The 52321-nt window shown below is 41.3% G+C and overlaps 1 protein-coding gene across 1 annotated transcript; it reads right to left on the reverse strand.

Annotated features, from left to right (window-relative positions):
* Positions 1-3653: 3653 nt before the first annotated feature.
* On the reverse strand, positions 3654-47438 carry LOC123965102 (voltage-dependent T-type calcium channel subunit alpha-1I-like; the record flags this gene model as incomplete). Its single annotated transcript, XM_046041666.1, has 27 exons — positions 47281-47438; positions 41509-41857; positions 40938-41030; positions 35842-36166; positions 33915-34303; positions 29945-30096; positions 29571-29756; positions 27211-27328; positions 26946-27101; positions 25952-26042; positions 24846-25000; positions 23764-24477; positions 23082-23182; positions 21890-22013; positions 21671-21739; positions 18955-19133; positions 18438-18564; positions 17902-18027; positions 17707-17796; positions 17353-17545; positions 16442-16593; positions 15258-15367; positions 12303-12436; positions 11875-11945; positions 7200-7278; positions 5846-5967; positions 3654-4169 (listed from the first exon to the last, which is right to left on the reverse strand). Coding segments are annotated over exons 1-27 (5079 nt in total), but the record flags the coding sequence as incomplete, so codon positions are not given.
* Positions 47439-52321: the final 4883 nt, after the last annotated feature.

A 52321-nucleotide genomic window follows, 5' to 3' on the forward strand; every position in this document is an offset into this window, starting at 1 on the left:
ACACACACACACACACACACACACACACACACACACACACACTCCAACCCCCCAGTACCTGTGCTCTGAATAAATTGAATCGGTCCTGCCAGTGTGTTATCCCTGGTCTGCATTAAGTTCCTTTGTCAGCCAGCTCTGAGCTAAAAATGGCTTCATGCAGCTAACTTTAGCTCAACAAAGGTGAGACACTTCATGGCAGCCGATGAGTCATCGTTACGTGCATTTGGATGTGGGATATCTCAGACTATTATTAGCGATTTCATAATGGACGCGTGTGTCTTCGCTGTTTGACTGTGAGTATGAGTACATGAGAGACCATCTACGCTCACACACAGATGTAGGTAGTGAAATAGTTATTTGAAAAATGTAACTCGCCCATGTACGTTGGCAAACTCACGCAGTCACATGTGAGTACCGGAAGGTTAATAAGGCGTAAGTGAACAAAAAAAAGCTTAACTGAGAAAGCAATTGAAATTGCTCATGTCTCCTTGCTGACAACATGGGTTTGTATGAATGCAGTGAAGGAAGAAAAAAACATACTTTCAAATGGTAAAATGAAAAGATACGGCTTAGCCTTGCCTTTCATCTGCCTAATATCACTTTAGTAGTCTGGTTTAATTGTTTTTACATTCACACTTGTACGATGTTGCTATTACAGGACAGCCCAGTGTCTCTTTCTTCCTTTCCTTATATCTTTCTTTTTATTCTCTCTTTGCAGAAATGTTTAACCTTCCTTGCCCTCCCTTCCTTCTCACAAAAGCTGAAAAAGAATAAGAGCAAAGTACAAACAAACGATACAAAGAGATTGGTAAAACAACTGAGTGTAATCACGCCTTGTGGCTGTCAGTCAATTTTAGTCAAAGAAATTGAGCAATGACTCGATCAGCTCTATCCCATGTCATCGACGTTCAAACACTATACAGAAATTACTGCCATATTGTTTACCTCTTTTGTATTCTTCCAGCTTGTGAATCAAATATGTAATTTTCTCTGCATGAACTAATGCATACTGTGTAAAGAGAAGCAAATTGGCAGTTAGCCAGAAAACAGAGAAGGATACTTAAAAGTAAGGATTTCTCCAGTACGTGTTTTTGGCCCAGATACTGGTCTGAATTGTTTATTATCCAGCATCTGCTGATACTGTATCTGATTCATATTTACCTGCATTCATATTATCCTACATAAAATAACTTTAAAGTGCACACTAGGCCTACATTCAAACGACTAAAGCAATTAATAATCATCTATATATGTTTATATATGTTTTAAAGCTGAATTACTATGCATTAAGAAAGTCTGGACTGCGTCATGCTTTACATCATTTACTACTTTATTCTCCAGTAGTGTTTTGTTAGATGTTCTTGGAGTGGACAATAGGGCTGAATGATTTTGAAAAATATGAAATTGCAATTATTTTGACTGATATTGTAATTGTGATATGATTTGATGTTGGAGGGAATTATCATTTTTACACAATTATTCTCATTTTCATTGAAAAACATATTTAAATGATTATGGTGTGATTTTTGCAAGGATCTGTACCGAACAAAGTTTTCTTAAGTCTGTACAACATGATGTGTGGGCCACGATATGTCTGCAGTATGACAATATTTACTTTAAAATGGTATTTTGACACACATTTTGCCTTTAAAGATTCAGTGTCTAAGTTTTAGTGGCATCTAGTGGTGAGGGTTGCAAATTGCAACCAAAGGCTCACTGTGCATTCACTTACTCTTGGACGAAATAAGTACATTTAATAAATTATTCATTCTAATGGCAATTGTAAATTTAGCAGTAAAAACCTTACTCAGTACCCCTTCTCCATAAGGTTGTACATTATATCAATTAAACTTCTAAATCCAACAACAAGGCTGTGAAAACTGTCAACATATGGTCTTCCTTTAAATGTCTCTATATAATATAGGCAACCCTTGGCAAAGTTTTCATTATTTGCGTCTTCTTATATTTATCTTTATGTCCCATATACACTTTGTTCCTCTTTTGCAATAAAGATTTAAAGAGGTGGTATTATGCTCATTTTCAGGTTCAAAATCCTATTTAGGGGTTGTACCAGAACTGCTGCAGCTCCTCTTTTCACCCTGTGTGTTGAAGGCTTCGTTTTAGCTATGGAGTGATACATCTTGTCTCTAAATGATCTTTGCTGGGAGTTGCACATGCGGAGTTCCTAGTTAAGTACTACTAGCCAATCAAAAGCAGAGAAGGGCGGGTCAGCAAAAAGACAGTAAACAGCTTCTATTCAGCTGTAGGCTACATGTTGCCAACCAGGTTGCTAATTTGGACTGGAGCAAGAGTTTCAGAGTGGTGAGTTATTAATCTGTAACAAAATTATCTTTCATCCATAAAGTTTTAACTGAGCTCTGTCTCTACATCACAGTAACAACTTCATGTCCATTGACTGCCTGGAGGGTAGCTAATATTTGGAAGGGAGAGGAGGTGTGTGCTGCAGCTCAGTGTTTTTCCACCGGTGTTTTTGAGGACGTGTCGGACTAGCCGCTCAGGGAGCATTATGACACGTATTTTCATTGTGACGTCACAAGAAAGGGAAGTGAAGGCTGGACTACAAACGAGCTGTTTTCAGGCAGTTCAGAGCAGAGTTTTCTGTGGGAGATGGGAACTCCCTTTGAAATGGACTTTGGCCTTTTTCACTTTGCAAACATAGTACATGCACAAAAAAGATAAATAACTCAATAAAGAAGGGGGAAAAAGCCAAAAACCATAATACCACCTCTTTAAGAAGGGGGGAAAAAAATCAGATTATTCCTACATAAATGCACCACCAGTCACCCCTCCCCACCCAACTCTGGAGAAGTTCTCATGGGCGACACCCTCTGTTAGTAGCTAAATATCACTTTTCTTCTTATTTCTAACAAACCAGACGACTACTTCTACTATTATTACTACAAATTCTTCCTCTGCTTCATTTTCATACGTATTCAACGTAGTGACAAACGTGCTCTGTAGAGTGGTTTGTCTGTTTGGGCTACTGTAGAAACATGGTGACGCAACATGGCGACGTCCACGTAAAGGGACCTGCAGTGTAGATAGAAATGTCTCATTCTAAGGTAATAAAAATATTATGTAAGGTCTTTATATACCACGGATATTGTTATATATTATTATATATATTATTATTATTATGTATTATATATTATATTGTATTTCTGTCAATCCTAAATACAACACAATGAACCTTTAACAAATATCGCACAATAACTGCAGCAGGCCATATTGTGATTTCGGTAAGATTTTATTTAATTGTTCAGCACTAGTAAACACTGCGGGAAGGTTTTGATAGTATTTAGGCAACTTATCCCCATTGCGGGCAAAAAACAGTTGCACAGACACAGACTGTCATTTCAGCAGAAACTGCTGGCTGCTGTTGATGTTGCTCTGCAGTTTACTTGCTTACAATGCGCTGCGTTACACAACGGTTGCACTGTTTTAAAGGACCAAACATGAGCTGAGCTACAACTGGGTTAAATGTGGGAAGTAAAAAAAACTGATCAGAAATGGATCTAAATCAATGAGGATCTGATTTTGGTATAGCCAACACGGATACAAATACACACGCGCACCCCCACCCCCACCCCCACACACATACAAGCGCCACACATAAAAAATAGGCCTTTCACACTATCAGGAAACAAACATGAGAATATTGGCACTGCACACACAGAAATACACACACTCACTTGTGCTGGTGAGTACAGGGTCCGGCTAGAGTCACGGAAGTTGTACGCTCCAGGGTGCGCAGTGGCTGCTGCATGTCGCATCTTCCTCATGCTTTCTCCCTTCTCTCCTCTCGCGCCTCCTCTTTCCTTTCCCCCTGCTGTGCCTCCAGGCCCTGAACCAGCCACGACTAGTCCCTTGTCCATCCTCGCACCCCCGCAGCCGGGGGCGCCCATGCAACAGAGGGTGCCCTGGGCCAGCTCCAGCTCAATTTCTGCATCCATCTCCGCCTCCTCTTGGGCCTCCTTGTTGGAGTCGTCCAGGTGCTTCATCAGCACAGCGACTACCACGTTGATGAGCACAAACTGGGCGGTGAGCACGAAGGAGACAAAGTACATGGGCGATATAAACTGAAGGCTAGGATTGCAGGCATAGTCCACGTCGGTGTTGTGGTCTGGTGGGCACTCCCGCAATGTGTCCTGGTGTCGTAAAGGCAGAAGATGAGCAAAAGGGCCGCGTGAAAGAGACAAAACAGGGTAGCAATCAGGAGTTGTTTTTTGGACAAAGCTATGTCAAGATACAGGAAGCAGACAAAATCACAGGATCACCTTAACATATATGAGATCTAATACAGCAGCCCTGCAAGAAATACAATGTTTTCATCTTTCAACAGTTAATTTTTGATGGGTGAAAGGTTAGTGTCAGAGTTAGAGTGGTGAAGATATAGTTATTTGGTAATTTATGAGGCCATGGTTTTGTGTTGTTTTTGAACTGGATTGGATTTTACTGAAAGAAATGGCGCACAGTATTGTTTACATTGTACATTGTTAAGCAACAATGGAAAAGTCCTTATTTTACAACTGATGGTGGCAAAAATGCAGAGAAAAAGACAAGTCAAGACTGGTATTTACGCAAACATTTGAGGTAATAACAGAATGCATCATGCTCATGTTAACAAGGCTCTTTGTATTCATGACAAGTTGTACCATGGTACTTGCATCATCATACACTTTGTATTGTTTTGCTTCAATGCAAACCAACATTTTTTTTGTGGTTTTTCCACTCTGGTTAACATGCACACCGCGGAGTTCAGTCAGAGCAGAACCAAAGTGACAAGTGTTTTCTGGAGGAAGTACACATATCTCACCCTGGCTGTGGCCACACATAACAATTTTAGCCCTCTGAGCTGGAGCTGGTCTTTTCTGTCTAATTTGGCATGACATTTACACACTGTGCTCCTTCACACAACATCTCCCTTCTCTGCCATCACCCCCTTTCCATCTTATGTCTTTACATATTCTTATTCTTTCTCCTTCCAAATCTTCATTTGCTCTCAGTCAGTCAGCTTCTTCTACGCCCACCCCCCCCACCCCCCCTTTCCTTCCCTTAGAAATCATAATAAGTGGTCACTTCTTTTAACCCCCTTCCCATCCTCTCAGCCTCCCTCTTATTACAGTTCGCTGGAGTCTCCTTTTCTCCCCACTGCCCTCTTACCTATCCTCCACTCCCTCATTATTCCTCTCTTTTCTATCGTCACTGCGTGACTAATTACCACTCTGCCTCATCTGCTTCTTAAAACACAAAAGCAGGTCTACCTCTCTCACAGCGCAGGTAGTAATTTGATGGCTAAAATGACAGAGATTTACACCGAGAGGTAGCTTCTGCGGCCCGCTGGTTTGTTTCATGGCCCGCTACCATCCACACTACCTGTATCCAGTGTGTGTTTAATGATCCACGGCTGACATGCTCCAGCATAATCTCTATTCCGCTCGCAGCCTAGGTGTCTGGAGGAGTGGTCATAGCTGCTGGTGGTAGTAGATGTGTGTTCTGGGGCCATTTTTGTTTTGCATGTGTATTTGTGTGTGTCTTTGTACAATGAGGCACAGTCACTCCCCTGGCCATCAGTAAGGAAATCTGTGCTCCCGGTGCTGAGCAAGCACATTTTCTTTTCATCACCAAGAATCACTAGAGTGGAAGATAGGATGCATGAGTGAAATAGAGGAGTTTGTCAATTGTGTCTCTCAGGCCATCTTCACCATCGTTTTCTCTAGTTCTGTATTTATTCCTTCTAAAACACAAACTTAAGTTACGTTGTATGAAGCTTGTTTATTACCCTGTGTATTTTGCACACTATGTTTTGAATATCACTTCGTACCTTCATTATTCCATTCCAGTTGTCGCCCGTGGAGACTTGAAACAAGGTAAGGAAGGCCATGCCAAAGTTCTCAAAGGTAGCGTGACGACTCATACCCTCACAGGGGTAGTCTGCATTGCAAACTGAGGATGAGAGTAAGGTGGGTGGATGAAGGGTAGACAAGAAGTTATCGGGTCACAGATAAGAAAGAGGTGAAAATGGAACAGGAAGGGATCAGGGATAACAAAAGAAGAAGAGACGTGTCATTACTCTCAAAAAAAACAGCAGGGGCATGCACAGTTTTTGTGGCTAAGCTGCCTGGTTGACTGTCCAAACAAGCCAACTCAGTGTAGATACAGTTTGTTATCAAATCAGCAGCAATGTGACCAAACACTCTATTTGTCTTTCTGCTTTTATCCCCATAATAATCTCTGGAATGTCCTCAAGAAAGACACACTTGCATTTCCCTCTAATCCTTTCTTCTGCCAAGCCCCAACAGGAAGCAATGTTGCCACTGGCTGCGGCTGCTGCACACAAGGGAAATGTGACAGTTGGGAAGATATATCTTCCAACTTCAATGTGGATATTTTAGGATAGTTCATATGTATCAGAATACTGGAGAGTGGGCTGATTCCCTAATGGCTGTCTGACTGCCGGAGCGAGAACTGATGAAAAGGAAAACATGAAGGAGATTTTCATGATAAAGTTAATACAAGTCCTCATGCTTTTACCATAATGAGTGCACGAAAAAACATTGACATACAGACAAATACAAACAGTATAAATATGATTATAGGATGAATCCAACTAGTGAAAGAGCATATTGTACACACATCATCGCTCTAAGTGTGCCACATATATAATGGTGCAAATTTTGTTACAGTACATTCCAAATAATACAGTTTCTCAAACGCTTTAAGTTACGCTTTGAGATCAAAGAGTAACCCATACACTGTAAAAGGAAAATCTGTCCATAACCCTTGAATTAATTCAAGGGTTTTGAATCATTAAGAATAATTTATGAAGGTCCACAGGAAGCTGGAGTCTTTTTAGTATTTATCTCATCACACTGACCTAAATATTCACATGTTTCACAATAAATACTCATGTATCAATAAAGTCTCAACATCTTTGATTTTGTCTTTACTGGTGCAGTAGCAAGTGTCCCTTAATATAATATACAGTATATAGATATGTAGATAGATATCTATATATATCTCACAGCCTTGGTTGTTAAGTCTTTAGAAGACTCCTTTGTTTGTAAATGATAGTTGTTAATCATTTTCTTAACTTTGTTTATACTTAAAGTGTACATATAGAACAAAAAAAGAGGTCGTGGCAGAATCCTTTGTAGCATCGAGACCGGTGCACTTACCAAGTTCTCCAAAAAGCTCTACTCCTAAGGCGGCGTAGATGAAAAACAGCAGCATGAAGAGCAGGCCCAGGTTACCCACCTGCAACAAACACACACACACACACATAGGAGAACTTCTTACCATGCTTACGTGCACAAACCATTTGACAGCATTCTAACATCTGTAACAACTAATTACTTCCTAAACAGCATTGCGACTAGGATATATGCTCTGGCTAAGTTATGTACTCATTTTCTAATGTACAAGACTTTTTTTCTGGGGAAGAGCAATAAAAAGCGCTATCCCTATTTGGCACTTAAACATAGAATCAATACAAAACAAAGATCTTTGAACAACAAAAATATCAAGAAGTCATTGCTAACGGGACCTGAGATATATCAGCTATAGTCTTGCTTGCTTGAATGTAAGTCAACCGAAAAAGTGAATATTGTTAAACACTGCTATTGGACAAATTAGCAGGAAATACAAGGAGTAATAATGGGTTTGCATTAAAAATGTCACATAGGACCCCAACTTGCTTCTACCATGTCGCTCCCATACCCTGCTTAGTTCTGCAAACCATGGCACAACTTCCTCTGAGACTTTTGAAACAACTGAACCCCTGATGCTGTTATGAATTTTGGAGTTTGGGGGTTTGGGACTTGGCTCGGTTCCACCACAAAACAGCCTTCTGCTACCACAAATGGATGGTGATGATGATATTGCACGGTAAACACTCAGGAAACCATCGAATCCCATTACAAGGATACAAAACCTAGACTCCTATTCACTGTCTTTAACACTCTGTTAGCAACACTGCTCCACTGGGAATGAGGAAAGGCAATGAAAAATGTACTATAATTATACTCCATGTGTTCTGAAGAGAGGTTTAGATCGCTTCACCTGTTTTTCTGGGAGAAACGTACTTGCAATATGCTGTTTACTCGAGTTCAATCTAGGAACAATGCATCAACCTTATGGCAATTACAGAGCTTATTCTAAAGAGATTACACATATGCAGCAATGCAAATTAAGTTTATTAAAAGAAATGATGTTGAGATACTTGTCGCAGAGGCATTTTGGCTCTGTTCAAAGCAGTGTTTGGATGGGCTACAATGATGCCTAGCTGTAAAGGAAAAATCATGGTAAAAATACATGGTTTGGAGGAAAAAAAGAGGAGCCGAGTGAAGCGATTGTGATTGAATTTAGGTAACATTAAATTGAAGTACAATGGGATTTCTGAGCAAAAGCATTTCTAGCTAAATAAAATCTTGCATTTATTAGAAGCACCTCTCTTATACTCAAGGTTTAAATATCTTTGTTTATGTGTCTGCTCCTCTCCTTTGGAATTCGCCACAATGATAATTCATCTTGGGAAATCAGCAAATCTGTAAGTATACTCCAGTATTTACATTTTAATGCTTAATGAAATAGCTGCAAGAGGCGGTGAAAAAAGACAAAAATATATACGCATGCATATATCACAAGATAAATGTTAAGCAGCATCTACATTATAAAACTGTTACAGTTTACTTTTGATGTAGACAAACTTTACAGTCTGAGGAGTCCCTTTGGAGTGAAAGTAATGGCCAATTACCATACAGCCTTTCATTTATGAGTGCTGTAATAATTCTACATGTGTTCTGGGGTTGCCTCAAGTACATCTCTAAGTTAGTGCTAGTCTGCCTTGTGTGCCTAACAAATATCTGCTTCATAACTGCCTGAGTCTATGTGGGATCCAGGATACGGATGAATGAACTTTTGAGAAAGACAAGTTTTACCAGGAGGGACTCAATGCTGTATTGTATGCATATATGTGTAACAACACGTACCCTCTATGGGATGAAAATAAGTAGGGCTGTACTGAATGTCTTTTTGTTTTCACATTCAAAGCTTCTATTGAGGTTTTCAAATGAAGCTTTGAATTTCTGTTGTCATATTTTATGATGTCATCGGATTAAATGAGTTAGTCTTTTTTACAAGAGCAGGCAGAATGAGTAGCATTTGTCGGCCGCTGTTTGCAAACATACGACTCAAAGTTGAGCCTATACAGAGGGAGAGAGAGAAAAAGATGGACAGAGAGAGCACAGCGGCGGGTGAGCTAGCTTGAGAGTGAATGAGGAGAGCGAGAAACAAAATGCATCACTGAGAACAAGTAGAGTTATTTTGTGATTGTTTCATGGCAGTTACATTCTAAAGCACAAATAACATGGCCACAATGCTGCAAAATCCTGCAGGAAGGAGCCACATTGCTGGACTTTATGTGTGCTCGCATTTGCGTGTAGCTCAGCCCAGCCCAAACACACACACACCTAACAGAGAGCACAGGACACTGACGCAGACAGTGATGTAATACGACCTTATACACTGTGCGCTGCAGAATGATTAGACATACGTGTCTAACTTGAAATTTGAATGTCAACTTTATGAATGAAGCTTAGAACTATTCGGTACAGCCCTAAAAATAAGCAGGAGCTTTACTATTTGTTTGAAATAGTTTTTGCACAAATGTCCCAAGATTTTGTTCTCTTTTATTATTTTAACCATTTATTTTGAAAAAGACAGCGACCAACATTATATCTATTTTTAAAGATGCATACAAATAGTTTCACATTCTGACACCTTCCTAAAGAAAAAAATGGCATTTTATATGGTGTCCACATCTGCCTAAGGCTGTTCTGGGGGTTTCTCGGCCATTCCCAGAGAAGAGATAAAACAACTGGCTCGACTTTAGTGGCAACATGATATAGCCTATCAGTGTTAATGAATGGTGAGTTGGAGCCATTCTGCATCAGCTGGGTAGGAGGGGATAATAGAGGATGCTTGTGGGTAAAATCGCTTTGTTTTATGGCTTCTTTGTAAAAACAAACCATAAAAATGTATTTCTCTTAACATGTCAATTAACTAATTAAACGTATTTAGCCATTTTGTGTACCCATATGGATCACTCATTACATCTCCATGCCCTGTCATAGCATATTAAATATATAAACTGCTTGTGGAACCACATCATGTTTATCTCAGGAATTAACATTCTATCAAACATCTGTCCCTGTGTGCCATGATGACATTATTCATATCCCTTGCTTTTTTTATACCACTAGCAGTATCTTTTCCTGGTCCTTTGTTCAACTGTATCCCAAAGCCTTTGTTAAAATGCCAATATAGCCCTCAATATCATATGTGATGCATTAAAGAAATGTTGGCAGCTTGCCATTTTATTTTCACAGTGAAATATAGCGTAATACTGCCCCAGGTTATTCTCTCGCCAGGTGTAAGGCTTTCACTCTCTTTCAGTACCTCAATATGCACACACACCCATACATACAGAGAGTGAGACCTCCTGGAAGTGTTTAATTAGCCCTAGTTTTAATTACCTCCCCTGGCGCCCTTGGGACGGAGCAAAGGGCTCCGTGTTAATGAGAGGGGGATCAATAGACAAGGAATCTGTTCTCCCTCACTTCTGCCCGCCCTCCTTTCACCACACCACCTGTTTCCCTCTTATTGCTTCATCTTATTTTTGATGGTCTGTGTCTGGACTGTGTGCGTGTGACGGTCTGCCTGCATGTCCATAAATGAGGCTGTACACCCATCTTTGCACCTAACCTGTCTGTCTGGACAAGTGCCTTTCTTTAAAGGAGATAAAGGATATCACCTATCTACGCTCTTGCCGAGAGTTGGATAAGAGGATTGATACCACTCTGTATGGTAAATAAAACAGAAGATGTAGCTGAAGCCAGCTAGCTAAGTTGTTATACATACCATTTTGTAAGAATTAAACCAGTGAGATATAAGATATTAGGTAGTGACTTTTAGAGGTGTCAGTAGGCAGATTTTGTTACCTTAGAACAGAGCTCCTGTTTCCCCCTCTTTCCAGTCTTGATGTTAAGCTAAGCGCCTGCTTGCTACATATATACAAGATTGTGCAGATATGAGAAGGCCATGAAACATCTCAACTAATTATTTGCATATAAGTATAACTCCAAAAAACTATAGCTTTAAGTTTTCACACTTAATGTAATAAGGATGTCATAGTTCAAACTAATGCTCTAAGAAAGACACCAGCGTAGTGGGAAGCTTTAAGCAAAGGTTATCGATTATTAAACATTGGGTCACTGATGAAGACATGATTCTGAGGCAGCACATGAAAAAACAAGATTATGCTGCAAAGCAAACAGACACTATTTCCAGTTAGTAACAATAGCAAACATGCATTCATGAATTTTCTAGGCAGTTAAACATTCAGTAACACTGAAATGGTTTCGACACTCGGACGGCCTAGAAAATGTCTGACTCTGTGGACATTTCACCACCAAATGAACTGCGGACTGGTTTTAAGAAGCCCCCGCTGTTTCTAGCACACTGTGATTGCAGTGGGGAGTCCGGGTACTCTCCATGGCACTGAAAGTGAAAACAAGACAAAGCACACAAAGCGGGTGTGTGCGCATGTGTGTGCCAGTCTACTAGTCTGTTACAGGAATGAGTCATCTATTAGAGTTGCATACAGACCAATAGAGAAAGAGAAGGAGTGTGGGGGGTATACCACCCTGGCTATTGACTGAAAATAGCAAACTCTCTCTTTGGGAGTGTGCAGTGTGTGTCTGTGAGGGAAAAAAAGGGAGAGACAGTGTGTGTGTGTGTGTGTGTGTGTGTGTGTGTGTGTGTGTGTGTGTGTGTGTGTGTGCGTCTACGTACCTGAGGCAGGGCTTGGACCACCGTATCCAAAAGGGCTCTCATTCCTGTCGCCATCTTCAGCAGCTTCAGCACTGTGTGTGTGCGTGTGTGAGAGAGAGATTTTAAATGTGGGAATTTAGGGGGAAATCCCTCAGGTTCAATTGCAAACTAAATGGGAAACATTAAACTGTGTAAAGGTCAGTTCTTAATTTATACCCTGTGTAACACACGCACATACATGTGGGTAAACACAAAACCCATTTAGACATTAGCTACTATGCTACAGCTAACTGACCTGTAAAAGTTGTTTATAGTTTCATCTGTTATGTTGGCACACCAGCAAGACCAAATCATTATTCAACCTCACTGAAAGGATTTACAGGAAGCGCCACTGGGATAGGACTTGTGAGTGAGAGTGTGTGTATTTCACATATGTGTAAAATATCTACCTCGTGCTATTCTCAGTACTCTCATGATCCGGATGATTGTGGGGTTGATGGGCAGTGCAGCGCTGATCTCAATCTCCTCCAGGGTGATACCCATCACCGACAGAAGCACAATGGCAAGGTCCAACTGGTTCCACCTAGCACAAGCACACACACACACACACACACACACACACACACACACACACACACACTTCTGTGATGGAGGAAGGTGCACAAAGGCAATGCATCACATATGCAAAGTGAATATGAACACAAATGCACTGCAATATTAGCATAGTGCATACATGTTTTATGTACATGTTTAGAATAAGTCACAGTTCCAAAATACAACTGTTCACTTGTTGGCTCCTACTCCAGGCTGTCTGAGGCATTCTGTGCCTTACAACATAAGGAGGTTTGTAGTTAATGATCAGTTACCTTTCAACACATTACTCTCCTTTAAGATCTACACATTTCTATTAGTGATGCTAGAGTGCCTCATCCCTGAAAGCCTTTAATAAATCCATCATGTGCAGCAAAATGCTTGTCAGACAATTTCTTTTTAAGGCTTGAAGACAGATGGGGAACAGATGTTGCCAAATCAGATGAATATGGTCGGAAATCATAATATGAAGCCACCATAGTCATTGCGATGCCTGACTGAAGGGCAAGTATTTTGACCTGATGTAACTAAACGACTTTTGCAAGCTTCCCGGGACGTTTATTCTTTATCACCTCAGACATCCGCTTCAGGTGGTATTGTAGTCCTCATTTATCCTCTGACTTTTTTGGAAAAGATTGAACGAATGCGCATCTTTTGTGAAATCATCTGTGTGAGTTTTTATGGAAAATGATAAATCAGAGGCACATCTGATCTGAGATCACATAGCAAGGCACCCAGAGTGCTAAAACATTTGGCACTGCCAGTTCATTTGTCAGAACGCTCGCCAAAAAGCTCTCATTCAAAACGCAGATGACAACAGTGCTGCCCATGATTCATTATCCGCACGCACATGATCATGTTTTCCTCTGTTTTTCAGGGCCTGTCTGACTCTTTGTTCATGTTTTTGTTCCGGTCTTACCCACCTTTTCACAGTGGCAAAAGATGGTACATCTTCCACTATGATTGCAGCAACACAGCCTGAGGACGGCAGCTGCCTTTGTTCATATGTTCATATTTACACACACACACACACACACATACACAGTATATATATATATATATATATACACACACATATATATGTGTGTGTATGTGTGTATATCTATGTATATACTGTATATATATGTTCTTTAATCACTTAAACACAAAGTCACAGAAACAATTGAGTACACCTGTCAATCAGTGAAAGGTTGAATGAAATGTGTGCTGGACCTGGCACACATACGCACATACACCTGCAAACTTACAGAACATGGTTGCACATGTGGCACTGTGTTTCTGTGTTACCTGCTACTCCATTAACCCAGTTCTAAAGCTGGCCTGATAGTCACCTCAACCTATAAATCATACTATGCACAATGACTGCTCACGGCTGTTGCTGACACTACATAAAAAGAGACAAAGTGCCAGCTGATAACCGCGTGATAAATTCTCTCTATATCCGCCCATCTCTTTCTCATTTCATCACTCATTTGTCCTCGTCCCTTTTTGTCTTTGATCAGTCCTGCTTCCTGCTTCCCCTCCTATATATTATCTGTCTTTTCCCTATCTCTCCATCTCTCTCTCTTCCTCTGCCACCGCATCTCTCTCACTCTAACCCTTTCTCCTTATCTCCTCTCTCTATCCCCTAACTAAAATAGGTCAATGAAATTAAACTACCATCAGTGTAATATAAGCTCCCAAATCTGTTTCTGCCTTTAATTAGACACCACATATCCCTAACATCAGCCTCACCATGCACATTTGGGTGAGTGACAAATCAATTAATCTGGGTCCTGAGTGAATGAATGTGGGAGTGTTGCCAATGGCAGTCAAACAAAGGTGAGTAGAGTAAGCTGGAGAAATGGAAAGCGCAGAAGTATCACATGCAGAGAACTATTTTGTTTTGTAAAGCAGATTGATGCTGTGGCTTAACAGTTTCTTTCTTTTTAACCAGTCCTCTATTATTTCCCCCAATCAATTATTATAATAAATGTGATTATCACAACCATTTAAAAAGCTTTATTGACTGCAAATGAATTATATTTTATACTTACATTATGGAATGATTTGATGGTGCCCCAAGAACGCTAAATACTATAAAGAAAACTGTAACCTCCCGCCTCTTCCTGTGATAATGAGGACATTTCAGTAGGTTGTCGTTGACAGAACTGATCATGTGTGATCATTGTCATGAAATCTGTGTAGTCTGGTGTGGTATGGTTTTGTCAACCTAATAGCAGAACGCCTCAGATGTATTTCAACATATTTCATAATCCTCTATATCGTCAAAGCTGTTATTCCCTACTCCATTTATAATGATCAAAGCAAAAGGCGTATTTGTGCAGCCATTACACTTGAACTAAATAACTGCTTATTATTTATATTATATGTTAAATCAAAAGATTATGGGATGTGCGTAGAGCCCTGACAGTTGTTTAAATATATCATTTTTTCTATTCAGGTCAGTCATAAGAGACTGAAAAAAAAACACAGGGTGATAATGTGATTTTTGGTGACATAATTTTATAATATAAAGCAGATTTTCAAAGGTGTGCTTTCAGGCAAGACACTAAAGAGGCCAAAGGAAAAGCTGATTGACGATCATCATGCTGTTTCCCTTCAGGTACAGTACAGTTTACCTCTGGAGAGCAGATTAACAAATCCCACAGTGGACAGAGGAGTTTAGCAATGCCACCAAGCCGTCTTGTATTAGAATTATACATTTGCACAATGTGCTACAAATGAGCACAGATACACTTACATGCGGAAAAGAAGGGAAACACTCTCACACACAATCACACTGCCAACACACATATGAACACACACTGTACCTTTCTTTGAAGAAGCGGCGAAAGCCGAAGGCGATGAGTTTGAGTACTGATTCCAGCACAAAAGTGGAGGTGAAGAAGTAGTTGCAGTACTTCAGGGCAAGATCCAGAGACTGGAAAGAGAGAGTAGAAAAGGGGCATGTGTGTGTTTGTGTGTGTGTGTGTGTGTGCGCGCGTGTGCAATTGGGTAGGGCGGAGAATCAGCGGTATCAGCAGGGAGAAACTGTAGAACTGGAATTGCTCCCATTGTTTGCAGAGTAAAAATAAAGCATGCCAGAGGCAAAAACAGACCACCTTCCATTCATAGCACCACACACTCTCACACATTATGTCCCTTAACAAACACACATGTTTAAGCTAAATTGTATTCTCACACCATTCAAATATTCCAGAGGCAAGGATGTTTTCATTGTCTTAAACATCCAGTCCAGCTTCCTGTTACTGCACAGACTGGAGATTACTTTGCTTGGCTGTTTTCTCCTTTTCATAAATAGAGCTCTATCGCCTAACAAGTGGGAGGCTGCCAAATGTCAGAACCAATAGCTGACAAATACAGCCAAGACCTGTGATATTTATCTGATGCTCGGTCAGTTTGAGAAAGCTTGCTCCATTTTAAAGGTCAAGCGAGCATCTTATCTCAAGGATAATCACTCTTCTCCCCCTCACAGAAATGCTATCAGGCTTTTGAACCTCCATTCATCACACATGAATGGACGGATGTGTCTACTGTACAGCTAACACCAGTCTGATATCAGCCCCCATCAAATCAGCAGTGCAATCATAGCACCTATGTATGGACTGCAGCTACTCACAACACACGCTACAGGGCCTGGACACAGTTCCATGGTGGTTGACCAGTCAGTGGTATCACTGTGTCTTTTTAAGAAGCTAGGAGAAGTGAAGGCGTTATGTAAGAGCTGTACAGCCACAAAGACAGACTTTAAGTTAGACTGCATAAAAACCCAGCGTAAGTTCTTCCTACTGAGATGGAGCTTGTAGGAGTCTGTCTTTGTCCATATTTTGCTTCAGGGGACATCAGAGTTTCACAGATCTCTAATTACTCACATAAATGCAAGAATGCAGGACGCTTCCCCCATTTATCACACACCAATTTGTTCTTACACTCCTATACAACCACCACATGCACACATGAGTATTTGCACACACAGGTAAACACTCCTCCTTACGCGAGGTTGACTGTAGTGCTCTAAGGACATGGTGATGACGTTGATGCAGATGATGAAGGTAATGATGAGGTCCAGGTAGTGGTTTGTGCACAGTGTGTGGATCATCAGACGTATGTGGCCATAGCTGGCATAGTAGGGCAGCTTTTGGGCTTCTGTTGGTAGAGAAATATATCAGTGAAGCTTTGAAAACATCTGTATTTGTATCTGATGAGAGGGATTTTCTGATGTTGGGGTTATTTCTAAAAAGTTAAATATAATAATAATCAGTTAAATAAAGTATAACATGTTCTCTGCAGTGATATAAAACATGGGTGATATATAGAGATTATTCAAACCTTCAGGCTATTACAAATATAACTTATAGCTAAATCCAAACACATTGCTCCTGTTACTACTTGAAATGTACAGAACAGATAATCCCCCCCAGGGAAGACTTGTGCTCGGAAATGCAAAATTTGAAAGTTCTGACGTGGAATCACTTTCAACAGATAATATTCTCAAATTGCACAGCATTTCAGCAAATCTGACACTTTCTGTTTGTGTGTTTATATCGTCTGTCTGTCTCTATTTCCATCTCTCTTTCTTCCTACAGCACAGATTTCCATCAGTGTTGATCAGAGCTCTACATGCTAATAGTGATAAAGTGATTCTTGTAATGTTGTGTCATAGTAACAATAGGGGTTGAGTGAGCAATTCCTTGTTTTCAGGCATTTTGTGTTTTGCATCATTATATCTGGTTGTTTTATAAGTTTCCCATCTGATTGTACCCATTGTTACTCTATAATTCTCTTCCTGCCTCTTCTTTCTTACTGTACCCCTCCTTTGCATTACCCCTTTTTTTTTATTTCTCTTCCACATACTCCCTTCTTAGCCTTTTTTGCAATCCCTCTCCCGTCATTCCTCTCTCTTACTTCTCCTCTTCTTTTCCATGCGCCGCTGACGCTTCTCCTCGCGCCTCTTGGCCTCCTCCACCTCCTGGTGCTGACGGCACTTGTGGAAGTTCTCCACCACCACGCCGACAAACATGTTGAGGACAAAGAAGCTAACGATGAGGAGGAAGGAGATGAAATACAGCAGCATCCATGGGTTGTTGTTTGTCACCGGCTGGGGTTGAAGCGGTGTGATGGGATTAGAGATAAAATCATGTGAAAGAAGGAGGTAAGAAACAAAACAGGGATGAGAGGGAAGAAAGAAAATGATTTAGCCAGATAGAAGATTCTGTATAAAGAAAAACTGTTGTTGTTGCACAGCTTATAGGGTTGTACCTGTTGGTCCACACCCACAGCATCCAGGCCGTGATACATGATGTTGACCCAGCCGTCCTTGGAGGCGAGTACAAACAGGGACATCAGAGCCTGGACAACAGCGGGCAGAGAACGTAAAGATTATGTTCTGTTACACATTCCTATGACGAACATATTGCACACCAGATAGGCGGATGACACACATGTGACACTAACCTGTCCAAGGTTGTCAAAGTTGTACTTATGGTGGACCCACTTGTAGTTGGCTTGCAGACAGTCAGACTTGTTGGTGATATTTTTGACATCAGGACCGAAGCAGTAGAAGAACTTGCCTTTAAACAGCTGTCAGTAGAAGAACAATGACACCAAGCTTTTGATGCCGTCTGACTACTTGTATAAAACAGGGAAATAAGCCTTCGTAGGCCCCTCCAATGAGATGAAAGCGTGCTCCTGACTGAAATAATGAGCTGGTCAAAGCTGAAAATGTTGTGCCGTGATGAAAGAAGTAGGAGGACAATGAGAGTTTACTTGCCTAAAGAAAGAAATGCATGTGCATGTTTATTTCAAAGCTATTTAGAAGAAAATAGAGAGAAAGAATCATAGTTTTTTTTTTAATTAGTAACGGGCAGGAAACCATAGCACTCACAAATAGACTGGGTTATTTACAACAATTTCTGTCCATACAATAACCTTGACTAAATAATGAATGCAAGCAGTTTCTATCATTAAAACAACTCTTCCCTGTTTCCTACCTGTACCCCAAGAATGCCAAAGATGATGAAGAATGCACAGCAGATGAGGACAATGTTGCCAATGGGCTTGAGGGAGGTGATGAGGGTCTCCACCACCAGCTTCAGACCTGGAGCTCTGCTAATCACCCTGAAGAGGCGAGACGGGTAAGAAGTAAATAAGAAAAACGGAATAAACATAGATGGAGTAAAAAAATGGAAGTTTATAAAAAGTAAATTTTGTATAAAAAGTATTTCTGTGTATCATGGACAACATGATGTATTATTGCTCCATTTTAAATCTTAAAAATTCCACCAATAAGCTTAAAGCCTGTACCGCTTGTATATATTTGATTAATCATGATTACATTTTCTGCCTGCTGTTGAGTTAACAGTGAGTTATTGTTAAATACGTTTGCAAATAGATTTTAAACTGTGTGGGAACAGAACATTGCTCTTGAGTCCGAACATGATAATCAGCAGATGAAATGACATACAAAAACAGCAAAAACTTTTTTTTATTGCAGGACTTTGTCCATACCTGAGTGGACGCAATGTTCTGAGCAGCCTGAGTACTCTAAGCACACCCAGGATCTTGGCCCCACCCGCCATGGACACGACAATGTCAATTAAAGACACAAAAACCAGGAAGCCGTCCAGAATGTTCCAGCTGCTCCGCAGATAGGCCTGTTCCCCCACATACAGACCCATGGAGACCACCTGACCAGAAAAAAAGAGGCAAAGCAACATATTAGCCCCTTGACGCCTGATTTATTTACAATTATAAAAGAAAATTAATTATTTGTGCTTTCATTTGCTTTCAAGCTGATGCTAAACTAAGTGGATATTGTTACTTTGTCTATACATAGAATAGATATATTTATTATTATGTTATTATATATTTTATAATTCAGGTATGATGCAAATTTGCTACAACAGGCATAAACGAGAAACCAGTGCTTGCAAAAGGTCCCTAGGTAGGTATCAAATATGCACAAACTGGCATTGGGGGAATGTATACCCTATCTCATCTGCAGTCTGAAAGAAAACAGTGGGATGCAAATTTGCAACAATCTGTGTTAAGGGATTAAAACATGGACTACACTTGCCACGTGGCAACTTAAAACATAATTACAAGACATTTGGATATATTTATTGTCAAACCATTTGACTTCACACCTCTGTGATTTCAAGAGTGAGGGATGGTTATTATTAGGACTGAAACAAGTTATCGATTAAATCGATAAAATCGATTCATAAAATGCTTCGACACAAATTCTTTGCATCGATGCTTCATTTAATCCATGTAACTTTACAGCACAGTGTTTCACACGGACATTTATTACTGTCGCACATCACGTTTACGCTGTGAACGTGACCTGATTATAATGGAGCTGTTTGCAAAGTAGAGGAAGAGAGAGAAAATAGCGAGGGACAAAGAAGAAAGTGTCCAAAGTATGGGATTATTTCAAGCTAAAGAAAAGTTACCATCCGTCCATCGTAAAACAAACCTATGTCGCCTCGGCAACAGCACGACGGCACCTTAACAGAAAGCAGCCTGTGTTCTGCCAGCGGACCACAGACAAGGTAACAGCAACTTTAGCATTTAACTGAAATCATGATTGATTGTTGAGTTGAAGCCAAAGTAAGCTGCAGTCCTCAGCTGTAAATGTACACGTGCGTTTGTTGTTCCCCATTTTTGGACCGAGAGTTGTAACCTCACAGTCATGAGTTAACTGGGTGTCGTGGAGCTGCACCTTTTAGCTCACCTGCAGCTCACTCTGTAGCTCAGACAATCCCTGCTACCTGCGTGTACTAATCCATCCTCTCACCCAAATTCTTTGTCTTTATAATCCCCTCCTGTAGTGTTTGTGACCCACTGTCACCGATCAGTTACATAGTGTGAACGCCACAAAGATTTCAAGACTGCCGTCATATGACGGCAAGTTGTGTGAACGGCACGGCCATCGGCCGACGCTGAAAAGCAGCTTTCTGGTTGTTGGTCTGCTGTTTGCTGTATGACACACTATGAATTTCTGAAAGGACTAATAAATATCTATCACCTATAAACGTGCACAGCTGAAGCCCTAGTTATTATATAGGAATTGCAATCCATATACACACAGCTGGATTTTGTGTTTTGCTAAACAGCACTGGGAGCATCATCATTTGAAGCTGTTTGCCATGTATTCCGGTAAAGCTTCAGAGGTACTGCGGGGAGCTTAGCATGCAAACATATCAAGATGGTTGAGAGATCAGCACCTGGCAAACATCTTAGGTCTGAATGCCAAAAAGTAACCTGGCCGCAATGCCAAAAAGTACTAAACTTCCAAGTATGAACTGAGTTCACAATTCCGCTTATATATTTACGTACAAGCTGAGAAATAATAACTGGAAATTGCATTGCTTATTCATATAACAACAATCATTAGAACTACTTTTTGGAGGATGCTACACTGTGTCCGAAGCTGCCTCCTAAAATAATACTCTAAAAACTTCAGCACCAACTGCTGTGCTGTGCTTTTTATGTAGCTGCATATAGTACATTGCTTTCTCAAACTCAGTGGTGGAGCCTTACAGAGAGATTAATGCTACACAAACAAACACACATCAACACACATTACAGAGATACACAAGGCTCAGACAGACAGAAACACCGAGGGAGACATGTACGGCTCGGCCAGGGGGCTGACAAGTCTGCAGCTCCTTGACGGGCTGTGATTGGTTAATAATTGATTGTGGGAGTGCATAATTGATGGCCCACTTGTGCCAAAGCCTTTTGCAGAGAATACAGAGACAGTGGAAGGAAGGGAGGGAGAGAGGGTGAGAAAATAAAAGAAAGGAAGGATGGGAAAGATTAAGAGTCCGAAAAAAACCAGACTGATGAGAACAGAGAGCCCCTAAGGAAGTGGAAAACGCAAACTTAAAAAAGAAGCAGTCAACATTGGAGAGGACAGGAGGAAGAAGAGAGTGTGGGGGAGTGCTGGAGATGGACCGCATCCACAAGAGAAGACTAGCCACTAATTAATGACATTGCTTAATTGCTCTATTCTCTAAAGGAACAAGGGAATTGCCGAGAAAGGATGGTAAGGAAGGGGTTGGGCTGTGGCAGCACTGAGGCGAAGTCAATTCAGAGAGGGAGACAAACAGGGAGACACGGGTGGAGAAAGACAAAAAAGATGCCTCTGTGTAGTGCCTGCACACACTACACTTAGGACGCATTGGGAGTAATTGAGAGATGGGCTGTAAAATGTTACCTTGAGTGTCATCTCGCTGACAAAGATGGCAGTAAAGATGTAGTTGGAGATGGTGAGAAAGACTCTTTCCTGAGCAGACAAACAGGAGGAGGGAGAGAGAGGTTGACTGTTAGAAAGAGGAGATGGGTCAATAGTAAAACCTAACTTACTGCACCTTTTAGGTAATGTAATTGAATTTGTCCTAAGATAACACAAGAAGCTACCGCACAAAAGATTTACCAGGCTGCCCTGTAGTATCTTGGGCCTCTCCAGAGCTACTGTGATGCAGTTGGAGAAGATGAAGGCCAACACCACATAGTCAAATAGCTTATGGGCTATGATGGACTGGCACATCTGTCTGAACCTGGAGGAGAAGGGGAGGAGAGGAGGAATGAGTTGAAGATGAAGAAAGCAAACTAAAGGCAAAAAGACAAATTTAAATAGCCATTCCAATTGTTATCAAGCCAAAAAAGAGGGTGACAAAATGTAGGGGGAACATAGAGGTAAGGCCAGGCTCTGCCCAAACACAATTTATAGATGCATATCTATCCAATCAGAACGAGGGCCAAGTTCCCTGACAGTGAACAGGAGATCCCTCGCATCTTGGTGAGTAAATAGCCTCATTCAGCCCCTGTTTACATCCCTCTTAATTCAAAACAAATTACATTAACAACACTCTCAGAATCACAAGACCCCCGAGTACAGTGCTCTGCTGGGAGAACAGAGAGATAAGAACAAAAGAGAGAGAGAGAGACAGAAAGAGATAAGACATGTAAATCCTTAATATGCATTTCAAAATTTTGCATGTGACTCTGCCAAAAAGCAATTAAATATCTTTGCTGCGGTGTTTAATAGAACGGATGAAAAGAAACATAATTAATCGAATAGGAGAGGCACTGTGTATTTATTCTTAAGTATTTTGGAACAAGCATGGAGATATTCAAATGACTTTTATTTAAAAAAAAAAAAACTCAACTATGTCTGTTCAAACCCTGCCTCTGCAGTTTGTAACACAACACGACTACAAGTTAATGCAGGATTTAATGACTTGCCTATCGTATTACATTACCCCCTGAGGCCTTTTTCTTGCTCTCCAACAGGAAGAGAGAGGGTAGAACATATCCCTTTGTTATTTAGAAGGTGGCGATCAATACTCTAATGTAGTCCTTCTCTGAGGAAGCTCGGCAACCTGTCCCTCCTATTGTTGAGGGAACAGAATCCGCCCACCCATCCTTGGTATTGTTGTGATGTGATACATCCCGTGGCCAACAGACAATGTTTGAACGAGAAGCTGTTGACACTTTGGCTGCAAAACAGCGCAAACCAACAAAATTTTGACGCAGACAACCACAGCATCATTAAATGCGCCGCATACACCGGATTTGACTAAATAAAAGGGAAGAAGAAGCAGCGAGGAATAAAGGTGACTCACTTGTTCTGTGGGGAGAACAGGAAGACAGACCAGTCCTCTCTGGTCTCACACCAGTCCGGTCTGTACGCTTCCAACATCTTCTGGATGCGGAAACACAAGCTCTGCGGCAAAGAACACGCACAGACATGTCAACGCACACGATGGCACGCGCGAGCATAGCCCATACACCGTGCACAGTATATCATCATGCCCTAAACACTTCTATAGCAACAGCTCGGAGCATCTTCCAACATTACCATCTGTATAGCTCTCTCCCCCGCTGTCTAAATAGTCCTTTCTAATTAACCTTGTTTCTCTCTTACACAGACTTGTTTACAAAGAAAACAATGGGTCTCCCATGAGGCCCAGGTGATAAGGAGTGCAGGCTTTATACAAAGTACTTGAAATCCTACACAAGAGAGCAGGAGATTATTGCATGTGTAAAATCTTGTACTTTAACACAAAAGCTAATGGTTCAGTTACTAAGAATCACAAGGCTAGATTGTGTTACTTTGTTCTTTTTAGATGTAGTTACATACTGTCTTAGGGATGCTTATCTGCATCTGTGGAATTGGACTGTGTATCACAGGAAAGTCATATGATTGCATAAGCTTACTTCACTTACTCACCAGGCTTTTTCTAATGCTATTAACGTTTAATTCCCTCCCTCTCTCCCTCCCACACGCACTCAACAGTCACTTACATAGTCAATGTCATCATCCAGATCCTCCCGGTCCTTGCTGCGTGTGTTAACCTGGGGGAAGACTTCAGCCATCATTTGGCCCTGGGGGTTCGCCCCTCCAGCCTGCTCAGTCGGGTGTCTAGGAGGGGGTTGGAGAAGCTGAGACAGAGGAGTCTTCCCATTGCAGTCTTGGTGTACCCCTCCTAAGCCACCCAGACTGTCTATCCCTCCCGAGAAGCTCTTCTTCCTGTGGTGAGCATGGAGCGTCATCGGCCGCAGCGGGTGGTGTGGCGGCAGCGGAGGGTGCTGGGGTCCTGGGACCTGCAGCATGTGGGGCAGCTCTAGCGATAGAGCCCTGCGGTCCCTCCTGGGTACAAAGTGGCCCGGCAGCATAGGATGGGGAAGGTGACGAGGGCGTGGAGCAACAGCAGGAGGAGAGAGGAGAGACTCCTCTTCATCTGGGTGGACATGGTGGTGGAGGTGGCGGTGTGGGGATGAAGAGGCACGGGGACCCCGGATGCGAAGGCTTCCTCCAACCACTCCTCCAAGACCTCCCAAGTCGTAGCCATAGAAGGGCCTTGCAGAGGTGGGGGTGAAGGATGGACTAGCGGAGGGAGAGGAGGAGGAGCAAGGGCGGCATCCTCCCAGGCTGCTCCAGCTGGAACGACGGGCCCACAAGCCCTGCGGATGGGGAGGCAGTGGGCGGCCCCAGTTGTGGTAACCTCGACCTGGATACTGAGACAGAAGAGAGAAAGAGAGGTTTCTTTCATCTGCTGTGATTCTGAGCCACACTGTGTCTGGATCTGCCCTGGCAGTCTGGGTTACTGCCAAAGATAAACATAACTGATCCACTGACCACACACATGTCATGATAACATAATGAAGAAGCATATAACTATGTAATCATATGCTACTTATTACATGATGAAACTTGAAAATACCTCTGTGACAGCAGTCCATACCTTCATTTGAAAATTACCAATATTACTTTCATGCTCTTTCAGTCATGTCAAAACATAATGATTGGTCTGTCAACCACCAAAAGTTAACAAACAGCAGCAATGTCTTTTTTTCAGCTTCTCTCTTCAGTCCTTTTGACATACCCCAACCCTCTGCTCCAGGTTGGCCCTGCCAAGGGAAATAACACTGTTCTTCCTGGAGCCGAGAGAAAAGGTCAACCTCTCTCCCGGAAACAGACCCGGGGGCGGTGGGGACAGGTCCAGGTGCCCATTAGGAGTTAGTGTACAGATCTTTGGGTCTGTAGGAAAGAGGCGAGTGGCGAGAGGAGGATGGAGGAATGGGAGAAGTGATGATAAAGGGAGCGGGGAAGAGACATAGGATGGATGAGAGGAGAAAAGACAGTATTAAAAAAGCCCTTCCCTCCCTCTCGTCAGTCCCTGCCATGCAAACAGAACTTGGCACTCCACCACTTTATGAACAAAATTATGTTATGGCCAGCTCAAATAGGCAGATGAGGGTTTAATTTACACAAAATCACCTTACAGGAGCCAGAGAGGAAGTTAAAATGGTGAAAGAAAGGAATATTTGCCAGTGTTTTGGCCATCTCTTTTGGTGGAATGAGTCTAGAGGAACCATTAACAGTCCAAAAGTGTTTTTTCAAGGTAAGCTGACATTTAAAAGGCACAGCTGGGCTCAGGAGGAGTGTGATCAGGCATCACCAGAGGCCTCCCTAATGTGCTGTTAAATGCTACTCTATCCTGTGTGATGCTTTGGCTGGTTCTTGGTGAGTTCACTTTTGCTATGCCTATAGGGAGAAGAGGGCAGAGGATGGAGAGGTGATGTCGGCTATGCATTATTTAACGTTTGTGCAGCTTATATTTCAGACAGGAAAAAAAGACGCATAGCAATGTTTGTTGTAGAAATCAGACAGGCAACGTGAATGAAACAATGCTATCTGGTATAATTCAGACAACAAAAACAGACCGTTTGTTTGGAAATGATAAAAGAAGTGAAGAGCCATTTAATTTAATGTTAAATGATCTTTGATAACATCATTTTACAGAGGTGTGGTTAGTTTAAAGTTGTTTGAGAGGGGACCCTTGTAAAATGTTATAATTGTGAAGTTGTAAATACACATGAACTGTTTCCTTGCAGCACCCCACATTTCTGGGGTGAAATGATCATACAAATACAGAGGTGGGAAGAAAATCAATCTCTAGTAAACAAAAAACGCTGTAAAGCAGCATACCTGATAGATGCAGAGAGTCTTTCTGCTTGTCATTTTCCTCAAAATTACAGGAAGACCTATCATCTTCAGAGTAAGAGCGGTTTGCATCGCCCTGTATTGGGGACAGCGGGAGAGCAAGAGAAAATGAAAGAGAGACACAGGGAGAAAATGATAGGGATGGGGGGCACGACAAGGAATATAAGACAGAAGATTAAAGAAGTAAGAGTAAGAAGCAGAAAGTGGGAGGAAAAATGGTCTAAAACACGAATGTCAATGTCAGAAATTCAGCTGTAACTCTGACACAAATCAGTGCTCACAAAGTTCTGAGGTTCAATATCCAATCTAGGGCTGTCGCGATAACTGCAAAATTGATATACCGCGTATTGGTAAAGACTACCATGGAGGATGGCAAGCACCGCAACAACCGCAATGTTCATACTGTACACTTCAGGGAGTGTTAAATTAATAAATGAGTGTTTCAAAAGTTCCACAACCGTAACAAGCTGTGTAACGCCTCAAGGATGGATCGCCATGGCCTGTACGTGACCCAACTTTAAACTCTGAAGCTGTAAGTGTTGCCGTGTTTTGTGTTGTTTTACTGTTTATTTTAAAGGTTAGCTAACTTGGCGCTTGCATATTGTGCGACTAATGTGGCTAGCACCCTCGGCGCTGTTGGACTAATGTTGTGATAACGTGTGTGTGCGCGCGTTGCTGCCGTATGTAAATTGACTTGATAGACATGCCCTGAAGGTAATGATATAGCTACGTCTGAAATGAATAAGGACGATACTTGTTTTTTCATTAATATCCATGCGTTTCTTTAAATTGTGGAACAAGATTATAACATGTTTCAATCCACAACAGTTGAATAACTTAACATATGACTCATTGTGTTACATCTTGTATCATGTTCTCAGCTTATAGCAAAACGAAACAAAACAAAGGACATGATTGGCTAGCATTTGTCTTTTGCTAAGTCCATACTTTTCCAATGCCTTAAATTAAGACAACTTACCTCAGCTTGGAAACCCTCAACCAAGATGGCAACCAGTAAATTGAAGAGCACATAGTTTCCAAATGTCATTAGAGCTACAAAGTAAAGAGCAGCGCAGGGCGAGGTGGATGCCATGCCATTGTACAGCACCATGTTCCAGTCCTCCTGAGTCAGAATCTACAGAAAATATACACACAAATATATAACAGCACATTTACTTGTGAAACTAAAGTGTTGAAAGGGTGTGGATGTGTATGTGTGTGTGTTTAAATTACTGTATTCTTACCTGAAAGACAGTGACGATAGCCCAGAGCAGGGAGTCAAAGTTCTTCCTGTCAGGCACCGTGTCTCCTGCCTCTGTTTTCAGACTGAACTTACAACCGAAGATATGCATTCCCAGGATACTGCAACACAAGAAGGGATTTCTCCTATAATTCAGCCACACATGCTGTCATTGTATAAGAGTATACTGCATTTATTTAGTTGAATTGTATGTTGAATTTAACTATGTCATGGGCTCTGTGCAGACAATGTGAAGACTTATGGGTTTAGGTACATGTACTCAAAATTAAAATAGATAGCATAATTATTATGAAAGAGATGATGTCTTCTCACACATGACTATGATCTAAATCTTAGCCTTAACACATACACACACACACATTTAAATAAAGACATTCATTCATTAAAAACTCTCTTTCCTTCTACCTACACTGGTCTGTTTGCTGTCGTCAAAAGACTGTGAAACCCAGACAATGCCATACATATTGTCATTCATCACTACTTTCTTTAAAGCAATTTATAGTGAGGCTTTAAAAGTCTTAACTGAGTGGTGCTGTACATTAATAGCCCACTAAAAGCAACAGTGGCTGGACGTATAGGCCAAATGCCACTTGCTCCGGCTAACATTAGCTGGCTAAAAGCTCTGATGCATCTGTTTTGGCTCACTTATGCTTGATTGCAGTGCTGCAGGGCAGCAGGAGTAAAGACGCTGGTTGGAAGGTACACACACACGCGCGCGCACACACACAAATGAAGTCAGAAAAATAAGTGGGACTTGGGTAATATCATGTAAAAATTATCCAAAATTAATACCATCGTCATTTAAGGGAAGTGGAGGGAAAACAAAGTAGGTAGGGTCTGTGTGTGTGTGTGTGTGTGTGTGTGTGTGTGTGTGTGTGTGTGTGTGCACTAAGGGGAGGTCACCAAGAGGAGATTTTAGGCTGAATGATTATCTTACTGTAAATTATATAAGTTTTCAGCATCTACTTGTCTGTCTTAGTGTTGTAGTCAAGACCGCCCAAACCGAGACCAAGTCAAGACCAAGACCAGAGTTTATTGAGACCAAGACCAGATCAAGACTTTTAGGCGCTGAGACCAAGTCAAGACCAAGACCGAGGGAGGGCGAGACCGAGTCAAGACCAAGACCAGTTCCCCACATTACATGACACAATAAAATGCGGGACGAGATCATAGGTAGTTCTCAAATTGATCTGAAAGATCAATATTCTCTTTAAAACACCCACATACAAACACTAAGAGCTGAAATCAACATAAGCATTGCCATCACGGGGAAGGGTGATAGTCGTAAACGGTAACAACAAATTTTTCTTTAGCATTATTGGTTGCATTTGAAGCAATAAGTTTTACATCCAATCAAAGTAAGGATGTTAACAAATAAATCAGACAATGCAAAAGCAATTTACTGATATTCCCAAAGTTATGGTCTTGACTGGTCTTGAACTAAAATCCGGAGTCCTCAATGTCCAAAACCGAGACAAGACCGAGGACAAATGCTGTCGAGTCCAAGACAAGACCAAGACCATCAAAAAGTGGTCTTAAGACCGTTCTTGAGACCAAGACCGGTCTCAAGTACTACAACACTAGTCTGTCTGTCTATATGTCAACAAAACATTAGGACAACTCTCCCTTTCCATTACTGAGATTTTACATTCGACCTAGTGGAATGAGTCTTTACTGAATTCATGTGATGGCAAATAATTGCCACGCATGTACTGCCAACACATTTTACAATCAAAACTAAAGATTTCCATGCCAATGTTAAATTAAATCAATTTATCAATATGCTGATGGAATTTTAGATCTGTCAGTTTAAATGTTAACACTGTTCTTTGAACTGAGACCTCTCTGTTTCATTTATTGGAAATTCAAAAGTTAAGTGTAATCAAATATACAGCTGACGGAGAGATAAATAAGTCAAGGTACTCATAACCTTCATGCCAGAAGTAATTCTGGAGGTCAAAGAAAAAAAAGCCTTGATGCAGCTGAGACACGGTTTGGGCAAAAATGGGGTGGAACTCCAATAATTGGAAGTTAATCCTGTTATTTTGTTGTGCATTGGCCTTTGGCTAAGGCTGCCTGCACCAAGCTCAACTACGATGTTTTGTATATTTTACATATTTTGCATATTTTTGTATTCGAAGGTGGTGGTGACAAAACAATCTGTCGTAGGCTGTTAAACTATCAGGCACAGTACGACACAATGCACATGTATAAATGCATATAATCTCTGTTCTGCTACTACACAGTCTTCACATATAATTTCTTGACCTCTCTGTGTCTCGCCACTTCCTTTTGTCCGAGCCACATTCCACATAAGTACATGCCCCTGTGCCCCTCCGTTACCTGAAGATGAAGATGAAGAGCATGAGCAGCATACAGAAAGTGGCCACGTTGTCCATAGTCTTCATCAGCACCACCAGCTGCCGCCTCAGTGCAGGCATGAACCTCACCAGCTTAATGACCCTCAGCAGCCTGAAGGTCCTCAGCACTGACAGGCCGCCGTCTGCCTGGCCGATAATCTCACACACGCTGGGGTGACGTGTGCATGTGTGTTTAACACAGAGAGAGACAGAGATAAAGTGAGAAGTTGGAAGAGAAGAAAGTGGAAACATTATAAACAATATATCTCATCTCTATTTACATTTCGATGTAGTCAACTTGCTCACTAAGTGGCAACCTTACTTAACAATCAGCAAATCATTTTGTAGATTGCAGACCTGATGATGACGATGATGCCATCAAAGATGTTATAGGGGTTCCTCAGGTACTCAAAGAAGCCAAATGCGGTCAGCTTTAGGATCATCTCCAGTGTGAACATGCTGGTGAAGACAATGTTGCAGATCTCCAGGATATTGGTCAGCTCATCGGGCTGGGAGGAGGCAGGTGGAGGGGTGGGGGTTGGAGGCGGTCACAGAAATAGAAATAGATAATGAAAACAGAAAGAAAGATGTGGAAGTGGGAATAGACAGAATGGCGCAAAGAGTGGTAGGCAAAAGATAAGAGGGGCTCCAGTTGTCATTCCAAGTTAAAAAAAGAGCAGCGACAGAGACAGAGAGGCAAGTACAGACAAAAAGATAAAAAACATGGTTGATATTAAACCACTGCTTTGCAATCAAAAGATGCGGGAGCCACTGTGAGGAAAACAACTGTGTACACATCACATTTCTCCGCCTGTGCTGAAACGGCTGTCACTCAAACTGTCAGTCACTTGAAAAGAGAATTATCTTTTACCTGGCAAATAAAATTAACACATACAGCTTATCTTAGATAGGCAATAGACCGAGAGGAAGGGAAGAGACAAAAAATTGTGGGTGTTTTTTTTAGCACAGCTGTTTATGTGAAATTGTAAAGGAAAACTCAGGGCACATCACATCAGCTATAATAGGAAACAGGAAAATGAGAATGGAGAGTGTGTATTGTCTGTATAGCACATGGTGTCAAACACTAGCTGCTGAATAGGAGACCATGTTATCTGGAATTGGCCAAAGAACACGAACCGATCACACACAAGAAACAAACACACATGCCCCAGTAAGTCTCGGGTTTATTTCCATTTGGATGTGCGTGTGCACCAGCAGACTTGCTTTATTTTGTGTGTGTGTGTGTGTGTGCATATGGGTAAGTGAATGTGTTTTATGTGCGATACGGATCAGATGCTTTCTCTGATACTCCCTATGAATTTCAGTTTCAAAGCCAGCAGAGAAATAGCCAGCTAGCCCTGCCAAAGTTAGAAAAGCATGTCAGGGAAAAACACACACTCCAGCCCCTCCCCTCCTCTAATCCGCTTTTTCTCCCAATCTATCTCCATCCCCCTAGTTCTCCATCCTTTTTTCTTTCTCTTTCTGAGTCTCATTATCAGGCAGACCCATCTCTTCCCAATCAATATCCTCCTGTCGATCAGGGGGAGGGAGAACGGTACGGGGAAGAACATGGCTGAACGAGGGAGGGAAAAAGAGGAGCGAGCTAAGGGGGGTGTTTAGGAGTAGATGATGACATGATGGGGGAGAGCAGAGGAGAGGAGAATACTCGATTTTAGGAGAGAAAAAGTAAGAATAATAAAAGGGATGGAAGGAAAGGATAAAGCTCATGAGTTCAATTTTGACTACAAAGTAACAAACTAAAACGTCTTCTGAAACTCATTCGAGCTCAGTACTTTAGCTGTAGCTGGAAGCTGGTGGACTACAGAGTGCTTATAATGACATTACTCACCATCTATAAAAAAATTCTAATGTCATGAAACACACATTAAAAGAGATACTTGTAATGGGAATGTAGGGATAAATGTCCAAAGATTCACAGGCACAAACACGTTTCAGCCTTTAGCAGTTAGCTCTAACCTTGACCTATGTCCAGAACTCCCTCACCAGTGCAAACACAGGATATGAGATTTATTGCTATTGACAGAACCATCACATCCCTTGACACCACAGTTTAACTCAGACAAAATACCATCATTCCTCCCTCTTCTTGCCCCCCCCGCTTTCTGCTTTTCTTCTTCTTGACCCATTACCTTTCATTCCCTCACCACATTTCTCCTCATATCCTTATACCTGTGCCCTCCCATGCTCCTCTCCAAATCCTCCCTAATTTTCCATCCCCTGAATAATACTTCATATTTTGTCCTACCATACAAATGTCCTCCCCGGGTTTCTCTCTTGAAATGCGCCCTCAGTCAGCATGTGAATGTTGCTTGAATATGAATGACTAAGCTACAGCTTCCAAGCCTGAATTCCAGGGTGCCAATTTCTCTTCCACCAGAGATGTCCAGACACGAACGCACATAGCATGAAAGCAAATAGGCTGCACCCTTTGATGATATTAGTAAGTTATAATCCAACATAAAATATCTTTGATAGTCAAAGGTCACTGAAAAAATTGCAAGGCCATACCTATACAGAACAATATGCTTTTTTAAAAAATGTAACCACACACTTGGCGGGAACATTTCCCTTAACAAGGGTGTGGTGCAAGTAAGGAATCCCTGTGGTTAGTCGTTTCAGTTTCAGCGTTCCTGTTTTAGAATACATTTGCACAAGGCAAGAGCAAAACATGCGCTTGTATCACAGCTTTTGTGTGAGCCTGTGGAAACTGTGGAGAGAGAAAGACTCAAGAGACAGACAGACAGACAGACAGACAGACAGACAGACAGACAGACAGACAGACAGACAGACAGACAGTCTGTGAGCGTGTGCATGCAAATGTATGTGTGCTACTGCATACATGCCTACTTTGACACGTACACGCTCGCTCACACACAGAATCACACAGGGAATTGAGCCGAAAACTGCTGTGTAACCGGCGTCTTCCTCCCTCTTCCCTTCTCACTCACCCCCCCTCGTTTATTTTTAGAGCCTTCAGAGATGAAGGAAAGCAACTACTCTGTACGCTGTCAAAGAGTGTGTGGGTGGATGAGAGAAAGAGAGAGAGAGAGAGGTGGGGAGACAGAGGGAGAGTGAAACTGAGGTAAAAGAGTCAGAGTAGATGAGACACTCGGGGTAAGGCAGGAAGGACAGAAGGAAGGAAGACAGCAAGGACAGCGAGGGAATTATGGAGAGACTAAGGGGAGAGAGGTGGAAGTAAAATTAACAAGGGAGGGAATAGGGGAGAAAAAGAGAAAAAAGTGAAGAGAGAAAACAGAACGGCATGAGCTCAGAGATGAAATGAAGGGGAAAGAAAGAGCGGTTTTATGTAACAGCTTGCGAGTGTATACCTGTGTGTGTTTCTGTTGGTGCATGCGCACAAATATAAAAAGATATTTGTTTACGTGAACACACAGACACACACACACACACACACACACAGGACCACACACTGGACACAAATGGATGTGTATTGTGTGTGTGTGTGTACATGACGTGTACTCTTGGCAGGCTTCTCCCGCTCTCACACCTGCCTTGTCTGCCTCTGAGGAGCCTGGCCAATGTTAAAAGCCAGCTCGGTTTTGTCTACCGCTAGGCTAAATGTTTACACCTCTGTTGGGAAACTGCGCAGCAGTGATGCTCCACTCCCACACTCATCCTTGTGAATGTCATCTGCTATTATGATATTTCTAGCAGCAATGCTTCATCAGTAGCGATAGTGGTGATTTGTGGATGTGAGAGGGGAGAGAGAAATGATTACACGCTCTATTGACACTATAGTCAGTCTAGGATTAAAGACTTGCCTTTTTCTACGATGATGGCAAGGACCATAGTTTTTACCAGTTTCCAATACATTCACTATCTTTGTTGACAAATGACTGGTGTTTGGAATCAGTTGTCAGGCAATGTCTAAAATAAAAGCCAGTCCCCCATGAAGATGTGGAAGAAAAAGTATTTCTCTTTTGAACAAAAACACTGCTCTATTTGATTGATTTATGGTGATCAAATTTACTTTTTTCTTCCTTCTTTCCTGCTGTTAATGAAACGAAACTCAATTAAAGCGAGGAGATTATGGCCTCTGAATGTTTTTAAGTGAAACACATGTTGCATGTGTTGAGTGGGCAACACACAGTAACAAAAGGAAATTAAGACAGTAGAAGTGAAAACACTGAGGCTTCTTACTTTAGTATGATCCAATATTTTAAAATGTAAATAAAAAATGAAGACCGCTCTCTATTAGTAGTTTCAAATTAAAGGCCTCTCTTGGGTTTGTTTTGGTAAAATGTTTCCATTGCACATTGTGACAGCATGGGGTTTATCATCTTACCTGGTTGTGATGCTCGATGCCCATACTGATGGTGTTGATGAGAATTGCGATCATAATGCCCCTGCTGAAGTACTTGCTCTCCACAATGCCCCAAAGTTTCCTCCTCATATCATTCCAAATGTCTTTGCAATGTCCAAAGCATGTCCTCTTCCTCCTCCTCTCTCCATCTCCCTTCTCCTCTAGATGGTTTTCCTCTTTGCCCGTCTCTTTCACTGTGTCCTCCTCATCTTCCTCCCCGTTGGCGGAGGATCCCGCAGCCCTCGCCCCCTCTTTCAGTGATAATGCACACATAGGGCAGTCCTCGGGACTCTGAGGGACAGCCAAGCTGATGGAGTTGGCAAGTGGCTGAGAGTCGTGGTCTTGCTTGCTTTGGTGCGGACAGTGCGATGCTACATGGGTGAAGAGATGGGAAAGAGAGACAATGGATGGGCTTTAATTTCAGATTCATGTTCTTTTGCAATGCAAAATACACAGGTAGCAAAAGTTCAAAACTATAATTTTAACAGAACAGTATAAGCTTGACCTTGCCAAAAGGTAATCAGTACATCAGCCCTAAAACCATCTATAATGCATCATGACACATTTGCAATCAAGCCTAGACAGTGGCAAAACCACATTTCATTTAACCTCTTGGAAAAAGACACCTATTTCCAGGAAAAAAAGCCTAAAATAATATACCCAAAATAATAATAATCAGGAATAACTCCTCAACCAATTCTGGTCTCTTTTGATAGGTCAGAAGCTAAGGAATATGAATAAACTGTAAATTAACGTATTTATTTAATGGAGATGCAATAAAGGAAAATATGGTATTTTTATCCTTGCGTGCAATATCACTGTCAAAACCATCATCCAACTGATTATAATGCAACTAAATATCTTCTAAGACACCTGGAACACAACTGTAAATTTGATGAAAAGGAACTTTCCTTTGCCTTATTGTTTTTGTTTTATTTTCATGCTCTCTATGTGTTTTTATTTTTAGCACTACATGTTTTATCTTGTAGCACTTTGGGATATGCTTAAATATAAAGTGCATTACAAATAAAATGTATTATTATTATTATTATATACAACAGTTATTGCACAATTTTTAGAAAAATATACCAGGCAAATGTTGACCACATTTACTGTTTATATGTTCACTTTTATTGTGAGTTTTCTTCAAAACACTATTTCTCTCCATACAACCACATTCCAAATAACATAAAGCTTCCAAATTTGAAATATTGATAAAAAAAAGTGAATATTCATCAACATTACTATGACCAAAGCACTCCCATGCTTTACAGACCCACAACTTGAGAACAGAATCATACAGGGGTGTAAGTGGGCTCTGTGGCCAGGTCAGTTGTTTGATATACTGGATGTCTGTGTAGCTACAAGGGGTCGATCGTTAGACGATGATAAAGACCGTCTGTACCAAAGCAACACTTCTCCTCTCCTGCGGATTCTGGCAAGAAACGAAACCTAAGAGCTCACAGAAAACAACTGTTTTTGGACTGAAAACAGCGAAAACGACACAAGTAAGTCAGCGGTTGTAACTGTATATGACTAAGGTGTGGGATGAGAGGAGAGATATAGGGAAGACAATAGCCATGTACAGTGATTTATGATGTGATATAAGCTCATTTAGATGTTTGATTTGTGTTTGGTATGGATAAAAATGGTTGGTTTGACGTTCTGGCTGAGCCTCCTAGCTTCCCGGAGATGTGTGGCATGCATAGGGTGACACTCAACTACGTTTTTGTCCTCCCCTGTACCGGGCAAGTCCATACTTACCATCCCGCATTGGGTGAGCATTATTATCCATGAATTTCATAGTCAAGTCAAGTTTTCATTATGTTTTTTCAAGTCACTAAAACATGTCAAATGTTACCTAAATAAGACATATTCAGATGTCATACGATGAGGCCCTCCTACTCACATCTTGGGTGCCTGGAATGATGCCGCTCTCCGTTCACATTCCCCCCACCACGCCTGTTACCCCTGCCTCCGCCGGCTGGCGGAGGCTTGCCCCTCAGCGTGTAGTAGAGAGCTGCCGATCTCCTCTTAGCCTTGCGGAGGACGTGGCAGACCAGCTGGAAGAGCTCCTCATAACAATCTCCTGGCTCGGCCATGCTGGCCAGGGTGGAGGAGGACAGGCATTGTGCCCTTTGCTCCTGCATCAGCTGGTGCTCCCGCTGTTTGGTCTCTGAGAACTGGGTGGCGATAACCACCAGGCACAGGTTGATCATGAAGAAAGAACCAATCTGGATGGGGGTGGAACGACAAACAGAAAGTTAGCTCATGTATGGTAGAACTTGTTGGTTGCACAGTAAAGCAAAGCAAACAATTGACAATTTAGGGAACATGAGCTAATATTGTTGTGTAGAAAAGAGAGGGGGTAAGTTAGTACAGGGAGTTAGTACAGAAATCCCCATTAACAAACTTCACTGAGAAGCAACCCTAACTAAAACAATAAACTAGTACAGTGTCTTATTTAAACAATCAGCCTATGGCTAAAGCAGATGCTGCCCATTTAAGAAACATGAAATACGTGAAGAATTGGGATTTTCTAATGGTAAACCCAGACTCGCTTTCACATCAAGCTCACATACTTGCTGATTCTAATAATGTGTGCCAATCGCCCTGTAGAAATGTTAGCACACATGCTAAAGGTCTCTGAGGGCTGGCTTCTCACCAAACCGAGGCTGATTGGAGCAGAAAGACAGAGCCAACACATGCCCAAAGCACAGTTCCGCGTCTGGCTATCTTTCTCTTTCTCTTCCTCTTATTCTCTGACTTAACTTTCTCTCTCGCCCCTTCTCCAACTCAGTCTCTGTCTTTACTTTTCTTAAAGCCCATCCTCCACAATGCTTCTCACGAACATTTCTTTACCAGTCAGTGAGGCTATATTTTTCCTCTTTTTCACAAAAGACCGTTCATTTTCTCATCATTAGTCAAAGTGCAGAATGGAGGGATATTTGCAAAGAGGAGATGGGGCGCATTGTGAATGGTACGTGTTGGCTGACCCTTTTAGTGGCAGTAATGGGAATCACTACATGACTGCTGAAATGGCTTTTATTGGACTACTTCAAGCTGGTTACGGAACAGTGATTACATCAATATAAGTAATGCTGAACAACTCAAAAAGCAGACCGCTGGATGGATAGAGCAACTTGTAGGAGAGTCTCAGTTTTGTTCATTACAAATCTGATCCCGTTTGCCTTTTGGACAAAGCTCTCAGATAGCCACGTATTGAGAACACACACATATGCTGTACGCCTACAAGGCCAAAACATTTGGAGCAGGAGCACTCCATAAAACATTCCCAGATGAAATCCAGAAAACCCAAACTTAATGACCATCCACCTAAAGACTTTTATACACAGTAATCAAAAATGCAGGGGAAGGTGAAGGAGAGACTGGGGATGCTGGGAGGAATAAAAAAGAAGAGAGTCCAGAGATATTCATGGAGAGAGAAAGAGAGAGGAAACATAGAAGGGAGGTGTGTGTCTGTGGAGGGAGAAGGAGGAGAGATGCCCATCTGTGGCTTGTGGGTCAAAGCAGATCTGCAGGTGTGTGGGGCTTTGATTTCCCTCCAGGCTTGCATCTGTGTGTGTCTATTCAGTAATTCTGATCAGTAGACAGCTTTGTGCATAATCAGGAAGGGCAGTCAAATATCATGCATTCAGATGATCAGTGCATTATGGATGCATGCAAACACAGATACACACGCACGCACGCACGCAAAACATAAACATTCACATAGACAAAGGCACGTGTGATCACACACACTCACACAGACACATATTAAAATGGCTTAGGCTACAACTGCATGTGTTTATGTGCTTCCATGCAGAAACTATCATATACATTTATATGTTCTCTCTTTCTCTGAAACACACACACACACACACACACACACACACACACACACAACATCCTAATAATTGCCCTCTTGGTAGTGTTTAGCTCTAAGTCACTTTACTCCATTTACTCACACTCTTCAAAGTGACACTAATACCGACACTTAGGTTGCACACTTGACAGTATATCAAATATCAAGCAGATAGAGATGAGACTCTGTTTGACACGTTGGAGGTCAAACTTCTCTTTGTCTCTGGATTTTGTGTTCAAGAACACAAACACTTGCAGGATCAACTAACAAGCTTTAAAGCAAAGAGTGCTTTAACTTTATGACGACACAGCACCCACACACACATTCACACACACACACTGAGAAAGAATTAGATAAGTAAAAGAGAATAAGACAAAGGGCTACTAAATGAAAGAATGAGAGAGTTAAGGTGACCTTCAATGTGTGAACAACACATTTGGGGTCTGACCGAAAACTTCTCAGCGTGTCAGCAACTCTTCCAAGGCATCCCTCAGGACGTTTGACTACACGTTTCCAAACAGACTGCAGAACCTTGCGAGGAAACTCAAAAGGGATGGCACATTTGTGTCAATCAATCATGCACCATAAAGGGAGCAGGGTGTTGTTAGGTGTTATGCAAGCCATTGAGCACTGCATATTGAACTTTAAATCAAATGAGCTTGTTTTGTTCAGTCACTTCTCCCAGCCTAATTGTTGTAGTTCTACTGGGGCATGAACTTGACTTGACTTCCATTCAGTTTAAGGACAGAATTAGGGGTTGAGTTCAATTTCATGTGTCCCGTGCTGGACGTTACTATAACTGTAGCATGGGGCTGTACAATCCACATGGCAGGAGATTGGGATCAATGTAGCAGCATAAACCAAGCAAAAGTGATTACACTGTGACACCATGTCAACTATCTGGGGGTGCCAAAAGGAGCTTACAATGGCAATGCCAACTTCAGGTCCGATGTGCCCAAAAGGGGATGTAATTCACAGCTGCAGATGCCAATAATCACCTCAGCCTGATAAGGCCAGTGTTGTGAGGAAGAAGTGGCTGGAGAAAACAGTGTTTTATAGAGCAGGCCTTGCACTCTGTTTAAGTTTTGCTGATTATAATTATAGTGAAAACAGTGAAACTGTAGTGTGCTTGTGTCTGATTGGTGGAATTCTTCACACCGTTTCATCCACTTTACTTTAGTCATCCTCAACTCATTAATTTACTCTCACTTGTCTTTCTTCAGTATACACAGAAGGCAGTTCTGCAGCCAGTCAATGGCATGGGAATGCAGAATTAAGCAACTTTCATTGTGCCACTATTTGGCAATAGTGAGCTGAATAGAGCTGATCAAGCTCTTGCAAACAGTGTGCATGTAGTACATTTTTCTTTTGGACATTCATGTCATTTGTCTTCCTCTCTCCCAATTTTCCTACTCACTACCAAATATACATTTAGGTAACATCCACCCCCTCCTCTCCCTCCCTCCATCTGACATTGACTGTAGACAGTCCTTTATGTAACTATGGATTTCCACAAGTCTATTAACACTTCAATCTTGCACTGTGCAAAATATCCTGATTCAATATATTGAAGGCAGGAGACCACTGAGGTCAACATATATTGGAAATGTTATAAAGGATTTCTATCTCCAGAGAGTCTAACTACATTAGCACTTCATAAATTATTTATAAATTTTTTATCATCAGAACATACTGGGGTGCGTTTCCCCTACAACCACGGAAGGTAGCATTGAGCTATGTTGGTATGATGCACCGTTAAACTAACAAAATCTGAAGTACGACCGTTTCCCAAAACTGTACCTTGTTGTTACCACCGTGGTTTGAACTAACTTAGTTTGAACCAACATGGTTCGAACTAACATGTTTGCAGGTGTGGTTGTCTGACTTTCAAAGCACAAAACTCACAAAACGTTGTCATATTCTGCCTAAATATGTCAGTTGTGACCGATATAACATTATTATGCTAACTTATTATTTAGGCTTTTCATATTATAGTCGTACCGGCAATAACAAAAAAAATCAACAATAGTATTAATGAAATCAACAATATAATTAATATATAACCTAATCATTTTATTTAGCCTAAATATAGGCTATAACTTAAAGGAAAAAATTAAGAATTATTAGCGATTACAAGACATTTAGTAAAATTATCATTAATTAAAAGTATCTTCGGTTCAACACTTTAACACTATTATGAATTCCTTGGCCGCACATGATATCAAGGTCTTGAAAATAGCTCAGTGCGATAAGTGGCTGAGCTTATGATTATCCTCTATAGAGACAGACACAGGTTTGAATCTCATGAGCTCTCTATTTATCTTTGTTATAATGGCAACGGAAGCTCTCAGCGATTTATTCATTACAGTACTTTCATGAATTTTATGCTGTCCCTTTTTATATTTATGTTTGTAATGAAGACTAGAGAACACCCATCTTCCTCAGAGGCCTAGAAATGTATACACGAAGGTAATATTAAAAGTTATGTCTTCACATTCTCCATTTTGTCCTTTAACCTTTGTACTGGGTGACTAATATTAAATGAAGTTATTGTGAACAGATGGGTAATCTGTGAGAAAGACACCTGCTGTTTGTAGATGGTCTACACTAAGATACTTAGTGAATCAATGTAACCCTACCCATGACCCGACAAATACATTTAAAAGTACTTTTACAACTACATTTAAAAAAGAACTTCACCATAAATATGTTTGTACAGCAGGATTATCTAACATTCCCTGCTTACACACATTACATCCACCTCCTAAGACTGTATTTTCTGCTATCAGTGATGTCTGACAGTCACCATGAGCTGAGCTTCTAACCACAGGTCAGGAGCTGTAGTTCGAACATTTGACGACAATTGGTACGAACGTTCTTCAGAACTATGGTTTCGAGGGACCATCTGCGTCGCTTAACGATGGTTCGTACCATATAAGTTACCAACTTAGTTACCTCCATAATTCGAACAAGGGTTTTGGGAAACAGTTGCATCGCAACTGCATAGTTCCAACCAAGGAAGTTACTACCGTTGTTAGCAACAATGCTTTTGGGAAATGCACCCATGTACAGTAGATGGGTCAGCTGGTAGGGGTGTAGAATACTGATATAATAATAAATGTAGGAATGAAGTTACTTACAATGATGAGTAAAATGAAGTAGATGAAGTTGTAGAAGGAATGGGCATCCATTACATAATACATGATCTCCACCCAGCCTTCCAGAGTGATGACCTAGGAGAAAAAGTTATACTGAGCATAAAGAAATAAACACTTATATCAATACACAATACCAACTAATATCCTGACTCAGCAGAATATAATTGCAAAAAATATTACTTTTACCAATTTACCTACTACAGTGTAGTTCATGTTTAAAACCTGTGGATTTTTCTGAAGTCGATCTTGATGACTTAACATTGCTAACCCTCAAATAAAAGAGTGAAAAATGTTGAATCGCTGCTTAAGTGAATCCATAAATCAAATTAAATTCATTCTTTTGAGAAGAATGATTGGATTTGAATAGTTCAATCAGCCAAGAAAGACTCTTGAGTTCAAAAGCAATTATTTCATCAAAATAGCATTGGCCTTTTAAACATGTGATGTTGTTGAAATCAGCAATCTTTTAATAATAACTTTTTTTTTTCTATTAAAATATTAGCAACATCACAGTCCGACCTCACCTTAACCTCACTAGCCGTCAAACTCATACCTGAAAAATTACAATCCAGGCGTAGACAATGTTGTCAAAGTTGATGGCACCTTTGTGGGGGTTACTGTTTCCTGTGTGGCATCGAGTGTAATACTGGTTCCAGTTGATGCACAAACCAATTGCTTCGCCTGCACCACTACTGTTGGCCAGTGGCTCAGGACTCAGGCCCAGAGACTGTCTGTGGAGCGCGTCCTCCCTGTCTAGACAGCATGTGCGTCCTCCTTCGCGCCTCGCCGGCACATCAGAACATGACATGATGCCATTATCAGATGGCAGGGAGCAGATGAAGGGGCGTTCATCGTCCTCCTCTGGCTGGTAGTACGGGGCAGGGGGGGTCATACCTGAAGAGCTGGGGTGAGGACAAGGTGAGAAACTAAGTTAGTTGGTTATGGAATAGAATATATACATACAAACGTACTACTTCATTTGGGTAGTTTCATGAGGATTTCAATGAAAGACTTAAGAGGGAGGAAGAGGAAAGAATGGGAAATGATGTTCAATAGCACAGTCAATGAAGTAAATACTCGGAAGTACTCAACCAAGCCTTTGGGATAAATGCATCATTGAAGGCAAGCGGATGCATAAAGAAATGCAAGAGGGAGAAAGGAAGAGAGAAAGTATAATAATGTATACTCCATAACCGTATCCAGTCTACATACATACACATGTGCATGCAAACAAACTTTTTTTCTCCACACCTTGTTTTCATTCTTTTAGATGTCCCTTTCTAACAATTTTTTCACACGCACACACACACACGCACACACACACACACACACTAGAAAGAAGGAGATCCAGAAGTTGTTGACCTTACTAGGCTAACAAATGGATCAGTATGGAGTTGTAAGTGATATATACAGTATGAGTGTGTGTGTGTGAGAGAAAAACCTGACCAAGCAGTGAACCGGCAAACACCGCCTAAAGCTAGTGCAGCTAACCAAAGGCGTGCTGACAGGTGTGGTAAACAAGGGTGGGGTCATGTGTGAGTGGCTTGAGGAGATATCAGGCAGCACCTAAGACGTCACATTCAATAGCAGATAGTTCTTTATTTATCATTTTGGACGAGACAAGCAGGTGTTAAATTGCCACTCTGAATGGGCAACCTTAAGTCTGACTGCAAAGTCTATTGTTCTGAGTTTGTAAACTATTCTATTAAACTCAGTGAACCAGAGAATTAGAATACATTTAACTGAATCCTACAGCAGTACCTGTGTTCTTTCTTCATTGTATTTTCTTTTGTGTGTTTTGTTTTCTCTTGGTTGGAAGGGTTGAAACCAATACATGTATTGTGTAAAAGGAGCCCCGCTGACAACATCCACACATTGTGTGATTTATTTTGCACCATTTACCATGTATTTGAACCATTGCCTTCAATGTTCTCTCTGAACTACTCCAACAAGGCATGAAGAACTGCTTTTGTAGCCATTCTAGAAAATACTACCAGTGCTTCACAATAGGATGCAATGCTCCAATACTGTAAATAAATAAAAAATTTACTTGCGGATAAATAATTGGTCTGGTCTGCAGCAGAAATACCAAATTAGTTCTGCCATTTGAAACAGCTACAGCTCTGCGCTGCTGCCCTGATTACCTCACTGAACCCATGGACCTCATTTGGCTAGGACTGTGATAGGTGGTGATAATCATACATCAATTTCTGAGATGCACTGCACTCAGAAGTATGTATTTTAATAAGTGCCAAGAGATCTCCAGAGGGGCACTCTGAAATTAACAAGTCCACATATCTTCTAATAAAAACAATATATATTGTAATCCAATCCCTGTGCTCTTATTCTGAGACAAACTAGGAGGTTCTCTCGTAATGTATCTGGATTTTTGAGGGATGTCTTGATACCGAAACAGCTGCGTAATTTGTAGGCAAAGCGATATGAAAATAGTATTTACTAATCTAACTAACCAACTGACAAGCACACAATTGGAGATGAGTATGTTTTATCACCAGACAACAGACTGTTTAATCATGTAAACTAAATCATGTGAAAAGTGTATGTGAGATTGTGCTTGTATGTGCCCTAGCGTGAAATCAGCAGAAAAACAGATTACACTCTCGCGCAGTGACACCTATTGCACACATACACATCAATGAGCTCATTTGCTCCCTGTAAATGCCTGGCGTGAGTGATGACACACGCGTCTCGAAATTCAGAATCTAAGTGATTGCCACCGTCTAACCATCTAAAGCACTTTGTCATTTCCTGAGTTGTCTCCCATACCGCTCAGTCTTAATGGAAGCATGTCAAAGAGTCTGTCTTTCAATTCATCTCCACCTGGAAGTGTGGATTGATTTAAAGGGAACGTTGGCTGCCATTGGTGTAGTTGTGTGCTGGTGAGGCTGCAAGTTACCTTACAAATACCAAAAGACAGAAGAAGAAAAGACTAAAGCATTCTAAGCCGTCCTCCCTTCAAAACCTGTTAATTTAAAAGTTCAGTCTGTAAATTGTAGTGGCATCTAGTCGTGAGGGTTGCAAATTGCATGTTGGTCATCGCTCACTGCTCCTTTTCCAAGTGCGTAGAAGAAACTACGATGCTAAATAATGTAAAATAAGTGAGGATGTCCATTTGTCCAAATTTCACTTTTCTTCTTACTTCTATTAAACCAGACGACTACTACTACTTCTTTTTCTTTCTTCTTCATACGTATTCACCATAGTGTGTAGAGCAGTTACTGTAAAAACAACTTCCACATAAGGGGGCCTAAGGTGTATGTAGATGGAAATGACTCATTCTAAGGTAATAAAAACATAACGTTTCATTATGTAAGGTCTTTCTACACCACTGAAAACATAGTTATATATTGCATTTTTGTCAGCAGATCCTAAATATTACACACTGGACCTTTAAAGCAATAGATTGTAAATGCAAAGGAAATAATGCAAATGGAAGGCAATAGAAAACTGCTGCTGAAATTAATTGAAGCAAAAAAGTACTAAGGAGAACACAAATGACACAAATGAGAACAATGGGAGCCAGTCAGAAAGGCCTAGGTGTGTGTGTGTGTGTGTGTGTGTGATCTGACATGACTATGGCGTAAATGAGGGCAGGGTGTGGATACACATACCAAGGTCTGGGCCTGGGAAAGACAAAAATAGACCCTCTACATCAGCTGCCCCCCTGCTCCCCCCTCATAACTCAACACACACATTCAGGGTCAGTGTTTACTCACTGCACTTCAGCCCTCCTTTTGCTGTCTTGCTATTGGTCTTTTCCTCACATTTTATCCCCATTTCTGTTTACATACTAGTCTCCTCTTTCATTTTCATTTTTTTTTCCTACATGGGGAGGGGTATCAGGAAAAAGTTTGCTGAAGGCAAATGTAATGCAAACATCTGCGCAACCACAATTGCTTCACCTTATTGCTTAACCTGACATTCTCACCTCAAGCATATATGCATAGAGTTCATCCATGCCTTCCAGTGCATTTAACACCAGAACTCTTTTACTCCCTCCCGTAACCCTGTATGCAGGATAAGCGGTTGACGATGAATGGATGGGCTCTTTTACTCCCTCTTCAAGCTCTTTTTATAGTTTATGTCCTCTTTGTTTCTCTCCTCCTTTCCCTTTCTTTATTTTTTATCCCTTTTGCCTTCCTCTATTTCTTCTTCATTCTTCTCTCTTTTAGATTACAGCTACTCCCCACAGCTCTCTCATTTCCACTCATCTCCCCCTTTCCTTTTCTCTCTCCAATTCTCTTGATCCTTCCCTGTCTCCTCCCGTCAATAGCAGGATAGATACTGCTGGCATTCCTAGAAGGACAATTTCCCATTTTACCTCAACCACAAACCACACACATGCACACACAACACACATGCCAGCTCACTAATTCCAGGATCGATAGGAACAGTGGCCATATCAGGCTATACCACTTCCCACGGAAAGCAGCTTAGATGACTGAGTATCTTCACAGACATAGCTTAGAAACAATGCCTTGATTTGGTGGCACAACAAAGTTTCCAAATATGTATTGAGACACACTGGGCTTACAGAGATTGACAGCACAGTAGAGTTTGTGCAGTACAATGGAAGACACGAGGGACAGAGAGCAGAGATTAACTTAAAAGAAATACTGTTGAGAAAGGTTTTCAGTGGCATTCAAATTGGCGCTTTACTAATGGTGCTAAAGTGGAGGAAGGGATGAAAAAGAAAGAAAGCCCCTGTCAGAGTAGTGGAGCATGAATGAAGACTGTTGGCCCCCTGCCGGTGACTTGACATTGCACAGCATGGCACAGCAAAACCTGGCATCACACTGAGAACACACCTGCCAATGGAGAGCATGATGGATGAAGGATCGGGGCTACACAGTAGCAGAGAAAAGAGGCAGCTTCCACTACATAAAAATACATATAGTTTGGGAGACCATGAAGGAGAAACAGAGACCTACAAGCTTGATCTTTTTTTGGAAGTACATAAAAATGTCTACTGAAGTGCAGAGGCAAGAATATGGTGGAATACGGCACAAAAAGAGAAAGGTAGAGATCAAAAGAGGGAAGGTGTAAACTGCCAGTGAATGCTACACTTGACTGCGACACTTAGCCCACTCTATTATAACCACTCAGGGAGCAAACGTTAGCCCTTTACTTAGCATAATAGTCCTCAAGCGCTAACTCACAACGACCTTTCTAATTACGGGCACAAGCGCTCTGACAAACCTGCATAATATTTTGGGACAATGCTTTAAAATAATATGCAAAAACAACACTTAACTGCTTAAATAATAAGCAGCACTCAACATGAGATCACTGCCAGAAATCTGCTGACCAATCTACAGGAAGAAAAATGTTTCCTAAAGCAGTACTAAAAACTTGACCCAAGTCAATGTGGAGCCTGCTAATCACTATATCAGCCTTTAGCCCAGTGAAAATAAAAGTAGAAACCACTGGTTAAAGTAACTCATCAAGTGATTACTGTAGAGGTTGTTGCGGTAAAGCCTCTCAACTTTTAAAGGCGAGGACAAAGCAGGCAGGACTGTGCTAGGTGGCGGACACGTGTCCCCTTTGGTCTGGCAATAAGATCTGTCATTAGTATACGCGGTGTCAGCATAACCAGAGACAGAGCACAGCAGCACAGAGCAGTATACATGGCTTATATACATATTAAAAACACACGCATCAAGGGCATGTGTCTTTCTAGCGAGCTGACGCTAGCATAAAGAAGGGAAGTGAGAGACACTCTTCAGAGACAGAAATCAAACACTCACGAATACTGGTGAATGTCACTCACACACAGACACAGTGGGTGATGCTGTCGTGTAGGGTAATGAATATGGAGGCATGCAGCTGGAATCTGATCATGTTCTTATTTCCAAACTGGGAAAAAGCTGTACTGTTACTGTTGCTTTGAAGCTTGAGAGCAAAATGGAAAGGAGGAATTAGCATAATACCGGAGTTATGCTAATGTACATACTAAAATATGCAACACATACAGTAATCTTATATGACCTTGAATGAAATCCATGTGAAAAGGGAAACTATCCAGTATGAAAAAGTTTTATGTTCATAGACAAACCTCACAATTTGTACATTGTACAACATAATTTCAATAGATGTATTACTGTAATATAGCTTTTAATTTTAACTAGTATGACACAATAAAAGGAAAACAAATGGAAGGCATACAGGTGAGGTTCTCTCCCTCTTAACTTTCAATTTGTGGCCTATGATCATAATTTGAAGACACGTACTGGCACGACACAAACACACACTGTAAACACATACAGTACATCCTGCACGCACAGATCCACAGTGTTTAACTCACAGGGTGAAGTTCTCCTCTAGGTAGCAGCGGTTCCTCAGTAGCCCCGCCCACAGCTGCACGCCGATGATGCCGAAGATGAAGAAGACGAAGAAGCAGAGCAGCAGCACGTTGCCTAGCATGGGTAGAGTGTCTAGCAGGAGGTTCACCAGGATACGCATACCTGTGTGTTTCAATAGGTCAGTCAATCAATAAGTATCACAGGCTTACACCATTGACGAGGACAATGAAAATGTGCATACAGAATACTTTTATGCACAGTCCACTCTTGGTGGACTTTAATCGGTGCTGCACATAACATTTTTATTCACACAAAACCTACAATCACAGTAAAATCAATTCTAAGGCTCCCTCTGTTCATGGGCAACATTGAAAGCTGATTATATACTACTAACTTGTTTTGCTAAAAAGGTTTTGAAAAAATCTACCTCCTTGACTTTTTCCAGTCAATGGGGTGTTTCCTTTTTTTTCTACACAGAGGTCATAGGGAAGTGTGGTTGGGGTGGATTGTGGGCGCACAAAAAGCAGGAGGATCACATGCTGAATCCAGCAAGTAAGGGATAGGCTATTAAAACACTTGGTGAAGTTTAGGTAAAATGTTTCTGTAGTAATTTTGTAGCAATTGAATGTAAAAACCTAATTGCAGCAATACAAGCGTGTCCCCTGTCAAATAATGATGACGTCATTCCTGTGAATAGGCCCGTCTTCTAGTGATGACATAGTGAGATGTGAATAGTGGAAGATAATGACAGCTGATAGGACTAAGGGGAGAGTGAGATGTGTGACTGACTGATGAGATCATAGCAACCCGTACTGACACCTGTCTGTGTGTGTGTGTGTGTGTGTGTGTGTGTGTGTGTGTGTGTGTGTGTGTGTGTGTGAGTGTGTTATTCAGTGGCATACTGGGATCCGTGAATAACAACTCAACAGTAGGTTAATGTGTCATAAACACGACAGTGCATTTAAACTGCCAAAAGGCTGAATGACAGGAGAGAAGCTGAGAGAGAGACAAAAGGAGAAGAAGAGATAGAGAGTGATGATGATAATGTATAAACACATAGCCAATATTTACAAGAACGCAAATACCTGTAGTTTATGCGTTCCACACTACACACAAAACCATGTAATACCCGAGCACTAACAGAAAAAAAAATGTTCTCCCCATTCCCTGAATACTAATCAATGCTTTCACTCCCTTTTGACTCTAGATTAGTGATGATATGTCCACCTTAATTTGTGTGTTCATGTTTAGAGGTTAATTTAGTCAACACACAGTGCTTATCTGTATGTGTAGAATTAATTGATTTTCAATAGTTTAAATGTTGTTCATAAAGTGTTTTAAGCCTCGGTAAAAAGGTCATCATTTAGCCAAGCTTTTGTAATAACGTATTTTATTGAGGTGATGTTCAATCCTGACTTTGGCCAAGCTCTCTGTAGATAAACAAATTTACATGACATTAATATGACGATTTTGGATTAGGAAGTTTACGTGTAAAGACACTGGAATTTCAAAAAATTTGATCTTGAGCGCAGATGGAAAAACTTTTCTTTTCTTGAGGTGAGTATGCGCCCGTCTTAGTACTCTGGCTAATTTGTCTCCCTCCTGTGGCTAATTTGTCTCGTCAACTGGTATTAAATGGAGAGCGGTAGCGTTGCTGGTGTGTACGTGTCTCTGGTGGTGGCTGGAGGCGATTCTAAATGTGTTTGTTCCCCAGGGTCCTTGTCATTAGGCCACTGTTCCATTAGGCTTAATTAGATGAAGAGAGGGGGAGACGGATGGAATGGGAGAGAGGGAGGACAAGAATGAGACACGGCCTGAGGGTGTGCCGAAAAATAAGGAGTGACGAAATGAGAAAGAAAGCAGGAAAGAACAAAAGGAAAAAGATGCTAATATAATGGAAAAGGAAAGCAAGCCGAAGTAAACGGAGAGAAAAGAAACAGTATGGTATCACACATATCAATGTTATTCTCAGCTTTTTAGCTTTAGTGTTACCTCTTTTTTTCCCTCTCATTGTCCCTCTCCCTCTCTACCTGCTGCGATCGCTCTCCGCTCCTGGTGACTGCCAGCCCCTGCTGCTTCCTGGTAAAGTTGGAGGCCTCCCTTGCGCCACATTGGAAACACATTTACAACTATCTGCCCGTGCCTTTCATTACAGACCAGGTGAGTTCTCTTCTCTTCCTAACATTTGTTTCTTTAGTGTTTGTTTCCCCCCACCCTCTTTCTGTCTAGAACTCCCTCTATCTCACACCAATTTCATCAAAAAAGAAATCTAACACAACAGTACACACAAACAAACACACACGCACACACACACACACACACACACATCACAGGACTATTATGTGCCATTTTTTTGGTGGCTTACAAATTGAGGTGTGTGAGGGGTCAGGCTATGCTCATGCCCCCTGTGTATCTGTGGACAAAGTAGTGATCCAACAAAACAAGGAACAAATAGCTTTATCCCCATGCTTCCTCACCTTTAATGGGGTCACGGATAGGGGACGAAATCTGATGACAACGTAAAATATTAACAGCATGCACACATCACACACACACACACACACACACACGCACACACACACACACACACACACACACACACACACACACACACACACACACACACACACACACAGACAACAACAGAATGATCAAATAGAACAAGAGAAAGTAAGAGTAGGATAATGCACAAAAATCTAAAACACACACACACACACACACACACACACTGTATATGCACATGCATCTTCTGCATCACCTATGGGTATGCTAACCAACCCATGTCTGCAGATTCATGCAATGATGCATAATCATCTTCAGAAAAGCAGATTTGTTTACAATCTTTATACAATTGTCTGTGAAACACCATGCGCACTGTACTGCACATAGTATCTTCTAATCAAACCACTTGAAGCGTAATGCAGTTAACAGCCATATTTTTCTGAGTGCTGCTGCTGTGGCTGTCTGAAATATTACACTGAGCAGGTTCCTTGTTGAGGGCTCCACTTGAAAGGTAACTTGCCCTTCAGAATGTGTGGAAATTTGAGATCATCTTAGGCACTGAAGACAGGCTGCCTTTTCGGGTAATTACACAAAACACAAATAATCTCCCATGAACACGTAGGTTGTGAGCAAAAATCAGTTAAGAACTTGCCCCAGGTAGAGGAAAAACTATAAATTTGTGTTTACTTTTTGATGTACGTATTTGGTCTCAGAGATCTGCATTTAAAAAAAAAGTTTTTTAGAGGTAGGAGGTGAAAGCAGCAGAGAAGGAACACAAGAGGTCATACAAGCTGAAAAAGTTATAAAATTTGGTTTGAGGAGAAAAGTTCGGTCATCATCAGTTAGATTTCAAACAACGATGAGACTTCATATCAGGAGGAAATCAACAATCTTGCAAGGTGGTGCACAGAGAATAACCTCCTGCTCAACATCAGCAAAACCAAGGAGCTAATTATTGATTTTAGGAAAAGGAGTCAAAGACACACACTCCTGTCTACATCAGTGGAGCTGAGGTGGAGGGGTTGAATAGTTTTAGGTTCCTAGGAATTAGCATCACAGGGAACCTGACATGGTCATCTCACATCTCCATGCTAGTGTAGAAAGCTCAGAAACTTTTAGAGACAAGCAATAGAAAGCATCCTGAGTGAAAACATCACAAACTGGCATGGGATGTGCATGGCCCAGGATTGGAGGGCTCTGCAGGGGATAATTAAAACCACTCAGAAGATCATTGATACCCATAACCGCGCATCAATGGGATCTGTGAGGTGAGGTTTCTGCGCAGAGAACCAAATGTCCTCAAAGTCAATACCCACCCCAACCACAGCCTGTTCACCCTTCTGGCAAGAATCTCCTTTCACACCACCAGACTACAGAGCAGCTTCTTCCACAGGCTGTGAGACTCCTTAATTCATCCTCAGCACTGCACCATGTAAAATAGTTTTATTTCTCTGACTTATTTGTCGACCCTACTACTGTGTATTATTTTGTATATAATGTTGTCTTTTTCTGAGTAGCATAAAGCAAACTATAACTTCATCTTGCTGTCCAACCCCGTGTTCTACCTTGTACCGTCTTTTTCCTATACTTGTCATGCTGTATGCCTCCTTGCCTTGTTTAGTTGGTTCTCAGTCTTATTATTTGTAGTCTTTTAAGTTTCTGTCTTATGGTATGTTGGGTTTTGGGTTCTGTCCTGTCTATTGTCCTGTTGTCCAGTATGTATTATTTAGTCTGTGTCTCTGTTCATGTCTTAGTGTTTACTTATGGTCTGTGTACTTCTGTGTTATTTTTCCCTTGTCTGCTCTGTCCTCTGTTTAATCGTAGTTCAGTCTGTTTTCCCTGTTAGTTGTAGTATTTGTGATCTGTCTACTTTTGTCCTGGATTAATTATTTATATTATTAGTATAATATATTATATATATTATATATAATACTATATATTGTAGTCTTAAAACTTATAGGAAGGCCCTCCGTAATGCCAGAGCAGCGTACTACTCGTCATTAATAGAGGAAAATAGGAACAACCCCAGGTTTCTTTTCAGCACTGTAGCCAGGCTGACAGAGAGTCACAGCTCTATTGAGCCAAGCATTCCCATAGCTCTCAGTAGTTACGACTTCATGAGCTTCTTTAATGATAAAATTCTAACTATTAGAAACAAAATTCACCAAGGCCTGCCCTTAACTGGCACCAACTTATCTCTAAACTCCTTAGAAACAGCTGTAGAACCAGATATATGTTTAGACTGTTTTGCTTCCCGCAATCTTTACCAACTAACTTCAGTAATTTCTTCATCTAAACCATCAACCTGCCTCTTAGACCCCATCCCGACTAGGCTGCTTAAAGATGTTTTACCCTTAGTCAGCACTTCTATACTAGATATGATCAATCTATCTCAATCAACAGGCTATGTACCACAGTACTTTAAAGTAGCTGTAATTAAACCTCTTCTGAAAAAGCCCAAACTTGATCCGGATGTTTTAGCCAACTACAGACCTATATCTAACCTTCCTTTTCTCTCTAAGGTCCTGGAGAAAGCAGTTG

The sequence above is a fragment of the Micropterus dolomieu genome, unplaced genomic scaffold, assembly GCF_021292245.1.
Source record: "Micropterus dolomieu isolate WLL.071019.BEF.003 ecotype Adirondacks unplaced genomic scaffold, ASM2129224v1 contig_8667, whole genome shotgun sequence".
Lineage (NCBI taxonomy): Eukaryota > Metazoa > Chordata > Actinopteri > Centrarchiformes > Centrarchidae > Micropterus > Micropterus dolomieu.